The sequence below is a fragment of the Galleria mellonella genome, unplaced genomic scaffold (genome assembly GCF_026898425.1).
Source record: "Galleria mellonella isolate WM207_F2 unplaced genomic scaffold, CSIRO_AGI_GalMel_v1 utg312, whole genome shotgun sequence".
NCBI lineage: Eukaryota > Metazoa > Arthropoda > Insecta > Lepidoptera > Pyralidae > Galleria > Galleria mellonella.
In genome coordinates this window covers 9,304,951-9,377,039 of record NW_026442074.1, presented here as the reverse complement: position 1 = coordinate 9,377,039, position 72,089 = coordinate 9,304,951, and the positions used below count along the sequence as shown (strand labels likewise).

Below are 72,089 nucleotides of genomic sequence, written 5' to 3'. Positions count from 1 at the left end.
GTACTTCGTAAAATTGAAGATCGCGTTAAATTCTATAAATAATTTTATTAGTCATTAATCGGACAGTTTAAGTCAGTCAAATAGGTGTTTTATTATAGACAATTTTGTGAAACAGTTATTGTGAATAACTATGACGAATATCGGAAGACTGAGTTTTTTTTTTTATTTTTAATGTATGATAAAGGAATGATATTATAATTCAATTGAGTTTCTTGCCAGTTCTTCTCAATTGGATCTATATACCGAACTGGACGGTAGGGAAAAAATAAAATTATAATGTAAAAATTTGACGTTCATAAGCGGCTAAAATGTCCTACATGAATAAATGATTTTTGAATTTGAATTTGAATTTGAATTTGATAACCCCGTCTGTGCTATCGGTATACACTGGTGGAGTACCAGTGAGGGATGATCGGTGAGGATGAAAAGGCAGGTCAGTTAGATCATCGTGACGAATTCAACAATAAATTAGTCACGATGGTTTCCAGGGGGAACCGCGTAGAGGTCGACCTGATAGGTTGTATTGTTATTAATGCGAACTAACCTCCCCATTGATAATAATCCCTTCCCCCCAATCGAAGACTTTAAGTTGTTTTATAATAGATAAAATAAATATATATATATATAAATAAAATATATATATAATGATAGAAAAAATAAAGTGAAAAAATAAATAATTATCGCAAATATTACTATCTTCGATCAACAATGCAAACAAGATATCTAGTAGTCATAGTGCTAAAAAAGGCTGATAGAATAACGCCTCACTCCAGTGAGGTCCTATTACGAAACATAGGTTCTTCATTTTTGTGATTATAAAACGCAATAATAAATTTTTAACAATTCTGATAAAAATTTAACCGTCGCCTATAGACTTGAATAGTATCACGAACATAATACATACTACTGTTTACTTGTATATTGTTTCGCCCATGATACCCTCCATGCATTGCCATTCCTGAGGATTAAGGTGTTATTCCTCTGTACCCTGTAAATTTACGCCCATATCCCACTCTTCAAACCGAAACACAGTTATGCAAACACAACTGCTTCACGGTAGAAACACGAATAGGACAGAGGTATCCAAGCAAACGATTTTGTACAGTCTCCTTCTGGTAAAGTTCTCAGGATTGTTTGAATTTTCTAAATCCAAACAATAAGTAGGCAGTAGTTTACCATATGTATATTCACATGTATATCATCGTCATTTCAAGCCTCGCCTTCCCTTAGTCGCCTCTTGCGATACTTACGGAAAAGGATGGGGTGGCCTATTCTATGCCGTATCTATGGACCACACGGATAAAAAAATATTTTCAATCAATTTTTATTGTTTATTATTAGCTGTGAGAGAAATGTATATGTAGAGATTGCGTTAAACCTATGTATTCAATGGGCGGGATTTGGCTATTTTTTTATTCTTCCAAGGATTTGGAGTCTGAATTTTTAGTATAACCTCATCAATTAGTGAATCTGGCATATGGAATATCATCGATCATATTTGAGTAGTTAGTTCCAAACTTCCAATATAAAACACCTAATATCATTAAAACAAATTATTTATTCGTAAGCATTTTAATTTAAATTGATCACTATATTTATGAATTATCATTTTAAATTAAATTAAAACTTAATAAAAATGTAAATAAAGTTCGACGACCTTAGAAATTATGTTCGACCTTATGTACTTCCACTGGCTTCAGTTGGGGGAAAATTTCGAATGTGAGTGCAGCGAACACCTGCCTACCGAAGGGGATAGGAGCACGGGATGGCACGGAATTATTGGCGTTATTGATCGGTTCGGAAGAACTCCTGTTGCGTTATGAACGCCTAGTACTTTCCGATCGGCTGTCCATTATTGGTATTTGCCGATACGGTTCCAATAACTTTCATGATACTGTAGAAATATAATTCGGTTTCAAATAAAATCTGAACAGGGGTGGATAACTTTATATTAAGTTTCATTTGAAATGATATCAATGGGATACAATAAACAATACCTTTTTTTTACTAACTTACTTTACAAGTGTGAAAGTGAGTTTGCTAGCTATATCTTGGTACCTTAACGGGTCGAGTGACAGTAATAAAGTTTATCTCAAATATAGGTATTTAACAAGAAGGATCGGACAGGCTATTTTTATACTGGTCTACTAAAAGACGAAATAGATACAGCAACGTCTAATAGAACTATTTGTAATTAACTAAAACTAATACAACTAATGGCTTTGAATAGATAAAATAACTGGCAACTAGTAATATTGGTAGGACAGGGCGAAACTGAATGAATGGAATATCTTTGTTCTTTTGAAATGATAGATATGAAAAACTATCTGAGCAAAAAAAGAACTATTGATTTATTTAGTTAGACATTTCTATATGCGATGAAGTATCTGAGCGAAAAAACCTATTGATTTATTTATTTAGACATTTCTATATGTGATAAAATATCTGAGCAAAAAAAAATATTGATGATGTGATAAAATATTTGAGCGAAAAAAAAACACTATTGATTTATTTAGTTAGCAATTTCTATAAATGGTAAAATATCTGAGCAAAAAAAAACTATTAGTTTATTTAGTTAGACATTTCTATATGTGATAAACTATCTGAGCGAAAAACAACTATTGATTTATTATTTTGAAATTTCTATATGTGATAAACTATCTGAACGAAAAAAAAAACTATTGATTTACTAAGTTAAACATTTCTATATCTAAAACGTTCCTCCAGTTTATGAGGAAACAATAAATTAATTGAAGAAACATAAAAGTTTCATGAATTAAAAGTTACATTGCAGTTTGTATGGCCAGACAGTACGGCAATTGAATTGAATTGAATTAAATTGGGTACTGTTACTAACTTCATCTGAGTAGAGTTGAAATAAAATGGCATCATCCTAACTAATATTAGAAATGTGAAAGTGAGTTTGTTTGTTTGTTACCTACGTCTTAGTGTATCCTGTATTCACCGTCGATAATATGTCATAAACTAAAGTTCCATCCCTACGATCTGGATGAGTGGCGGTCTTCCACCGTGAGTTTTTAAAGACACTTTCTCCCACGCACCACTACTCTTTAAAATTAACTCCCAGCAGTAATTTCCAACCGATATCGTAAACGTCAACAAAAGAGCATATTCATTTTTAAAAGGCCGGCAAACCTCTGTCTTTGGTGTTGTGAGTGTTCATGTGCGGTGGTAGTCACTTACCATCAAGTGATTCGCATGCTTATTTGCTCCCTGTTATAAAAAAAAGTGGTAAAATGATGAATTCAAAATTCAAAATAAATAAGAATCTCCTTCTTTTGAAAGTGGTGTAAAAGTGTTTGTATAAAACGAAATTGCGCATGTGTGTAGAAAGAAAGTGCTCGTCCTTAATCTATCATCGTCACCATCATCATCATCATCACTACTTCAACCATTGTCTGTTCACTGTTGAACATAGGTCTCCTCCATAGACTGCTATAAGGAATGGTCCTGAGCTACCTGCATCCACTGACTCCGTCATTGCATTGCATCTGACTGCGTCACTCCAACTAGCGGGGGGTCGTCCTACACTGCGTTTGCACGTACGGGGTCGTCACTCAAGTACATTTTTACCCCATCGACAGTCGGTTTTTCGAGCTATATGACCTTAATCTACAACAACGGCAATAACTAGATTTTTTTTTATACAACTTAGAATGGCAAACAAGCTGACGGCCCACTTGATGGAAAGTGGTAACCGTCACCTATAGACATGAGCAGTACCATGGAAATAACAGAGTATACTGTTTCGCCCATGATACCCCCATGCGTTGCCATTCCTGAGGACTCAGGTGTTATTCCTCTGTACCCAGTAAATTCACGCCATATCCCACCCTTCAAACCGAAACACAGCCATGCAAACACAAGTGCTTCACGGTTGAAACACGAATGGGACAGAGGTACCCAAGCAATCGACTTTTATACAAAGTCTCCCTCTGGTAACAAATAAAAAAAAAGATAAAAAAATCCCTTTCTTTGTATTTTTTTAATTACAATTATTTTTATTAAATTTATTGCAAATTACAAAAGTGTTCGTTTTATATGTTATTTATTTTCTGTGTAAAACCACAATTAACAATTGGCAACTAATAAATTACTTAGAAGTGAAATTAATTAAAATATTAATAGTCTACAAATTCTTAAAGGCATTTCTCAATATTAATAATTGTCTATTTTACAGTGTGAAGAATTCAAAATTGAATTTCAATTTAATTTGACACAAAAGCTGTTTTCTAAGAATTATGAGATGAAACTATTTTTTCTTTTAATAAAATGGAAACTTAATGGTTGTTTACCTCGAAGGAGGTCATGATGTCTTGTACCTCTCCTTAGACAAGTCCTAAATTAGTCCATCGATAGATACGTTTACGCAAGAGATATTAGATCATCATTATTGTTCACAACTAGACAGAAGGTTTTTTTTATTGGATAAAAATGGAATGGTAACCCCACCTGCGCTAACGGGATACGTGGTGGGGCACCAGTGAAGGGTGATCGATGAGGATGAAAACAGGCCAGTTACCCCATCATGATGAATTCATCTGGAATTAATCATGATATTTTCCAGGGAGAACCGCGAGGAGGTCGTCCTGGTTTGGTATATTGCTAGCAATGGGATTCTCAGTCTCCATTACTAACAATCCCTTTCCCCCTAGACAGAAGGTTACCCATAAGTAGCCTATGAAATATACCTGAGTTATCTTCATCCCAAATTCACTTCAAAATCATAATAGTTCCCCGTGATGACTGCGTGGAGGTCATTTCAATTTAAAAAGCAAAATTCTCAACTGAACGTTAAATATAGAAATGCAAAACCGAAATTACCAATAAGTGTGGACAAAATGATTTGTTGAATGAAATAATGAATGAATAATTTGTTATGACATTAAAAACTACAATCAAATTCAGAACCTTTTTTTGAGGTCGGTTGAAAATGCTTAAATTTCTTTTTTATTTTTCGAAGCAAACAGCCAGTGTATAGGTTTATTTTAATTCTTTGGAAGTTTTATCCTCTTCAGGTATATTATTTTTTTATTTATAATAGATGATAATGGATTGGTTACCTCGTCTACGCTAACGGTATACGCCGGCAAGGCACCAGTGAGGTACGTGTGAATAAAAAGGCAGGTCTGTTAGCCCATCGTGATAATATACCTAGAATTATGCACGATGGTTTCCACGGGGGACCGTGGGGACGTCGACCTGACAGAGTATAAACTAACAATGCGAATGACAGTTCACATTACTAATAATCCCTTCCCCCTACCTCTCTCTTCAGGTATATAAGCTCTATCGTAGCCTGAACTGATTTCTCAAATATGGTTTGATTTAGTTTGCCTACTTACGGGAAAACTTCCTCTCTTTTCGTGAGCAATGGACATCAATAATTTACAGAGATATTTAAACATTTCTGATTTAGGTTCAGCCAATATAGATCGAAAAAGACCAATATTTAATTCATTTAGGAGAAAATATCGCCTGAATTCTACTCTTTCTGTCGAGTTTATACGACACTCTAACAGTATATACCATCATCGATGGTATCTCAAACTTGACAATGGGATCAAGACTTTCCCATTAGATGTGCAATTTTTTTGGATCGATAATGGCCAGATTTGAGTTGAACAGCTAATTACTCTTAGCTAGTATATATAATAGATGAGGAAGGGGGAAGGGATTGTTAGTAATGGAGACTGAGAATCCTATTGCTAGCAATATACCCAACCAGTTCGACCTCCTCGCGGTTCTCCCTGGAAACTATCATGGTTAATTCCTGATGAATTCATCATGATGGGCTAATTGGCCTGTTTTCATTCTCATCTATCACCCTTTACTGGTGCTCCGCCAGCGTATCCCGTTAGCGCAGGCGGGGTTACCATACTATTTTCACCCATAAAAAAAAATAGCTTTGTTGCTAGCAATATCAGATCGATTTCAACGCGGTTTCCTTGGAAACCATCGTGGTTAATTCTTGCGGAATTCGTCACGATGGGCCGATTGACCTGCTTCCTATCATCTATCACTGGTACCCTGATATGCCGATAGCGCAGGCGGGGTTGCCATTTCATTATCATCCGTTAAGAAAGTATATAGATGAGTGCAGAGTATCCAGCGTCCAAAACATCTTTTAGACCTGCGCACACGATGACGACAGTTTGCACGTTGCAATATACAATTTTAGCTGCTTTATTATGGTTGGGCTAAAATGTACGCCGAGGATTATCTGCCTCCTCATTGGTGTTCAAAGACTGGGAATACGAAGCAAGCATAAAGGGAGATATGGCTGCGGACAAAATGTTTGCGCAAATCATTATTCTTAGGTCAATAAATATGCGTGCTTCAAGTAATAAACATATTGGCGTACATCCAAATCAACTGCATACAATAGACAATGTAGTCGGCTATACTACAACATTGGACGGTCTCTTACCACAAAATTGTTAAAATTATGATAGACAAGTGTTAAAGAAATGTTCGAAGACTTACCACCCTTTTGTCAAAGGTGTCCAACATTTTTTTTATGTTTAAACAAAAAAAGTCCGTCTTATTAAAAATAAATATCATCGTACCACAAAAGACTTAAAATTGCAATAGGTGTTCAATACATATTTAGATGTCATACTATTATGTCTAAACAAATGAAAGCCTATTTTATTAAATATAAAAAAATATTATAATAAATAAATTTTATTACAATAAATCTATATTGACAAATGAAATTACAAACAAACATAATTAGTTTTGTTAAACGTTGTTTAGGCAGAGTTTTAAATTATTTCTGTAGTAGAACCAAATGTTTAACGAGCTGGCTCTGCTTTCATAAATATTTACCTCCACTTTGATGTCATTTAAACGATCAAATAATATTGACTACATACCAGTAGATCAATCGAAACAACCGCATAACTATTTCTAAGATCCAGCGCACAACGTTGCAAAATGCGTTTTTTATTTCAACTCTAATTTCATATGTTTTCTCTAAATACATACGATTTTCTGCATTTTACCCAGTCATAAATTCGTGTTTAATTTTACTATGTACAAATTTCGCGCAACAAAAATATTTGCCCAAAATTGCAAAAAATAAAGAGGACCGTAAATAAGGATAGAGCATTTTGCCAGCAATAGAAACTAATCTTCCTTATTTATTTTATACGAGTACAATATAAATTGATTATTATCATAATCTTGAGTATTATTTATTATTTCATCTATATCGCGTGATTCCATTGCACAAGAATTGTCATCGGCATCATCATATTTTAGTTCGGCGTCAGAACACCAAACCTCCACAAATACCAGAGCAACAGGATCATACAACAAGTAACCGCATTCCAACACTAGTCCCTATCCTTCCCGGCGGATGCGCCAACCGGCACTCCGGTCAATGAACTAGACAGCGACAGAAACGGGACACCTATCGCTGTCTCCCTTCAACACCATATAGAATCATTCCATAGTGATTTATGTTTCCATGCGATAGAGTTCAAATTTATGTTATATAGGAGACGGGATGCAGGTAAATTTATAAGAAAAAGAGCAGCTGATTTCCAACTATTGATTGTAACATCCTATCAAGACTTAAATGCAAACTAATATGGACTTTATTACATTAATATTTAAGTAGAAATCGGTTCTGTTGCGTTATTTTGGTTTTGTTAAAAATGGGATAGGAGCGTGAGAAATTCGGGAAGAAACTTCTTCGGTTATACTAGGAACGCATATCTATAAGGATACTCTATTCCCACGTTGATCCTTGAAACTTTTTCCCACGCCTTTAGTTATGAACATTCCTTAAGCAAATTGTTCATTATTATGAACAGTAAATTCCATATGACCCATATCTTTATTAAATACATAGCGTTAACGTTATAAAGAGTTCCTTAGACTTATGATTTTGGGGTCGATTTTGATCGCCATTTCTCTAAAATTTCAATTTCAATTTGAACAGAGAAATAGTTAGCGAGTCTAAGAGATGGAATTAGATGGCGACGTGCGTTGTTTTGTTCTTTGTCTTTCTATCAATTAGCGATTCTTTCAATAGATTCGTTTGTACTTCGTTTAGGAGGACAGGTTTGAGAGATCTAGATTGTTCAGATGTTCATTGGCTGATTTGTTGCAAGCTGTTTGAGTAGGTAAAAGATGTTTATTATTTATTGTTCGATTCCAAAATTTCGGAATTACTCTTCTTGGTAGACCCCTAAGCTTATGGTACTCGTATAGAACTATTTCTATGATTTTCCTAACAGACTTCTTGATGTATATCGAAGAAATTTAGGCTACGCTATCGAGTTTCGTGAGTACGAGTAGATACTCGTACTCACGAAAAATGGTAGGACAATAGTGAGAATTGTTGGCAGTGGTCATCAATGTACTCTATTAGGCCGACCTTCACGTGGTGCTCTCTGGAAACCATTGTGATGAGTTACAATGGACTAAATCTTTATCTACACATATCATCCTTCACTGGCATCTCACTTGTATATATATACCTGCACAAGTTGTTGGCTTTATAAATGTTCATTACTGAATGTTTATCACTGGATTTTGACTGCCCATTAATCACTGTCCATTTTAAGACAAAAAATATTTAATTCACTATTATCACAAGTGATTAAATATTGTTTAGTCGATTTAATAAAGTTTATTTATAATTTTATATGTTAAAATCTATAGATTATTATAATTAAATTTATTACTTTTAAACATATTGTTAAAAACATAGACTTTCTTTTGTTTAGACACAAACAGATGTTAAACACGCTTTTGTAGTAAAGCGTCTAGAGATGTATTAATCATCTGTTTTAATACAAAATTTAACTCTTGTGTTAAGATGGTGATTACTGAGTTAGTGGAGTCTATTATGAATATTATGCATATATTTCAGTTTAAAACTAATATGTTAACGAAACGCATCAGACAAATTCCAATCCCAGTTATATTAAATCATTTAAAATTCCAAATAATTAAAATTCTGTCATTTTGAAAACCAAGACGTTTTCAGGTATCCGTGGTCAAATAGTAAAAACTCCCAGATTTTGTAATCTCAAAGTACATATTAGTTCGTATATTTGGTTAATATAACTAGCAGAAATAATCCGAGAAATTCCGTTAGAATGTAGCTACGGAATCCTAATATTGTTTATCTAACACACACCTAGCCGGTTTATTTTATTACCTATCAATTTAACCGTGTGTGAATATTGACCCGGATGAATTAATTATACATGACAATTGGGTTATATTGTGTATTTATTCATTAACTAAATTCTTAACTATTCCAAATAAACTACTTTAAAATATAAATATACAAAGAAGGATACAACGAAGGGTGAAAAAAGGAGGGTGGGGGTATTGATATTGGGTATTGGAAATTGCCGATAATGGACAACCGTTCGGAAAGTACTAGGCGAGCATGAACCGATGAGAGCATTGCCGAACCGATCAATACACCGATATCACTTTCCCACCAATACGTGTTACCTACACACGTGTAAAGGTGTGTGCATCCTGCTCCCTATTTTTTTCACTTTCCTTTGGAATGAATGCGATGCTAGAATTTACATTCTCGCACTGAGTCCAATTCGTATACTCGTATTGGATATTAGACTTTTCAATTTTCAATTTGATAGTATAGTGAAATGATTATTCTAAAGACCATAAACGAAACAGAAATTTGATTTTAAAATTACATAATACATGCCGTTTAAAATTATTAAAAATGTTAAAATATCGTTCCTCGGGACTATTAGGATAGGATTTATGATAAACGAAATGTTAAGCTCCATTTATTGGGTCGATTTTTGTACGAACAAAAACACGAAATTGAGCCCGAAAATTCGGAATTTCATTTCATGGTAGACCACCTGTTTTATATTTAACTAGCGACCTGCCCCGACATCACACGGGTACAATATTTGTTTGTGCAACTTTTAAATTGTTCAACACATTTTAGTATTCTCTAAAAATTTAAAATGCACAGGTTGTAAAATTTATTTTACTTTTAACATAAAAACGATTTTTTTTTTTGTTGAGATATTAATCTTAAATATATGGTGTCGCGGTCTTTTTAGTGCAGCTAAAAGTAATGAATATCTTTGCTATATATTTTATTTCTTTATTTCATATGTTCAGCCGATCCAATATGCCATGCATATTATAGAATTTTTGCCGATTTCAATTGCATTTATTGTGATTAATTATTGAAAATATATATTTACTAAAATAAAAAGAAGTCAATTGCACTTAGGGATAATATACCTTTCTAATAGTAAAATAATTTTCAAAATCGCAGTAGTATCGGATATTACCACGAAAAGTTTCACAGAGTGCCAATAAAACCCTATATTTTCTAATCTTTCCACTAATCCAACACAAGTGAACCCAGTTACATATTTTGTTTCCTTCTTGTATGTATGTACTTACGATTACTAGGACGAAGTCACATGCAATAAAGTTAATAAAACACTTACAAAACTACAGTCCATTACATGACCTGTAATCGGCTAGAGAAATTAATTTGAATTGCAAATTAACAATTAACAGCGAAACAAAACATTTATAAATGCACCTGCCCCTGTTACAATGTGGATTGGGTTACTTGGTATTATGTGTGAAAATAGATTACATTTCATTGAGGCCAATAAATTGGTATCACGAATCCACTACTGTACTAATAGCCTAATTTGTACGACAGGGCCGGAGCGGGGGTCTGTCTCGGGGGGCCAAAATGTTTAAACTTTAACGATCGAACTTCAACGGAGCGAAAAAGTAATCTTCAACGACCTTGGTCCTGTATATTATTAAGAGTATTTAATGGAGATCTGGTCATGTTTGCATTATCTATCGACTTTTAAAGCCAGATCAAAGGTCACAAGGATTTGAATTTGCCTGTAATTTTAATATTAATATTTGAATATTTTATGTTTCTCTTTTTTTTTATAAATATTAGCTACAGAAAAAAAAAACATTCACAAACAGCAATAGTAAAGATTGCTCACAATTTGGTCTCATATTAATTATGTCATGATTGAAGCAATTGTATTTCTTTTGAGGAATAAAATCTTAAATTTTTAATAATATTTAACATTTTTATCTCTAATTTAATATTTAAAATCGTGAATTAGATGACATTACATTAATCACGGAACAAGTCGTTATAAATATTATTATAACATTAACGAAGATGGTCTGTCGGTCACCTCTGGTGTTGCAAGTATCTTCAATAAAATTACCATCATACAGGTTATAATTGGCATTATTGAAGATATAAAATTGCTCTTATCAACAGGGGAAAGGAGAAGGGCTTACTGGCAAAGAGAATTGCCGTGTGCTGGTGGCAAAGAATGAGCCACCCCTTCTTTTCCCGTGGGTGTCGTAAGAGGCAACTAAGGGAACTTAACATGTTCAAGGGATAGATAGTGGCGTTCAGTGGCATAACTATACCATTTGGGGCCTGTGGCAAATTCTTTTGATGGGGCCCTATCAATAAAAAAAAATACTTTTCATGTAAAATAAAATACTCAGGTACAATGCAAAAAAAAATTCTGACATCGCGGCCTCTTGAGCCGGGGCTCTTTTGGGTTGGGAGCCCGTGGCGTTTTGCTAGCCCTGCCACCCTATTGTTAAGCCACTGGTAGCGTTCCTTTTAAAATATCACCAAAAGCTTAACTGCAGTTACCGACCCGCCTACCGGACGTGACTACTATTGGCAAATCCTCCGAATAGGGGGAGGCCTATGTAAAAATATAATGGCTGATATTAGGACGACGATTGACAAACCCATTATTAGCAATATCAAGTCGACGTCTATGTAATCACCTCTGGTAGAAACCATCGCTGGTTAATCCGTGATGAAATTGTAATGATGGCTTAACTGACCCTAATCTATCATCATTCACTGGTACTCCACCAGTGTATATCTACAGTGTAGATGGGATTACCATTTTCACCCCATAAAAATCCCTTAATCCCTCCCAGAGTTGCAAGGTGCCAATAAGGACAATGTAACAACCCCTGATTGACATAGTTATAATATTTATTGCATCGTAAAAACTATCAGGCGCTAACTATGATACGAGGGCGGCGAAATAATTGAGTAATATTGAATAACAACTATTAAGGTTATGTTTTAGGAGCGATTTTGTGTGTATTAGGAAACTGGGTTGCTCACAAATAGTTTAGGATGAATAGTTTTTATGATTCTTAGATTTAGGTTATCTTATTGATTGCTAACTTTTACCCACAACTTCGTTCGCGTGTCCGAGATATTATTATTGAACCGGATAAAAAGTAGTCTATATTTTTCTCCATTTTACACAGTACATGTATACCAAATTTCATAGTGATTGGTCAAACCATTAACGCGCTATAAGGTAACAAAAAAAGAAACAAAAAAAAATTCACTTTCACATATATGATAATAGTAAGGATTATGATTTAGGTAAGACATTTAAATCGTTTATATGGACGCTATTACACTATCATATTTATAGGATCATATTTTATATTTATGAGTTATAAATCATTAAGATGATGTGAATAGTTTATACCAAAACTATGCAAGATATTTTTTTTTATCAGGTGAAGACGGAATGGTACCCACACCCATTTGCTACACATGTTAACAATAAACGGTATTATTCTCATCTAATATGTCATTCTGTATTTATTTGTGTATATATATAAATTTTAGTATGTATGTTTTATTATTATTTTTATTACAACACTACCTAACTCGGCAAACGTTGTTTTACCATGTATATGGTATTTTGAGAACTATACATGAAAATTTATCGTATTACATATTTTAAGTTGTATTTTTCAATGCTAAATTATAATAAAACACAAATAAAAAAAAAATTGTCGTAAAAATAAAAAAAAAAAATTAGGGGTGGGTCATCTTTATCATTGAGGGGTATGAAAAATAGATGTTGGCCGATTCTCAGACTTACCCAATATGCACACAAAATTTCATAAAAATCGGTTATGCCGTTTCGGAGGAGTTTGGTAACAAACACCGCGACACGAGAATTTTATATATAAGATATATATTTATTTAAATTGAGTCTATATTTAAAATAATACAATTATAAATTATAATTTACTATATTTACATATTATATTCTATCCCTTTATAATGAACTATTAATTTACATATAATTTTTGTTTAAATAAAAAAAAATTAATTAATGATCAGTCATATTCATGATCCGTACCCGACCCAAAGGTCCCCATGACACTTGTGGCGTTTTCACGTTGGATTGCTAGAGATATCCTTTGAGCCAGATACGAACCGAAACGGCGATCATGGCCCTTATCCGCTATGCGCTGACTCAATTCCCTTATAAAGGATTTCGCTTTCGTTCCCGGATGTACCATATGTATATCAATAATTACTAGTACTGCATTCGTGTATTCTAACACTTCCCCAAGGTTGACTGAGAAAGAATGCTTTTAGCATTATGTTAAGTCCGCTTATACACATACATGTATTAAAATAATAAATAAATAAAAAAAAAATCTTTACCAATTCTCTGTACCTATGTAATTACAATGTGCATTGTGCACATGGATTAAGTAAAGCAAAAATATTTTTGTAACTTAATAGGTCATTGTTTGTTATTGGAACTGACGTCCCCATTTTTATCAATAAACACATGGTCTCCCCTGGAAACCATTCCGGTAAAGTTGTGACCTTATTTCATTATTACCTGGTACTTGGTCTACATTTTTTTATACAACTTAGAATGGTAAACAAGCTGACGGCCCACCTGATGGAAAGTGGTAACCGTCGCCTATAGACATGAGCAGTACCATGGACATAACAGAGTAATACTGTTTCGCCCATGATACCCCCCATGCGTTGCCATTCCTGAGGACTCAGGTGTTATTCCTCTGTACCCAGTAAATTCACGCCATATCCCACCCTTCAAACCGAAACAAAGCCATGCAAACACAACTGCTTCACGGTTGAAACACGAATGGGACAGATGTACCCAAGCAATCGACTTTTGTACAAAGTCTCCTTCTGGTAAACTCATAGTACAGGTCTCTAATTACAACGTTTATCTTTAAAAAAAAATATGGCACGGAGCCTAATATTAATATTTTAAAAGCTCGGAAAAAAACAAAAGTTATTGAAATTTAAATAACGAAGGCGATATTCCATAAACACTGTAAAATTCCAAATCTAAATTTGTCAAAGGACAACGATCTAAGCGATTTGTTATTTGATCCGACATGACCTTGCTACGGCGTCATAAATAATGGTTTCTCACAAAAGCGGGCATCCCTGAGAATGTATATAAATACACGGGTCCGATGGCCCTGTAATCCCGAGGTGTTTCCGTAAACTAATCTCTGGGATTTTTTGGAGACACCGGAGATATAACGAGATGAAAGACGAAATGCCATTCTTCGCCTATAAGCGACGGTATTTGAATCTTCTAAGTACAATGAGCTTGATCAAGATATTAGGTGACAGTAGGGTTGTCAAAAAAAATAATGCCCTTGGCGACTTACTATGAGCATTTGAAATCAGTTTTATACACAAAATTGAGTTGCCCTGCAAATTAGTATAGACAAAAAAGCCAGTTTATAGGTATTCATGTGACCTAAACCTGTCGTTTTAAAAAGTTTGTACGATTTTATCTCTGACTTTGTCCGTGTTATAGGAGATAGAAAGTAATCTATATCTTTTTATATCCCAAATGTCACCCATATGCTACATTTCATGACAGTTAGTTGTGTAATTAGGGCTCCAAGAAGTAGTAAATGAATAAACTCACTTTTTTCATGTAGGACATGAAGATGAACTCTCTGCCGATGGCGAGCCGTACGATGGTAGAAAGTGGTTGTGGGCATCATATTGAACAATTTCTCTAAGCACAATCCGTTGTACAAGCGGCAGAACACGGAAAGTGAGGCAAAATCTCTCCCAAGACTTAAGGGTTGGATACCGCTTGTAAGCCTGGGATCATCAACAATTCTCATAGCTCGTCGTTGCAACGAGTCGAAGAGTTCAAGCTGGTATTTAGGTGCTAATTTTATAATGTTATTGATGTTGACGATATCAGCCGTTAACTGTCCACTGCTGAACATAGGCTTTCCCATAGACTGAAGTACTTTGCCAGTGGTTGCCAAGCTTGAAGCTTGGCAGATGTGTTGAAAACCATAGTTGAGGTTTGGTGGGTGATTTTTTAAGAGGGATACTGCTGCCCATCCATCGACCATTAAGTTCCCTTGGTCGCCTCTTATTTGGCTTTTTTTTATTCGTAATTGTCAGCGTAATGGTTATATAAAAACACATTTTGAAAAAAATCCTACTAGACTGAAAAATTGGTTTCAAAAATCCCCGTATATGTACATATAAAAGAGAATAAGAAAAAAGATTTGGTCTTTTTTTCTTTATCAGTACACCCATGCGAATCCGTGGCAGGTAGCTAGTAGTTTTGTAAATCATAACTGTAAAACAGGTGGATAGAATACCATAATAAACCACATGGTAGAACAGTGAATTTCCGACATGAACGGAACATTACTGAAAGACAATACGTCTGTGAAGGCAATCAAACATTTTATTAATAGCACTGTCTAAACAACTCCCTTTCCTACAATAATTGTAAAGATTCTAAGAATGTATACCGAATAAATATACTCACGACTATAGTCTCTAATGAGGTAGTCAAAGGCATTTTTCGACCAGTAAATTGATTAAGTCAACTGTTCGCTTTTTCACCTTTCAAAACATAAGTACTATGATTTAAACATTCAAGACCAGTGTAATTATAATTAGAATTTGTTTTTTTATACCACTGAGGTGGCAAACAAGCATACAGCCCACCTGATGGTAAGCGGTTACCGTAGCCTATGAACGCCTGCAATACCAGAGGTATTACGCGCGCGTTGCCGACCCTGAAGAAACCTCTTTAGCCCCCTTTTGAAGGACTCCATGCTGTAGTCTCTTGGGAAAACCTCGGCAGGGAGCTCATTCCATAATCTGAGTGTTCGTGGGAGAAAGCATCTCTGAAACCGCATTGTACGCGACCATTTAGGCTGTAGGGTATAAGGGTGAACTCCCTGTCGATGGCGAGCCGTACGATGATAGGAAGTGGCTGTAGGCATCATATTGAATACTTATTAATTCTAATTATAGCCACAGTATCCATGAGAATATATAATTAGATTTTTTTTATAATTATTTATTAAGAAATGATAGTATTTCATCGTGCCTCCGATCAAACTGTTTATAATTACTTTTCTCCATCCAAAGGTTGCCTGGAAGAGATCGCTTTTAGCGACAAGCGACCGCCCATTATTTTCTCATTGTGATTATTTCTTGTAATTGTTTATATTTATAATAAATTTACTATTGTAATCTTTTGGAGGAAACAATAAAGAGTATCTATCTTGTAAAAAATAATTTGAAAAGTTTATCTGTTGATCTGCTGGTAGACTCTTGCGTATTCTACCAGCAGATAACAACATCCTGAACCCAGCAGCAAAATCGTAAAAAATTAACAATTTAGAATGTATTTGAATAAAGATTATTTCTATTCTATTCTAAGAATATCAAACATATTCTTTCGGGAGAGAAAACTTTATACACGTGCATTTAATATATATATATATAATTCTCATCGTAATATGCACTACAATATCTAATCCATGCAATTAAGTATCTATCTTCAATAATTAGTGTTCATATAATATAATTTTTAAACATATATTACCAGTTTATTAGTTTCCATTATCTATATACTTATAATAAATCAAGAGAGGTCAATTCTGTACATGAAATATGTTTCCAAAATAACTTTCAGGAGGTGATTAGTGATCGATACTGATGCCAAAAATGCAATCAGTAAAATTTTTGTCTGTCTATCTGTATGTTCGTTATAGAAACAAAAACTACTGAACGGATTTTAATGAAACTTGGTTAACAATTATTCTTCATACTCCTGGGCAGGTTATAGTATACTTTTCATCGCGCTACGATCAATAGGAGCAGAGCAATGAAGGGAAATATTGGGAAAACGGGAGAAGTTACTCCATTTTTAAGCGTGTGCAGCCTTAGTGGCCATTTTTTAAAGTGTAAAAATGTCCACCCGTGTGATGTCGGGACGGGTCGCTAGTTTTAAGAATAATTTTATACCACGAGGGTGGCAAACAGCCATATAGACCGTTTGATAGTAAATCGTCACTGTAGCCTAATATAACGGAATAGTAACCCCGCGAGCGTTTTCTATAAATGGTAGAAGAAACAAAGAGAGGCAAAAAAATCACATAGTTACATAATTATGTTTTATTTTTGAAAAATATTTTCAGATGAAGTCGAAATAACTGTCGGAAATGACAAAAATAGCAAATTTCCGTTACAATCGTACTCATATATAGAAATGATTAGGTTTTACTTTTTAATTATTAATATAAATAAATATATACAATAAAAGTAACATAAAAATATATATAAATGTATTATTAAGAGCCTGGTATAGCTACCAGACTCTTTATAATTAATTTATCCTTGAGTAAATATAAAAACGCAAACAAAGAAATACATTATTTCAAAGCGCAGAGATAAAAGAACACTTCCTGGTTGCTACCCACTCCAAACAGTTTACTCTTGGGAGCAATCCATTCCTTTTCGAAGGACGAATGGCAAATATTCACACTTCCTGAGCCTTGGTAAACGCGTTATAACTTACTCATACCTTCTTTTGAAAGCGACCTTCATTACAAGGACATGCCGGTACATTGATCGACTTTCCATGTTTACAAGGATTATGGAGTGATAATAGAAATATTTTTAGATGCTATACTTACTCACGTGAGAGTGGCCCCCTCTGGTGTCAGTGGCTTTTAGATTTACACGGAGGCCTCTGATGTAGCTTACTAGATGACGGATGACCTTCCGATGCAAGTACCTAAAAGTGATTTTGAAAATTCAGAACTTTACCAGTAGGCACAGATATAATTTGAGAGTGTATTCCATAAAAAAAGTAGCGAAAATAGTTATTTCGATTTAAAAACTAAACTACTGAACCAATTTTGATAAAATTTCTATGAAATTAATCTGTAAGTTCCTTTTTTTTAATATCAATCGATTCATTTTCTCTTCTCAATTCATACAGTGAAATATGCTTATATTAAAGTAATCATTCCTGTAAGTTTTATCATTTTAGATCTATTATATCCATTATACTAATCATGTCTTTAGTAAGTAAGTAGGTAAGTGTATCCTTTTAGATAAAAAAATAATTTTCCAAATCGGTTTATAACAGAGTTATGAGATAACAAACATAAAAAAATACGATTGAATTGAGAACTTCTCCTTTTTAAAGTCGGTTGAAAAGAACTCTTTTAAAGTTTAGTTAGGTTTATGTTTAATAATATAATTCATTTACAGATAATGTAATTTATTTACAGATAATTGCCAGTATTTACTGCAGATATGAAAGAGTAACTTTATTTAAAATTAACTTTATGCCATGGTTTTATCGACATGCTTCGAGATAAAAACAGTATTTGCATTTTTAACCAATTAAATTATATATGTAATTTTAGTATGTATGTATATCAATAATTACTAGTACCGCATTCGAGTATTCTGACACTTACCTACGGTTCAGTGGGAGAGAATGCTTTTAGCATTAAGTCCGCCACGTACACATATATGTACTAATGAATAAATAAATAAAATTTAAAAACAAATTTCATTTATACCTATACGTCACTAAAGTTAACGGTTACCCGCGATTTTGCTCACATGATTTTAATATAAAAAAATAAAACTATCCTAAGACAATCCACGATATGGTCCAACTGTGCAGTAAATTTCATTCAAATCTGATGGGCCATTTAACCGTGATTAATTCATCATCATCATCGTACCAGCCGTTAACTATCCACTGCGAGGAGAAAGGGATTGTTAGTAATAGAGACTAAGAATCCCATTGCTATCAATATACCCAACCAGGTCGACCTCCTCGCGGCACCCCCTGGAAACTATCATGGTTAATTCCTGATGAATTCATCATGATGGGCTAACTGGCCTGTTTTCATTCTCATCTATCACCCTTCACTGGTGCTCCGCCAGCGTATCCCGTTAGCGCAGGCGGGGTTACCATTCCATTATCACCCATCAAAAAAAAACTGTCCACCGCTGAACATAGACCTCTACTTAATAGGGAGTTTTGCCAGTAGTTGCCACACTTGGCAGACGGATTGTCAAACGCAGTTAAGTTTTGGTGGTTTATTTAATTATTAGCGGCCCGTCCCGGCTTCGCACGGATGGACAAGTTTACATTTTCAAAAGTGGCCATTAAGGCTGCACACGCGACGGAAGCTTAAAAATGGAGTAACTTCTCCCGTTTTTCCAACATTTCCCTTTACTGCTCTGCTCCTATTAATCGTAGCGTGACGAAAAGTACTACTAAAAGAAATACTATAACCTGCCCAGGAGTATAAAGAATAATTGCACCAAGTTTCGTTAAAATCCGTCGAGTAGTTTTTGTGTCTATAACGAACATACATACAGACAGACAAAAATTTTACTGATTGCATTTTTGACATCAGTATCGATCACTAATCACCCCCTGATAGTTATTTTGGAAATATATTTCATGTATAGAATTGACCTCTCTACAGATTTATTACAAGTATAGATTATACATTTTTATCAATTAAGAGATCTTAACAATTTCAATAAATAAGAATCACAATATAGGAAATATAATAAAAAAAATATTACTGGACACTTCCTAATCAATTTATTAACATTCTGCGACACTCGACAAGTTTACAATATATCGAAGTCTGGCCACGGACACCGTTGAGCAAAGTCAATGCCAGTGTAAGAGAAGCATGTTTTGCTAGCTCTATTCTTCTCAACGGAACATGGAGAAAGTCTTTTCGACGTGCTCGAGCATAATTAGAAGGTGCTCGAGTGAATTTTGACGCCAGGATGTTTAAATTATATTTGTGATGTATTAAGAGGGACTGCTGTCCACCCCTCGACCGTTATGATGTCTTAGTCGCCTCTCATGAGAGCTACGGGAAAGGAAGGGTGCGTGCGTAAATAAATGTGTTTAATTAATAAATATAAATTTTAAATGTTATAATAAATTTTAATATATATTTCACAGCGTCATCTAGTTTAAAACTAAGCAGAGTTTTTGTGCTAAACAACTTACGGACGAAATGTTTTAATATATAAATGCTTTCTTATTTTCATAAGGATTTACAATTCAGTTGTATTTTTTTTATGTGTACAACTGATATTAAAGGGGGGAAAGGGATTGTTAGCAATGGAGTTTGACAGTCCCGTTGCTAGCAATATGCCCTATTAGGTCGACCTCCACGTGGTTCCCCCTGGAAACCATCGTGAACAATTCATATTGAATTCGTCACGATGGGCTATCTGGTCTGCTTCATCCTCACCTAACATTCTTCACTGGTGCCCCGCCGGTGTATACCAATAGCGCGGGTGGCATTCCATTATCACCCATAAAAAAAAAACCGATATTAAAGTATATTTATCCTTACTTACCTACGGTAATATCGCCAAGGGATTTCTGAAGATAAGGGTACACATATAGGTATACAACCCCACTCACACACACAAATGGTAAATCCAAATTGATAAATTATTTTCTCCTTGACATACTTTTTGAATCGAGAATTTTCTTGTTTACCTTTTTATTTGCGGATCAATGTGTGTTGTCCTTTGTTTTCGTAGACTTATACCTTTCGAAACAGTGTGTAGTCACGTGGGAATATAAGGAAAATCCATGCAATCAAAGGGTTAGAAAAATTCCATTGATGAGAAAATGGGTAGATTATCTTTCGTACGATATTCGCGTTTCCTATTGCAAAGAAATAATTGTGTCCAACATGAAAATAAGTCCAATTTTCGACTTCAAAGATAATCTTCTATGCTATATAATAAATCTGTAGAGAGGTCAATTCTGTACATGAAATATATTTCCAAAATAACTATCAGGGGGTGATTAATGATCGATACTGATGCCAAAAATGCAAGCAGTAAAATTTTTATCTGTCTGTCTGTATGTTCGTTATAGAAACAAAAACTACTCGACGGATTTTAACGAAACTTGGTACAATTATTCTTCATACACCTGGCAGGTTATAGTATACTTTTCATCAGGCTACGATCAATAGAAGCGGAGCAGTGAAGAGAAATGTGTCTGTTACATCAAAACCACTGAACCGTGAGGAAGGACATAGGCTACTTAATTTAAGAAAAGTCGCGGGCAATAGCTAGTTATTTAATAAAATCGAATCAATGTAGTGCATAATATAAAAAAATACAAACTAATCGACAATTCGGGGGATTTTTTTAATCTAATAATTTATTTGAAATCGTTTATTAATAGTGAAATATTTGTAGCTATTTTATTATATAATGATATCAGTCGTTAACTGTCCACTGCTGAGTGCAGGCTTCCCTTGGAGGATTTTGCCAGTAGTTGCCAGGATTGGCAACCGCAGTTAGGGTTTCGTGATCTTTTAAGAGGGACGCTGGTGCCCACCTCTCGACTATTAAGTTCCCTTAGTCACCTCTTACGATATTCAAGGGAAAATACGAGGTGGCCTATTCTATGCCGGGACCACGGACCACCTATTTTATGGGGGAGACTTATGTTCAGCAGTGGACTGTTAACGACTGATATGTATATTAATGTATTCTTCTTCAAACCAAAATACAACCGTACACAGCTGCATCATGGCAGAAACAAAAGGGATGAAAATACCTAAGCAGATGATTATTGTATCTCTCACGGGTACAAAATTGAAATTAAAACTTCACTTGGTAATGTCGAGTATATATTTGTCTTAAAACGGATGCCAAAGAATTGTTGTGGTCCCAGTAACTTCTTGCAGTGGTGTTAACCTGAAAATATATAACAGAAGGTAATGTTGGGGCGTTTTTTTTTTATACCACTGAGGTGGCAAACAAGCATACGGCCCACCTGATGGTAAGCGGTTACCGTAGCCTATGAACCAATACCAGAGGCATTACGCGCGCGTTGCCGACCCTGAAGAAACCTTTTTACCCCCTTTTGGGCGTGTGGTCACCATAGACTTTATAGTGTTACAGTTAAAATACTCTATATTATCATTATCCCAATTATTATTTGGGGTCGACGTACTTTCTTATTCTCTTCCATTCTTTTCTAATCGCAATCATTTCCATATTCACTCCCATTCTGGCCATATCACCTGACAGATCATATATGTAGGAACAATACCATGAACCTTGGGGGAAAGGGATTGTTAGTAATAGAGACTGAGAATCCCATTGCCAGCAATATACCCAACCAGGTCGACCTCCTCGCAGTTCTCCCTGGAAACTATCATGGTTAATTCTTGATGAATTCATCATGATGGGCTAACTGACCTGTTTTCATTCTCATCTATCACTCTTCACTGGTGCTCCGCCAGCGCATCCCGTTAGCGCAGGCGGGGTTACCATACCATTTTCACCCATGAAAAAAAAATTCCATGAAACTCATAAAATACATATTGATACCTATGGAGCTCCTCGTGCGTTGGCGTTCTTAAGGATAACGATGTTATGCCTATGTACCCTGTAATTGGGTTGCCATATTCCACTATTAATACCGGAACACAACTATACAGACACAGCTGCTTCATGAAGGGGATAATAGTACTAATGCCGAGAGGGGTGGGGGGAGGGAGGGAGATAGAGAGACTTTACTAAAACATTAATCGTTTATATTTCACTTTGTACGTTATATGAATTTTTACCACTGTTTTATATCGCTGAAATCGTTTATAGCCAAAAAAATTGTAGAGCGAAAAGAAAATATGGATTTTTTTTTAATTAAAACAATTTGATTCATAGCTAAGATATAATAGCGATGAGAAAACTTCTTTGAGAAACTTGAATTTATTTATTTATTTATTTGGAAGAGTTTTGTTTTCCAACAATAACAATAAATATTATTAATAATATTATAAATTATAATAAACAGTTAATAATAGGTCTTAAGTAGGAACTTTTAAATATGTAAGAACAATTAGGCTATTATTCTACTACTACTAATTTACTTTATTAAAAAAAATCAAGTAAACTTAATTGTTAAGCATTTTTGAAATATTAATTTTTTACGACTCTAACGCTTAGTTCGGAATGCAATTTCACCTGAGAAGAACGGACAAGAAACTCAGCTGTTCCTTTATCAAATAAAAGTTAGTTTAAAAAAAAAACATGCGAATGGATAAAATGACTATGACGAACTTCATTACTAGTAAAAACTATAACCAAATACAGTAAACTTTTTTTGATGGATGAAAATGGCTATACGCTGGCGGAGCACCAGTGAAGGGTGATAGATGAGAATGAAAACAGGCCAGTTAGCCCATCATGACGAATTCATCGGGAATTAACCATGATAGTTTCCAGGGAGAACCGCGAGGAGGTCGACCTGGTTGAGTATATTGCTAGCAATGGGATTCTCAGACTTCATTACTAACAATCCCTTTCCCTCCAATCCAGTATACTTAACTAGTCCATTTCCTACTAGAAGCACTCGTTCACAAGTATCTATAACGGATGAGCGAGCCATCATTTTATTCAACTATATTATAGGGAGCCCAACGACCCGGACCATCACGTCGCCAAATATAAATAAATTGAAATATATTACATACATTCTACGCTGTGTAGTTTTTTTAATAGGTGATAATAGAATGGTAACCGCGCCTGCAGGCGAAACAGTATACTCTGTAATGTTCATGGTACTGCTCATGTCTATAGGCGACGGTTACCACTTTCCTTCAGGTGGGCCGGCAGCTTGTTTGCCATTCTAAGTAGTATAAAAAGTTCTATTATTAAAATTATAAAAGTCAATGCTTGTAACGGTGAATTATGTTTGTTACTCTTTCACGCAAAAAGTACTGAACAGATTTTAATGAAATTAGTATACGAGTAAGTTATATCCTCGCTTAGCACACAGAATACTTTATATACTGTTTCACGCGGGCGAAACCGCGGGATATGGTTAGTAAATTAATAAATATATATTTTTTTTATCCAACTGTAAATGGCAAACAAACTGATGAGATGATTCACCTGATAGTAAGTGGTAACTGTCACCTATAAATCTGAATAGTATTAAGGACGTCACAGAATAAAGTGTGGCATCTACGGTACTCCTTAATATTTTTCTATCCTACTTCTATAAATTTTTCAAACTGGCTGGCACTTTGTGTACCAGTTATCCGGTCTAAATATTTAAAATACAACAATAAACTTAAAAAATTACGTTAGAGAAAAAAAAGTAAAAAAAAAAATCCTTTGTAGATTCTAACTAACTTTTGGTTTGTTTCATAAGCATTGATTTCAGAAGTAAGAAAACAAATACAATAGACCTACTATTTTTTTTAATAGGTGATAATGGAATAGTGACCCCGCCTGCGCTATCGGTATACACTGGCGGAGCACCAGTGAGGGATGATTGGTGAAGGTGAAAAGGTAGGTCAGTTAGCTCCTCGTGACGAATTTAACGATAAATTAGTCACGATGGTTTCCAGGGGGAACCGCGTGGAGGTCGGCCTGATAGGGTGTATTGCTAGCAATGAGTTCATTAGACCCCATTACTAACAATCCCTTTCCCCCAAGACCTACTATTAAATGACGTATAAAGATGTATAAAGATTTTAAGTTAACCATCCAATTTGGTGCAATAGTTTTTACGTGATACCGGAACAACCTACAGACAGATAGACAAAATTAAAAAAAAATTGTTTGGGCTTCTACTGGTTTTATTAAGATCTCCTACTTTTTTATTTATCACCCGTGTACAGACATCGTCTATTTACAATTTTATTATATTAGTAAAGTTATCCTTTATCTCGTCAAAATATGAATGAAATCTTATTTCGCTATAGAATAAATAACCAAGCAGCATTTTAGTAGACGAAGCGGAAATAATGCAAATGCGGTTATTGACACCTGGCTTAGACCCTTAAAAGGTGTCACATAAAAGAGGACGAATTCTAAAGGCATATCTATATTACGACGGACGGATAATATTTATTTTATTATAAGAGGTTTGTTTGAATCGAAGTATTTGGCGTTCCATTGTTTCTGCCTACCCTAATGGGAGACAGGCGTGACAGATATGTATGTATGTTTGGATAATATTTCATATAAGCCTATTTAGTCGGCGGTCAAAGAATCACGACGGTATCACAAAACATATTTGAAGAACAAATCAAAACGCCATTAATCTTGGAAAACTACTTTTCGAACAAAGCTTGAACAACTAAAATTATACAATATTGAGAGCAAACTTAGGATTAAAACAACTAATTCGTTATATCATTCAGCTATGAAATTTTGAACATACTTTGTTGGTATGTAGGCTATTTTATATGCATATAATTATTTGTTTTTTATTTTATACATCTTAGAATGGCAAACAAGCTGACGGCCCACCTGATGGAAAGTGGTAACTGTCGCCTATAAACATGAGCAGTATCATGGACATAACAGAGTATACTGTTTCGCCCATGATACCCCCCATGCGTTGCCATTCCTGAGAACTCAGGTGTTATTCTTCTGTACCCAGTAAATCAGTAAATTCACGCCGTATCCCACCCTTCAAACCGAAACACAGCCATGCAAACACAACTGCTTCACGGTAGAAACATGAACGGGACAGAGGTACCCAAGCAATCGACTTTTGTACAAAGTCTCCCTCTGGTTTTTGTTGCTCGCACTCGCTATGTCCGAACATTCCCTCTCAGTCGTGATATGAATAGGCCTTGAATTCGTAATTCGCAGGTTCATCGCCGTCTGTTTGGCGTTGAAAACATTACAATGACTCCATTTATACAAATTTAAAGTATTATCCGGGCTTTATGTTATTTGATAGCTTAATCTTTAGTTGGTGATAACAGAGCAGCGTTAGCCTAGATTCAAAGTTCAAAGGTTCGGATGGTGACTCCCTTATTGCCCCAAATTTATATTGTGTCAAAATTTTGTTGATTAAATCTGTATCCCTTGCGATTTTTACATCACTATCTAATACTATTTAGATAACTGAAACCAGGAAAACGGATTGCTGTTAATGGGGAATAACAACCTCACTGCTAGCAAATAAGGTCGACCTCCACGCGGTTCACCTTGAAAACCATCGTGGTTTATTATTGTTGAATTCGTCTCGATGGGCTAACTGACCTCTTTTTTTATACAACTTAGAATGGCAAACAAGCTGACGGTCCACCTGATGGAAAGTGGTAACCGTCGCCTATAAACATGAGCAGTACCATGGACATAACAAAGTGTACTGTTTCGCCCATGATACCCCCCAATGCATTGCCATTCCTGAGGACCTAGGTGTTATTCCTCTGTACCCAGTAAATTCACGCCATATCCCACCCTTCAAACCAAAACAGGCATGCAAACACAACTGCTTCACGGTTAAAACACGAATGGGACAGAGGTACCCGAGCAATCGACTTTTGTACAAAGTCTCCCTCTGGTAACTGCTTCCATCCTTACGTAACATCCTTCATTGATGCACCACCAGCGTAAACTTATGTGGCAGGTGAAGTTACCATTTCAATATCATACTTTAAAGAACTAAGACGAGGGTTTCACCTTCTGGTGTTGGAGTAGACCGCCTTTGTAAAAAAAGCAATATCCAATTCAAGATAGAAGAAAAGAGGACTCCGAACAGAAGAAAATCTTCGAAATAAATAATATATGTGGCCTTGTATTAAATAGCTCTTTGACTTACTCATAAGGGGCAAGATGTAAGCAGCGGGTCTACCATGAAATGAAATTCCGTAATTTCGGACTCTATTTCGTGTTTTTGTTTATACCAAAATCGGATCAATAAATGGAGTTTAACATTTCGTTCGTCATACATCCTATCATAAAAGTCCAAAGGAACAATATTTTAACATTTTTAATATTTCCAAACGGCATGTATTATGTAATTTTAACATCAAATTTGTTTTTCATGTGGCTCTGAAATTTCGGAAAACATTTCATGGTAGGCCCTCAGATTTATTTTATTTATTACTTGTACTTAAAGCAAGGAATTTAGTCGTTTCAGTGGGTAAGAAGTGGGTGTGAAATCAGAAGCATACATTTATAATGAGATTTTGAATTAAAAACACCATAGCGGATAACGATCTTTGTATATATACAAATACCCTGTAAATTCACGCCATATCCAAGCAATCGACTTTTGTACAAAGTCTCCCAGTATTCAGTTGGTTTTAAAAGATCTTTGACCTATGAACAGGTTTAGCGATATTACAGTTAGAAAAAAGGATTGCGGTAACCTCTGCTGTGAACTGTAATTACGACTTTTAATTAAAATTTTGTGTACAATAAAGAGTAAAGAAATAAATAAAAGGCAATAATTTTCTCGACGTTAATGACCGTCAAATTGAATAATATTTCTTTTTAAATCAGTTTGTAAAATAGAATAAATAATGAGTATTTTGTGTCATAATTTATTGTAATTATTTTTAACAGCTTTAATCACGTTTAAAATACAGGGTTGCCCGACTAGTTTTGAAATCAATAGGAGCCCTTATTCACAAGCGCGTCTCATAATAAATAATGCTCACGACTACAACATCTAATGGGGTAGTCAGAGTCAATTATTATTGTCATTGTGGTGAATGTCTGTGCTTATAAATCGCCGATCATATTAGAATACAGCGTAACAGAGAGCGCGTCTACAGCCATCACTCGGTTTCATTTGGTTTACCATGGCTATATGAGCATTTTTTAGAAAACAGTTTTTATGATTATTTGCATTATTATGCATAGGAACTTTTAAATTTTGTTTCTGATGGTCTGTAACTTACTTCTTATTAACTTTTTGTTGCAAAAGAGTGGAATATGGCAATTATTGTTTTTTTTTTGGTGGTTGAAAAGGGAATGGTAACCCCGCCTGGGCTAACGGGATACGCTGGCGGAGCACCAGTAAAGGGTGATGGATAAGAATGAAAACAGGCCAGTTAGCCCATTATGACGAATTCACAAGGAATTAACCATGAGTTTCCAGGGAGAACCGCGAGGAGGTCGACCTGGCTGGGTATATTGCTAGCAATAGGATTCCCAGTCTCCGTTACTAACAATCCCTTTCCATAACATGGCATAACATTTTAATTGTCAGATTCCTCTTTACAACGCCAAGGCATTAAGGTACGTGTTTTTGTATATTTAGCGGGGTCTACGAAGCTGTTCATTTCTAATGGTAAGGCTCCCTTTTCCATTAGGTGGACCGTCAGCTTTTTTGCGATTTCAAATTGTATAAAAATTAGTTTTAGAAATAGGTTAACGAACTTTTTCATATTCATAAAAACTAAAACTTTCTACTAAAAATCGTTCTTTTTTATCACCTTTTGAATTATAAATTTAGTTTAAAAAAATATTAGAAGTTATTTTTATAAGGTTTTATAAGAAGTTATTTTTATTTTTACTTGAGACTTGGTACTTGAGATGCGATCATAATAAATAAAATATAAAATAGTATGGTTAAAGTCGCTGTGATTTTATTGTGTGAATTAGTGTTGCCTACTTCAACGCTGCCCTTTCCTTAGATAGCTTTGCGGAAATGTGGAGAAAAAATAAGTTAAAAAAAAAAAATACATATCTATTATATAATATATTATATAACCTTACAAATATCAAAATACTTTATAACTAAAATGATAATAAAAATTGAAAATAAAAGTTACAATGAATGATTGTACTAATTACTAATCAATACATTAATATAATACAATATTATTTACTGTACATAGATAAATGATTTATACCTCCCAAATAATTGATAATATTTCAACGACAAGTTATATTTTTAATTTGCACAAAACTACTATGTTGGTACTTATTGTTAGATTTGTGACATTTTACTATATTCAATATCTTCAAAATTAATTTAAAATATTTAATTTATTTACGTAGTAGTTTTTGCAAATGCAATATGGCAACATTTATTGATTTTTTGTTTCTACCAATACATGATGCATCTAGGAAATCTCGATATAATATCCATAGCTTTGTATATAAATCTCAACAATTACAGTTATTAATGCGAAAATTATATGTAACAACATATTGTAATAACGATTTTACCTTACTTTTAAATACTACACGCTACTGTAGAAAAAATATCTAGCAAATAACATACATACAGATTCCAATGGCGCCATAATTTAAAATTAGAATTTAATTATTTTTTCTGTCCTTTTTGATAAATAAAGCAGTAACTTCTGTCGACCAGAACTTTTATAAGATTTTTTCAACTTATTTTTTTTATAGAATTCATTTTAGAAGACAGAAAAATAATCTTTTCATGTATAAATTTATTGTGTCGATGGTTTCGTGTTTTGTATCTAAAAAGCACTGCACAATGTAAGAAACAACCAGTGGTTCAACACCTTTGGCGTGTCCCGAACTATTATACGACAATTCGGGACGCATTGTCAGACTGATTAGTTTACTAACTTACTGGGTTGTACTATTAAACGCATGTCCAGTATTACGTTACTAGTACTGTAACTGTGCGATATGATATTAACGACACTACTGGGTTTAGTACGCGTGATTTGCTACAAAAAGTCCGGCGTCGGCGCCCACACCTGTCACTGATCCGGCCACGTATTTTCCTTGTGACGCTTGTCCGTTAGCCTGTAAAGACGAAAAAAAAAATTAATAATTAATTCATAATAATAAACCAAGCATAGAATGCGCCACCGCTTCCTTTTCCGTGGACATCGTAACATGCGACTAAGGGTACTTAATGGTCGAAAAATAGGTAACCTAGCAACCTTCTTAAAACAGTACTTAAGCTTAACTCCGTCTGCCAACCTATCTGCCAAGCGTGGCAAAACTCCTTTATGGGGAAGACCAATGTTCAACAAAGGACAGTTAACGACGGATATAATATGAACTTTCCACTATTAGATACAGATTGCTCCTTAGAAAAGTTTTCCAACATTTTGATGACCCCGGTGGCGTAGTGGTTGGTACGTTGCTTTGCCTTAATGAGTTCCTGGGTTCGATTTCCAGTTGGAATTTAGCAAGTAAACTTTCTGAATTGCTTCGGTTCTGGGTATTTTGGGTTGTGCCCACAGACATTGTTACTTGGTTTTTCACAACACAGGGTGTATCCTAGTTTTCTCGCCTTGGCTATGTATATACAATTTAATATAGTTTTAATTTTCTTGAAAATTTCATTCTTTCTTCTCTTGCTATAATGTTTTATTCTCTATCTTGGTTCTACTAATTGCCTTTTACAATTTTTTAGGTATGAAAACGTGTGGCAACACAGTACGAGTATATTTTGACAATAAACAATAGGTCGGCAACAAATAGGTATAGGTAAACATTGCTACAAAAAATATATAAATATTGAATATAATTTGAGCAAATATAGTTGAGAATGCTTTTAATTTTATTTATACATGCAAATAAGATACTACATTAAGTTTAAAAAAAAATATTGTCCAAATGGCTGATCAGATTTTAATGAAATTTAGTCTTCAGACAGATGATATCATAAATATAATACATAGGGTATTTTATATATTCTTATTCTATTGTACTGATGAAGAGTTTCACAGGACGGCAATGGATTATGGCGTTAATTAATAAAAAAAAATATGTATAACGTCTTCTCACGCGAATTGGTAAAATATCTGAAAAGCTGTTTAGTAAATAAATATACTTATTCATGCGGACACAGACATAGGATTTAGCAATATATATATAAATATAAAGCAATTTAATTGCTATTATTTAAATGTAATAATAACAAACTGATAAGCTTTAATCCACACTTCTCGTTTGACCATTGTTTGCTATACAGATAATGTAGTTCAAAGATCAAGACTGCCTTATCTTTGTACTTAAACGATTAATAAATAAATTATTTCATCAGTAGAAAGGAAGCCACGGTGGTGGAAAGAAGCGTTCGGAACATCAACGGGGATCGAGAACGTTCCACAAGCTAGGATGTACAGCGAGGGAAACAAAGAGCGACGAAGGCCAAGGAACGATTATGAAAATGCCAAAGCTGTTTTCTTGGAAAAACAAAAATAGATTCCTTTATTATTCTTAAGGAAAATGAGTATAAAGGTAATTAATGAAACCTACTCATAGTGAAGCCATAAAAAAACAATTTGTTAAAGATGCTTATTTTTTGTGTAGTGTAGTGTTTAAGAGTATTTATTGTTATCGATAAAATTAAAATCAAATTTTTGTTATTTAAATAAGTATAATTAATTCTTATTTATCTTTCTAATTTATTTAGCATATTTTTTACTTTTAAAACACGAGTCTCGACTCGTGTAATAGTATTTTAAAATTTACGACGTTAATTGTAAAACAAAATTGTTATTTCAAAGACAGTACAAAAAGTTGTATGTGGTATGAATTCCATTAATTTTCCAAGTAGTTATTTTGTTTATGACTTTAAATGATATTATTGAATGATATGTGATTAGTAATATTTAAAATATAAGGTAATTAATATTAGAAAAATATTTGTAAATTTCCACCAAATCTTTTTTTTTTGTGGAAGAGTTCGAGTGTTTTTTTTTTAATAAGTTACTAACATCAATATGTGTACAAAGTTCCACGAAATACCCACAATCACGATTATTAGCATACTAATTGTAATTTGTTTTTAATTTCAAGATTGTACCTTCAAAAATTTTATAACATTTTTTATGAATGTAAAAAATAATAACGACTGAATAGTCTACGACTAGTAATAAGCTAGTATGTAAATTGTTGTAATTATTTTTAAGCGTTTATTTATTTAGATAAATAAAGTTTATTCAATACCCCTCACACCCCACCCACAGCGGAAAGCAGAGATAAACACGTCAGTAAGTACACTGGGTAAGTACGATGGAATTTACCATAAAATACATATATATATAGGTACAAAATCTTCAATGAAGTCACTAGAGACACTCTGTGCTAGAGATCCAGTCTCTTGTTTGATTAATTGTATGTTTATGTATGCTTGTTTGTGTAATGTTTAATTGAAATTTGTATTAAATATTTAATTATATATATGAGCCACTCTTTTCCTTCCCGTGGGTGTCGTAAAAGGCGACTAAGGAAATTTAATGGTCAAGGTATAGGCAACAGTGTCTCCCTTAAAACATCACCAAAGATTAACTGCGGTTATTAATCCGTCTGCCAAGTATGGTAAAACTCCCTTATGGGGGAGGCCTATGTTCAGCAGTGGACAGTTAACGGCTGACATCATCTTCATCATGTAAAAAAAAATATCTAATTGGAAGAATATTTATTAAAGGGATTTAATAGCAGAGTCGATAACGCATTAGACCATCACTAGACTAAAACACGAGTATTTAGGACACTTCAAAAAGGAGGAAAATCTCAGTTTACATGTATTATTTTCATCTGTATATTACACAATATCTTTTTAATCCAATTTTGATTTATATATGCAACCAATAGGGTATTTCGTTTCATACAAATTTTGTAACAACTGAAGCTTATTTGTGAAGTAAAAGCAAAATCGAGGTAAGTGTTTGTTGAAAACTATAGCACACAAATATCGATATTAGTTCCGATTGTAACCGACAGAGGCGCTTCATTTGTTCAAATGTATAGAATCATTGTCAAACGTGACATTATTATGGACACATCATTAGCGTATGAGTTGGTTGTAATAAATTTCCTATAATTAATATTACTTAATTACTTATAGGAAAATTATTAATTACTTTATTAATATACTACTACTATTTGAGCGATAGTGGCGTCCTCTATTATTAAGAGTTTCTAGACAGCTTTACTTATATTTGGAAGCCTCTGACGCGGCTTACCGGATGTGTCCTCCGAAACATGAACCAAGTAAGCGAGTCATTTTTAAATGATTTAAATATGATTTTTAAACAATCAGAATATTAATTGGGATTGCGACTTGATCTTTGGATGTTTCGGACTGCAGTTAAGTGCTAACCGGTAGAAATGTTCGGTGTTAATGTACAAAACAACTTAAGAGTAAAATTTTTATACATTAAAAATGTTTTTTTCTTGGTTCCCATGTAAATTTTCCTTTGTATATACAGCACGCGAGGTAAGAGCGCTTATCCCTATTTGTTTAAAGGCATCAACTTTATTATTAATTCTAAAATTTCAAAACGGATTTATTTAAAAAGCACATACATATTTTAAGCACATACATTTTTTATAGCTAAGGGATCGCCTATTGACGAACAATACCGCCGATATGATGAAAACTGTTTATCTACGTACGTACCTCTGAATACACGATGTATTCCTAAGATTAATGTTTTACTAACATATCATTTATATACAGACTGAATTAGAAACCGTTAGAATTCTTTTAATAACGGAATGTTCGCTAAAGTAATTGAAATATTTCCTCTAAGAAACACAAGTCACAATACTGCAAAAAATGCGCCTTTCATATTAACACGGTGCGTAAACCTATATGAGCAAAGAAAACAAAATTTTATAGAATCATCTCCCTTATTCATAAAACGTCAAATCTCTCATAAACCTATTTTAGCTATTGAACTGTTTTGTCTCTTTCTTTTGTGCTAAATTCTCAGTTTGAATGAAAGTGACAAAACAGTGTAATAGTTAATAGACAAAAATAAGTTTCTAGAAAGTTTTAGTCGTTATGAATAAGAGTTAGTCTTTTCTCATTTTTCAAACTATATCTCTTTATCAAGAATATTAAAAATTAGTTGTACAAAAAAGAACACTCCATTAAAAGAATGCTGATAATTTTAATATCACAATGTATATTTAGAGAAAAGTCAATATTAAATATTCTATAACTTAATATATTTAAAATAGTATAGAAAGTAAATTATAACACACGCTGAAATAAACAGACGAGATAGATTTAAATAAGATTTCCGAGGAAAATGATAATAACAATGACGGTGATGATGATAATGATTGAAAGAATCAACATAGAAACAAAAAGAAAACACAAAACATTAAAATAAAAATATTTATTATAATTTCACACAGACAACTTGAGCATGCAGTTAATACATAACTAGTAGTAATGAATAATGAATTCTAATGCTATGACAACTAGAACTAGAAGCGATGATTAACTAGCATATAAGTAGCATTACAACATATTAAAGATAATATAAAATGTTCTAGTCGAATATTATTGTTTACTAGTGACTTTTACTTGAGTTAAAAACAAATCTAATATTCTAATAAATGTAAAAAAAAAAAAAAATTATATTTAAAAAGCAAAAATAAAATTAGTAGAAAAAATACGTGACTAGAACTATTTTATAGATCGATATAAAAAAAAAAAATAGAGCATCCTTATTAAGTAACAAAGTGTTAAATTTTATAACTTTTGAAAAACAACGTGAACGTAAAATAAATATAAATGAATCTAAAATCTATGATGAAATTTATGTACAACTTTCTTTTTTTTTAAATAAGAAGCTGCATTTTTGTTGAGTGTAATTTAACGAGTTAATGTGAGTTAACGCAAGTAAATCCTCACAAAGATTTGATCAAAGAAATGTCTGTTACAAAGAAGTTAGCATTGTTTTATTATTAACTTGCGTGTTACTGATCAGAGTTTAAGATCGAATTATTAAGTTTATTAATAAGCATGCGCTTTCACAAAGTTAGACTTGCTAGCTGCTAAAGAGGGAATAGATCCGGCCTGGTATTTGGCAATAGATGCTAGACCATTTGCCTGGATGCACAATTAAAAAAACAAGTCGTCAGAAAACATTCGAAAGTTAAAATTAGTATTTAAAATTAGAATTAGTGTAGTGATGTGCGGTCAGATGATATCCACATCGTTGGCGCCATTGAGTAACAGGCGGTGGCGTGAGGTTGGTGAAGGGAGAAAAAAAATAACATTAGTGATGTACTATAAGGTTAAAGAATGTCGTAGATACAGCCATATATGCTAACATTTTTATAAGAATTTATGCGCATAAATGGACGTTACTACACGATGAAGCATTTTTTACTTTTTATTATGATAAAAAAGTAAACTAATATCAAAAACTGGTAAAAAAATATTTTCCTAAATAACACTCGAAAATAAAAGGTTTGAACTGCTTCCACTTAGCTGTATATTTTTTTTTATATAAATTAGTTAATGTTAATAATTATGTAAAACACGAAAAAAAAGTTTAAGCCTTTTATTTCTATATCAAACTCATGAAAATCTACTGATTAATGCTTAATTAAAAATGATATATATATATATATATATATATATATATATATATATATATATATATATATATATATATATATATATATATATATATATATATATATATATGAGGGATTCGGTAAATGAAATCACTAATTCTTTTAACTAGTTGAAATGACAAACACACAATATATTGGAGAATAGATCTTCATTTTACAGGACATCTAAACGATGTCATCACCTATACAGACATGATCAACAAAGTCTAATGCCCAAACTTCTCAATTACTATCACTGTCTATTCTAAAAAACTCAGCTGAGTTAGTAGAGTATATCCTCTACTAACTCAGCCCTCGCCCCTAAAACTCACTTTTATAAAAATTAGGTGATGTTTATTATCACGGGATATACAGAAATCAAATGCACCTACAGCGAGAATGAAGGAATAAGAAGAAAGAAAATACTGCTCGCGGTATTTGTAATCAACTGAGATTTATCTTCACGTGGACTTTTCTAGAAACCATTGCGATTGGGTGCAACGACTTACAGGCATGATTTTATTCCCTACCATCCCTAACTGCTGTCATACCAGCGTAAACAAATGACACAGTTGGAATTCCGTTATCAATACCAATGTGAATGTGAGTTTGTTTGTTACCACTTAACGCCTTAACCAATTACTATGAAATTTGGTACACACATACTATTCATATATGACATGGAGAAGGACATATACTACTTTTAATACCAATCAGAGAATACCAGATAAAAGCTAGAATAAAAAATCATCTGCAATCATATGGTAGACTAGAAAAAACTCTAGCTATTGCAATGCCCAAGGTGGGTTTTGAACTCTCTGGAGATACATAAATTAATTGCCAGAAAAACACTTCAACTACCAATGAACATTGTTAAGCATAGAAAAATATCTTACTTCGGTAACATTCTGAGGAATTAAAAGTACAGAATATCTTAGTAATCTTATGCCAGATTGCTGGTAAAAGAAATGCCAGGGGGAGGCAACACTCCCTGGCTGAGGAATTTGCAGAAGTGGCTTAGCTGCAACATAATCTGGCTCATTTAGAGTGACAATCTTAAAAATAAATATCGTCCTTATTTTTTCAAAACTTCGATAGAGATGAAACACAAAAAAGAAGCTATCTATCTATTTCTAGTATATAACCTCACCTTGGCACGCTTGAGCAGTTCCTGCTGGCCAGCGAGAACATTCTCAGGTTTGCCAGCCCAAGCGCGAAGCACGGACGCTTGGAGAGCGCGGCCGTAACTGAAGGTGAGGGCCCACGGCCTCTTCAGATCGATTGCGTTGATGGCGTTCAGGTGCACCGACGCTTCTTCCTCGGACTGGCCGCCGGAGAGGAATGTGACACCTGAAATTATATACCGACATATGTGTGTGATACAAAAAATGTCAAATGCAATTAAATCAAAGAGTAATCTGTTTCCATGATATAGCCTATGTTGTTTTTATACCAGAGATAAAAATAAAATTATTATATTATATAATTTATAATAATTTAAATCGTATTTTAGATATTTATTTTATGCAAATTTATTTGATTTCTTGTTTTAAAGTCCCATTCGTGTTTCAACCGTGAAGCAGTTGTTTGCATGGCTGTGTTTCAGTTTGAAGGGTGGGATATGGCGTAAATTTACAGGGTACAGAGGAATAACATCTGAGTCCTCATGAATGGCAATGCATGGGGGGTATCATGGGCGAAACAGTATACTCTGTTATGTCCATGGTACTGCTCATGTCTATAGGCGACGGTTACCACTTTTTACCAGGTGGGCCGTCAGCTTGTTTGCCATTCTAAGTTGCATAAAAAAAAATCCTGCCAAAAGTAGTTTTAGCCAAAGGAAAGGAAAAGAAATTAAACAGTTAGCCAAAAATAAAAAATATAATAATATGGAATTAGGTGTTTATTTCAATATTAATTACAAAATACTGAACAGGATAAAATTTTGCTAGTAAAGATTGTGATTAAATAAAAATAAGTATTGATTAACTGCTACCGACCTCAGATTTCGGATTGTCAGTGGAAGGACACAGAGTTACGAGTATATCTGCCAATACTATTTGAAGCAATCTATGAAGAAAATTCATGTTCGAAAGCAGATAAATATGTAAATATTATGGTGGTGGTAAGAAATGTGCTGACAACTCACCAGGAACGGCAGCGGGGACTGTCCTGAGCAGAGCGGTGACGGTGGCGCGAGCGACATCTACCGGAGTGTATGTCTTCTTGCATGACTGGCCGGCAGTCACCTAGAATGTGAAATGAGACATATTTTCTAATTATTACAAGTTTTTATCTCTTTCGTACTACTGTTTGTATGTTAGTAATCGAGTAAAAATACAGTTGTCAAATTTTTGAGATAAAAAAATATTGTATTTACAGTAACATTTTTCAAAATACTTCAGGATATAGAGAGTCGGCAACGTGCGCGTAATGCTCCTGGTATTATAGGCCTTCATAGACTGCAGTAACAGCTACCAACAGGTGCATCGTAAGCTTGTTTGCCACCACGGTGATATAAAAAAAGCTAATGTTTGAAACCATTAAAATCATCCAGAAATATTAAAATACATTTCTTTTTGAAAGTTAAAAGGTAATGTAGATGTTAAGAGAGAGAGAGAGAAAAAGAACATTCATATAAGTTCTTCGACCACAAAAGCCATAATACGTTAGCACGTTAATAATAAAAAATGGCAACACATTAATGGTACCATGGGCATTCTATAACATAGGGGATGACAATTAAACCCTACACCATTATAGATAAAACCTTAAGATTGATTCGATAAGTTCAAAATAAGCATGCGTTAAAATAAGTATTTTATAGATAGAGTGTAAATTACAAAAAAAAAAAGGAAAATATCTCTCTTTCTCTTTTTTCTTTCTAGTTTTTATATCAGATTTCTTAAAATCAATCTATTATAATAATATTACCGGAATATTTTAATTTGAAATATTACTTATAAATTCAGTAAACGAGAAGAGAGGTCTTACCATGTTGGGTTTGAGCAGAGTACCCTCAAGGAAGACGTGGTGGTCGCTGAGCGCCTTGTAAACGGCTGCCAGAACGACCTCGGTAACCTTTTGGGCGCGGTCAAGGTCATGTTCACCTAAAAAAGGAAATTACATTTATTATTTTATTCCTTGCTAGCTTTTTGCCCGCTACTTTGTACACGAGAAGTTTAGAAATAAGAAAACAAATGAAATAAACCACAAGTTGTATCAAGATAAAACATATACCAGACAGAGTTTAATTTAGACTTTCAGAAATACAATTGTCAAAACCGCATTTAATTTGGTGCAGTAGTTTTTGCACGATGCCAGAACAATCATACAGACAGACAAAATTTCTGCAAATTATTGTTTTAACTTCTACTGGTCTTAACTAAGGCCCTTCATATTAATTTTTGTTAAATATCTCCCATGTACAGATATCGTCCAGTTACGACCTTATTATAATAATAATATTGAACATTTATGTCTTTTTATTTTGAACTACATCCTTAATTAAAAAGAGAACAAATACAGCAATATTAAAAAAAAATATATTTGTAGGAGGTATTTTGGGAAAAGCCTCATAGTCTACCTAGTGGTACTACTCTTATATATTCCAATATTGTGCGTTCAAATCTGGCTGATTCAAAAGCACTTGTGTGTTAGTTTCGTTAGAAATGAGATCAAATGACCCCATCACTACATCAGGTCAAAACAGTTTCCCCTAGAAATCGTAATAAAAATAAAAACAAAATTGGTAAACTCGTCATCCAACTAATCTAATTTTATATTAATTTATTTATTGTTATATATAATTAGTGGGTTGGTACCTTTTGTTCAAGGCAATGTGTCAATAGAGACAGTGCGTATTGAACCTCCACTTGTTTCACTCGCCACCTTGCGTCGCATATCTAATATTTATTGTCCTAGAATAGTAGCCCACTAGCGTAAACTGTATCGTTATCGAAAAAAAAAATTAATACCTTCGTCGAAATGTCGGCAGGATAAACATTAAAAGTGCATCACGATATTAGCCGACAAACGTTTTTGACTACGCCATCAAGTATTACAGTCGTGAGCTTATTTTTATTTTATTTATTTATTAATACAAAATTACTAGGATTACAGAATAGAGTTAGAGATGTCACTAACCATCTGGCAAGACTTCGGGTTCGACGATTGGCACGATGCGCTGGGTCTGGCAGATGGAAGCGTAGCGGGCCAAGACGTTGGCGTTCTCCAAGATGGCCTGGTAGGATGGAGTGTTCTTGCCGATCTTGAGGACGCAGCGCCATTTGGCGAACTGGCAGCCATCTTTCTTGTATTGAGCGCAACGCTGCGCGAGATCGTCGAGACCTAATTTAAACAGAATTACCATTATTATACATGTATTTTATTGACATAAATAAAAAAAAGGGTATAATAGACAGATGCATGTATATATGTATAAAATCGTTTGCTTGGGTACCTCTGTCCCATTCGTGTTTCTACCGTGAACCAGTTATGTTTGCACGGCTGTGTTTCGATTTGAAGGGTAGGATATGGCAGTGAATTTACAGGGTACAAAGAAATAACACCTCAGGAATGGCAACACATGGGGGGTATCATGGGCGAAACAATGCACTCTCTTTTGTCCATGGTACTGCTCATGTCTATTGTTTATTTTGTATGTTAATTGTCTATCGCTGACGAGAGACGCTGTGACGCAAAATGCCGTATACCCTCTGAAGAAGACTTTTGGATTATATATATATATATATATATATATGTATATATATATATATATATACTATGAGAATGTTACATAATAATAGGTATTATTCTAATTATCAGAATTAAAATTTCAACTTGATAATTATATCTTATGATAAATAATATGTATATCCAAATGTCAAATTCCTCCTGACCTTACACGGATATGTGTGTAGATACACGAACAAGCCCCCAAACAAGTTGATAACAGCCAATAACAAGCCGATAGCGATATGCGAATAAAATTACTGATACCCACTGTGTTTTATTAGTATTTAACGTGAACGAAACGATATACGAATCAATACGATATAAAATTTCAAGGATCTGTTTATCTTTGAAAGATATTTCCAAGTGTACCTATATATCTTTGTTATTTGCGATCTACTACCTGAAACAGCAAACAAACTGACGGCTTACTTGATAGAAAATGTATTTTTTTTTATATAACTTAGAATGGCAAATAAGCTGACGGTCCACCTGATGGAAAGTGATAACCGTCGCCTATAGACATGAGCAGTAGCATGGACATGACAGAGTATACTGTTTTGCCCATGATACCCCCCATGCGTTGCCATTCCTGAGGACTCAGGTGTTATTCCTCTGTAACCAGTAAATTCACGCCATATCCCACCCTTCAAACTGAAACACAGCCATGCAAACACAACCACTTCACGGTTGAAACACAAATGGGACAGAGGTACCCAAGCAATCGACTATTGTACAAAGTCTCCCTCCCCAAGTGCAACCAGGATGGTGTGGTCATATATAGTAGAAAGAAAATTGCAGTGATATCGCCAAGTGAATTCATTAGCATCGTTTTATGGGAGTACTTTACCAGAATAATTGAAAACTTTTCCAAAATTAAAAAAAAATGGGTATATGCATAATTTAAGATTGTCTTCGATAAAAAAAAGTCTTCAATTGTGGCAAAACTAGCTTTTTTAATAAAATTTCTATGGGACCAATCTATAAATATACCCTTTTAAATAAAAAAAAAATCCAAAATGGTTTACAACTGAAGGAGTTATGAGGTAACAAAGGTGAAAAGATACAAACGAATTGATAACTTCTTTGTTTTTGAAGTCTGTTAAAAAGTACAAAAAAATAGTGAGCACACACACTTACACGACGCGTTCAGTTTTAAGCAGAATCTTAAATTTGTTACCGTTTACGAGTAATTTTTCCTTAGGATTAGCATACAGATGGCTGATGATTTTGATTTATGTGGATGGAATAAAGGAATATGTTCTCAAGTAACCAGTATGCGTATTCAGGTTCAGAATCCTGATTTAAATAAACAATCCAACTCCCCCTTTGACAGTTGCCAACCGAATTGATTAATAGATACGAGTGCGTTTCGATTAAAGTTTGTATGAGAAAGAATAAGACAGCGTACGTTGCTATCTCATTCTATTTCATGAACTAAGTAGTGATAAAAATTCTATCATTAGATAGATAGATACTCTTTATTTTTTCCTCCAAAAGATTACAATAGTAAACTTATTATAAATAAAAAATAATTACAAGAAATAATCACAATGAGAAAACAATAGATTTATTTGTTTAGGAAGGTAGCATCTTTTTCTGGAGATCAATGGCTAACGAAGACATTTTCCTGGCTTCTAGAACAATCTAGGTTGGCTCAACTAACTACATTCTCAAACCTAGTGACCCACATACATGTGCGGAAATGTTCAGTTAACTAAATAAACGCAGCAAAGATAAGTCGAGAAACCAGTTTAAAAGTCCATTAACGAGCAGTTAATTATTGCTATATAGTACTATAGTAGATAAGACGGGTGATGCAATGTAGTTGATATCGTATGTACTCCAAGTATACCAATATAGTAAAATCAGTAAACTTCTTAAATATATATACATACATAAATAAATTTATTTCTTATTATTGCAACTAGAAAAACTAATTTCGCATGTTATAGTAAAACATACGAAGTGTGTATTTAAATTATATATTCGATAAAAATCTTTTTATAAAAAAATCCATTTAAAAATAATATTAATTATAGACTAAACATACATAAACATACAATAGTATTAACCATAGACTACATTGTACATAAATATCATAGAATCGATTCACCTATTCCTATTACATGTCTGTTTATATTATATTCTTTACGTCACTTATCATGGGAGAAAGGGATTATTAGTAATGGGGGTCTAAATCCCATTACTAACAACCCCTCTCCCCTACTACTACATTAGTAATGACACTGTTAACATTGCTGTTCAACTTAGAAACCATTATGGTTAATTCTTGTCGAATTCTTCAGTATAAGCCAATTGACTTGCTTTCATCCTCACCTATCATCTCTCACAGAGTCAGTACAGTGTATGGACCATAAATGCGATCAGCCAAAAACAATTCTATAATGATAAAATAATCATATCATCATCATACCAGCCGTTATCTGTCCACTGCTGGACGTAGACTTCCCACATAAAACTGCTATAAGGAACGGTCCTGAACCATCTGCATCCACTAACTTCCCAAAATGTATTTGAGGTCGTCACTTTACTTAGTGAGAAGTTGCCTTAAACTGCGTTTGACTGTATGGGATCGCTATTCAAGGTGGATGTTACATTATGAGACTCACCAAGTGCTTTTCCAAAATACTTTTGAAAGTTCAGAGGTCATACGATTATGATGATATAAGCATATGCATGCATATTTATATTTTATTATGCATATTTTCATCGTTATCCGTACCGCCACTTTTTTACGATTGTACGACTGCGTATGCGTGTACCCTTAGTTGTGTCTATGCGCATCAGTATTGGTCTGCGCATGAGTTGTTGATCTTCTATTTAAGCTGACCGCACACGTGGCGGTTACAATGATAAGCACCATCTACACGCGTAATTCCAACGCATATACGTTTTTTTTTGCATCACGACAATCACACGCGTATGATTTATTACGTTTATAAGATTTTTTATATCACGCGGACCGCATGCTCGCTGAACACTATCACAGATAAAAATGGTAACGTAATACTTTTTTATAGTACTACAATAATGGACATCAACATGTTACAGAAGTGTATAAACTATATAACATTGAAAACTTCCGTGCTTGGGATACTATGCACAGAACAGAACGTGTCACTCTAAAACGGTCTTTATATTTACACTCCTTTAGGGTCAATAAGCACTGAATGTTTGCAACTATATACTTATATGAAAAAGTACGGATTATTTTCGGAGATTTTTTCAGCTCACAGTTTCTTAATATTAAAATACAATACACGAAAAATCTACATGATAAAATCTTAAAGACGTCTTAATTTTGATTCCAGACAATTTTATTTTGTACATAGAGTAATAACAAACAAGAGTACAATAATATTTGATACTTGGCGTAGATTATAAAAATGATATCATATCAGCCTTAAACTGTCCACGGCTGAACATAAGCTACCCCCTTGGGGAGTTTTGCCAGTAATTGCCACGCTTGGTAGATGGATTGGCAACCGCTGTTAGGCTTTGGAGATGCCCCTCTTATAAAGGGGGGAAGGGTTTGTTAGTAATGCATACTACTAGTCCCATTTCTAACAATATATCCTATCAGGTCAATATCCCCATGGTCCCCCCTGGAAACCATCGTGCTGAATTCTAGATGTATTCATCACGATGGGCGAACTGACCTGCTTTTTCATTCTCACCTATTCTTCACTGGTACCCCGCTAACTTATACCGTTAGTGGTGGCGGGGTTATCATTCCATTATCATCCATAAAAACCTATGGTTCCACAGTCCTAAATCGCCACTTACCCTGTGTGGTGCACTCATCCTCAGATCCAAATAGTGGAACGACGCCCTTGTCCACTTTGATTCCAGGGATGATACCGCGCTTCTCCAGCAGCGACACGAGGGGCGTGCCATCATCGGCCTTCTGGTACAGGGTCTCGTGGAACAGGATCACACCAGAGATATTCTCAGATAGGATCTGCAATAGGAAACATTTGATTTGAGTGATAAATTGTTTTGCAACACTATTATATATATGTCCGTGTGGTCCCGACATAGAATGGGCCACCTCTTCCTTTCTCGTGGGTGTCGTAAGAGGTCACTAAGGGAAAATGATGGACGAGGGATGGGTAGCAACGTCCTTCTCGAAACATCTCTAAAAACCTAATAGTGGTTGCCAACTCGCCTGCCAAGCGTAGCAACTACTGGCAAAATTCCCCTTATGGGAAAGGCAGTTCAATTCAATAGGGCATGAAGGAGTAACATACATACATCCATCCGTCCGTACATCATTACAAATTTTCCGCATTTTTTTATTTAATCATCACCATCATATCAGCCTTTAACTGTCCACTGCTGAACATAAGCCTTCTCCTTGGGATGTTCTGCCAGTACTGTTCACGCTTGGTAGGCTTTAGAAATGTTTTAAGAGGGACGCTGCTGTCCATCCCTCGCCCACCCTTAGTCGCCTCTTGCGACCTACGAAAAAGTAAGGGGAGGCTTATTCTATGCCAGAACCACACGTCAAAAATAGGATAATAAAATGTCTAAAATAAGTTATCAAACGACTAGTTGGCACCAAATAACACGAGGTGTTTTATTGAGAGCTAATTGTGTCCAATTTAAAGATCACGATCACGCTTGTTTTGCATTACAGAACACAGTTCTATTTTTAAACCGCTGTACGTCTGGAGTCGCTTTTTTATGCAACTTAAAATGGCAAACAAGCTGACAGCCCACCTGATGTAAAGTGGTAACCGTCGCCTATAGACATGAGTCGTACCATGGACATAACAGATATACTGTTACGCCCATGATATTCCCCCATGCGTTGCTATTCCTGAGTACTCAGGTATTATTCAGGTGTTCTTAAACGATGAAACTGATTGCATTGAAATTTCTAAAATAAATCTTTCAAGTTAGACAATCTTTTTTTTTTACATTGAGTGGCAAACTAGGTAACGGAACATCTGACGGAAATTGCCAATTGGTGTCTTGTCTATACACATGAATAGTGATATAGACATCATCTATACCCATGGTGATTATGGCCACCATAACATAGTATATGGGTGTACATATACATACATTATGGTCATGAATATAGAGGGTAATATAATAATTCTTGAGGACTATGGTCTTATGCCTTAGTAGATATCCTGTAATTTCACTGCTATATCTGACCCTTCAAACCGACACATAGCTATGCGAGCACAGATGCTTCACGGCAGAAACCCAGATAGGACAGAAGTACCCAAACTTTTGTACACAGTCTCCTTCTAGGAGAAAACTGTATTCACAGGTTAAAATCTATGAAATGAAATAAGATTTATTCGTAAAAAACATAACTGTAGTTTCGTAACTAATATTAATATTATAGCTTTATAAGAGTACAGTATTTGTGGTTTTAGAACTGGGCTCCTAAAAAGGTTATTGACACTACGGTACTTGACACGTAATGACAGTGTTTTATAATAGTCTATTTTAAATACTGATTTGATTTACAAATGCTCTGTTTAAACATTTATACTTTTTTATTTAGGTATATTTTTTTATATAAGTAGATAAATCAATGCAAATAAAATGTATTCGCCAAGTTGCTCGTAAGAACTTGATTTCCAGACCAGTAATGCAACAAGGCACATAGTGCAAGTTAAAGTGCATTCACATTGGAAGTGAGCGTCGTGTTATGCAGCTATTTCAGCGGTTGTTTTTATGAATTGTGAATTCATAAATATATTTTCGTAAACAAGTTGTTTACAATAATTGCTTCCATGTTATAATGAACTTGTTTAGAGATTATTTTTACAATGATCTTTCTAATTATACTAAATAGTATCGCATATAGTTTGTTTCAAATAGAACTAAATGTAAAAGTAACAGAATTTTGAAGAAATTATTACGAAAACATATCATTACATAGATAAAAACAGTCGCTTCGCGTCTATTTGTCCCCATGTATGCTTAGATCTTTAAAACTACGCAACAGATTCTGATGCGGTTTCTTTTATTGATACAAGAGGAAAGTTTATATGTATGTATTTATATGTATAATGCAGGCATAATACAATAGAGAAACACTGATAATTTTAGAGGTTTCTAATGTGATATTATGTAATGTGCACCCGTGCGAAACCGGGAAATCGCTTGTTCTAAATAAAATCAGTTACAAAACGAAATTCGATTATAATTATTCGTTTAAATGTTTCGATGTTAATTAATCGATTTTAGATTTGTATTATTATTGCAAATGAGCAGACTGTCTTATGATCGAGTCAAGAATTAGTTTGTATATATTTTCACTAAGTTCTAACAGGCTATTTGCTTCTCGTCTTATGTTAAATGTAGACATACATACGCATGGGGGGTATCATGGGCGAGAAACAGTATACTCTGTTATGTACACGGTACTGCTCATGTCTATAGGCGACGCTTACCATTTTCCATCAGGTGGACCGTCAGCTTGTTTGCCATTCTAAGTTGTATAAAATATATGTATATATATATATATTGATATATGTCCAATCTCAAGTCAATGACAATTGCATACTGCACTCATGAAACAACACTTATGAATTAAGTTAAAATTGGGATTAATTTGAAATAGTTTGCATTGGCAAGTTGCACTTGTATGCATCTATCAGAACAGTATGGAACTATTATATCGTTAGTACAGCAATCCGAGAGTGCAAAACGATTCAATTCTTATATCGCTCTATTGGGATTTATTCCAAAACTAACCCCCCATAGAATCATTGAATTTCTTACCCGTTCCTCGCACTTGAAATTTCATTTCAAACTATGCGGCGGATTCGTAAAAAAATGACAAAATCAAAATTGTTTACAATTAAGTTTACTTGAATAAAAACTATTATAATTGAATGAATGAATGAATGAGTATACTTTATTTGCATTATACAATATAGAAAATAAGCAAGGCAATTTACAAACATAACGATACAATTGTATAAGTACAGTAAGGCGGTCTTATTGCTGAGAGCAATCTTTTCAAGACAACCTTAAGGTAATGGACTAATTGTTATACAAGTAGGTATAATTATTTTTTATTTATTAATTTAATGCCCAGCAGTGGGATGTTAATAGACAGTTAAGTGGAAAACGGTTACCATTACAACAAACTGCTTACCGGATCAGAGCTGAAGAGCAGTTGGCGGTATCTGCGGCGATTTTCCTCAGTGTTCTCAACGCCGATGTCTTGGAGACGTTTGCCCATAGTTCCTAAAAAGAGACAGAAAATGTAGTTTCTTTATTGTACTAAAATTCGTATAAGAAAGCAGTAAGAAAAAGTAGTTTGAGAAGGCGTGGTATGAACATCTGATCAAAGTTCATTAGATATATGTCTTAAATAATATAATTATACTTTCAACCGACTTAAAAATAGGAAGAGGTTCTCAATTTGGATGTATTTTTTCATATTTGTTACTTCAGAGCTTCATTATTTACAAACCCATTCGGAAAATTCTACCTGAAAGAATATAATTTGAGATTGGTCCCACAGAAATTTTATCAAGTTCAGCTCAGTAATTTAGTTTCTAAACCAAAATCGTAACTTATCCTACATATGAATAGTTTTGTCGGTATTTATAAGACTTTTAACTATCCACTGCTGAACATAAGCCACTTACTGTTAGTATTACATACACACTATTTAACACTTTACTTAATCAAAAAAAGTTTGGGACATCTTTCGCGTCTAGAAAACATGATAGTTTTACAAGAATCTAACCTGTGGACTCATCAGCGGCGAGGATGCCCTTGCCAGGGGCTACGATCGCTTGGGCGATCTTCCTCAGCTCCTCCTGCAACTCGGGCGCCGGGTACTGGAAGTAGGTAGTCATTGTGGCTGCAAGAAAAGAAAAAAATGTTAATTTAAGATATATAAAATACCCCCTAAAGAAGACTAGTAAACTGTCTAGTCTTCTTGTGTGTGTGGCAAGAGTAGTAAAAGTAGTGAGGCAAGGGGTGCACATTTTTTTAATCAATTTAGGTAAAAAAAATACTACATTTATTTTTTTGCAAATAATTATTATTTATGCTTATTTCAACAAATTTATGAAAAAAAAATCCGAGAATGGCAATAATCTACCATTCAACGTGACAGATACGGACTTAAAATATTTGGAAAATTATATTTCTATATTAACCGTGACCCAGACGGAGCTGTAATATTTTGAGACATATACAATTATAGTGACCGTGACGTTAACGGAGCTGCACAATTCTGCCGGTAAACGTTGCCCGTATATGTCACGGGGGTGTGCATTAAGCGGTTAACGGCTGCATTGCTTTTATACCATATGGTTGCTCAAGTGGAAACCAATGTGGTAAATTTAATCCAATTTATCAATGTTATACATTATACATTCTATTTATTATATATAAAATAATAAATAAATTATAATTCTTACCTACGTTTTTTAATAAACTTACTGTCTTTAACATTATAATGATGTATAAAAAAAATATTCATAAAATATTCAATTATTATAATACATAATGGTATAATGTTGTATTCAGCTAGTCATTTACACTGTCTAAGAGTATTAAATTTTAATAAAATAAATAATAAATAGTAACATATAAGTAATTCTTTAATAAGGTTAAAATAAATAAGTTATAAATTTATATTTAAAATGATGGAATATTAAAATAAAAAGTAAAATAATATTGTCACAAAATTATAATTCCCAATTAGATATTTGATAAAATAGTAACTAAGCAGTAAGTACCTAATTAAGTTATAATTATCAAATACAATTTAATAAATAATTTGATCAAATTATATAAAGTTATATAAATAAAAGTTATTAAAATAATTAATCCTAATTAGATGATTGATACACAAGACACAATTAAGTTAGTAGTAGTGGTAGAACACAAGACGTAATTAAGTTATAATTAATAAGTACAAATTTAACAGAAATATGACATTAAATGAACAAAAAATGTCTTTAATTAGGAACACAGAGAATAAATTAGAAATATAAATTTATAATGATACATAAATAGATAAGAAGTGAATTGTATAACTTCATCAGGGACAATATAATAATGTACTAACTTCAGTGCCAAGTTAATAAAAACTAATTAAAACATCTTAAAATAATTGACATTATCATGACGGACACATAAATGTAATAAATGACAATAAGTAAACAAGAAATACATTAATAAGATCTGGAACAGTTTTTATTAGTTCATAAAATAGGCCTGTTGATATGAGCTGTTGGTAAATGTAGTACTGAACATTCATTGTGTAGATTAATTAAGAGGTGTAAGTAAGAATAAAAAGTTACTGGTATTTAGTTCCCTTAGAGAGAATAATGAACATTTTAGTTGAATTGGAAATCTCTACTTTTGGTACTAAAAAGATATATTTTTTTATTAGTAGGAACTACATGAGTATTCCCATTATTATGTAATTAATTATACAAATTCAAATTAGATATGTTTTTTTTTTAATAAATATCTAAATAGCCTACTTAACAAAGGTGTTCCTATTTACATTACTGTAGTCGAGCATTATTTTGTTTATAACCATACCAACTTATAACTTCAGTTTATATATAAAAAAAAAAAATAATAAACTGATAAAAAACTGCTAAAGACAAAAAGTTCAAAATCTTTTAAACTAATTCCTCAGGAAGGCAAAAATGCCAGTGGGGTGCCTAATATCACTAGTTAGGGCTCTAGTTGCATTAGTGGAAGACCCAGAAACACTAATGGGGGCTCCAGGAGCCTCCAAAAGTGCAGGGTCTGTGGTTTATCAACTAAGCCCTTGTTTAGGAGGAATGAGTTGAATAACAACTTCCTGTAACTATCATGGGAATAATAACTATTGGCCATATAACAATTTATATATTTCTTCAATTAGTACAAAGTGGCCAAGTTGAAAATAAATACTTCACTATCTACCATGTTCTGTAAGAACTGATAATGACTGCTTCAGCACTGTAATGGAGCATGGTGGCAACATTAGCTCCAATATCATCTGCCACACATATACATATTAAATAAAGATGATGGCTTCGATCATCAACAAACTAAATCATTTTAATATTCAAGCTCTTATTTGATATAGTATTAAGAACAAATACTACAAGTATTTTTGATATATGGACAAACTCGTTGAGAAAAAGGAGTGGAGGCAGATCACCTATATGGTAGATGATACAATGAAGGAAGTCCACCAAACGAAATATTTAGAAAAAAATTACCTATATTGTAAAATACACTAATGTTGTCCTTCGATGGCTAATACCTGCACAGTTTTAAGAGTGATGATAAAAAAAGTGACTAAATATGGTCACAACTATAACTAAGATATAGTATGAAACAGCTGTTATGTACATAGAGTGGCCTAGTGTTTCTAACTTCTATATTATGCTATTTTTAATTAATATAATGAATATAGCTGAAAAGAGATGCATTACAATAAATTTAGACATTTGGGTACCTATTAAATAAGAGAGTGATTCAAATATATAATGAATTTGTAATAACTAACAGGATCTATTTGCAAAATTATTTTTATCAGACATTTAGGAAATTCAATTAGATAATTGAACACAGAACAGTAAATAGAATAATCATGTAATCAGTCACTGATAATCATAATAATAAGTATTTTATACATTAAAACAAAATTGTGCCTACACATTTATTTTTAATTTAAATTAATTTTTAGGACTGAAAATAATGCCATACAGGCTATGGTTATGTAGGTACTGGGGTGAAGGGATTATTAGTAATGTGGACTACCAGTCCCATTGTATTCTGTCATGTAGATCTTCACATGGCCCCCCTTGGAAACCATCATGCTGAATTCTAGGTGCATTTATCACGATGGGCTAACTGCTTTTTTCATTCTCAATTATTATTCCTCACTAATTCACTACTCACTGGCGGGGCAGTGTAAACCGTTAGCGCGGACGGGGTTACTATTTCATTATCGTCCATTAAAAAAAACACTCCTCACCATTTCATTTATATCCATTAAAAATATTTGTATGTATAAAATTATTAGAAAATTACGTATTTAGTCACACTCAGACTTTCTGAGCATTGCAATAAGGATAAAATATGCGTACGTGACTCTTCTCATGTTTGCAGTACAATCTACTTTCCCCAAAGATCCGAAAACCTACCCTTAGTTCCGAAGCCTGGCATCCATCCGGACTCGGGCAGGCCTTTTTTGCCTTTACCTTTCTTGCCTTTTGGAGGCATCGTAAACTATTTTTTTTTTTATAAATTTCACTTAAAAATTATAAAAGAAAAATCTTATACTCGACATTGTATATAATAGAGTTATCAAATATGACATAAACTCACCAGATCACCACGGATATACTTTAAAATTATTCCTTCCTTTGTTTTTTAAAAATAAATAAAATATTTAAGTTCTAAACTTCGAATTCTGAGGGTCAATGAACAATCATTTTTTTTTTTTTTTTTAGTAAGTTTGTTCCGTTTGGAACAGGCTAAGGTCGGAGACCATGCTGCCTAGTCTTCAAAAAGATAATTTGAAAAATCAATGAACAATCAATTAATTGACATTGACAGTTAGTGTTGTGCAAAATAACGGGTATTTTTCTAAAGGCTAGGCTAGGATAGCTAGGGGTTATAGTGATTTTATGCAAATTGTTATTAATTATCACAAAAATTAACGTTAAGCAATTAAGTAACAATGAATTTAAATGTGCACTTATTACAATGAATTTTGTAAAAGTCAATATTGTAAATAAAGAAAATCACAATAATTTATTACAACTTTACAAAGAATAATGAATTTATAGACAAATTTAAACCTATTTCTGGTAAATTCTATGTACTCCATAAAGGATTTGGCGTAAAGACATATAAAAATAAAATACATGCATATCAAATTAATAACCATAATATAACTATTTTATAGATTACAGATAATACCTCTATTCTTAATTCCTTTATTCTACAAGATATGAAAGTGACCTTGAAAGGTCATTGAAAACAAGATGTTAAACAATGGCATTGACCTAAGAAAGTAACAACTATTTGGATCGAATATAAATTAAATAGGGTTTAAATAAAGAAATTAATCTACGTAGATATTATACTCATTAAAAAATTATGATATCTGATTATCTTTTAGGCATTTATTGATATGGGTTATTATACAGAATAATTGGGTAGATCTAAGTTGGGTAGTTATGTAGCATATTTATTTTTTAATAACTTATTAGTAAGTATTTATAACATATACCTAAATTATAATAAGAATAGGTATGCAGAAATTATAAATTGTGGCTTGGCTACTATGTAACTTAAACTTAATAAAAATATTAACGTTATTTATAAATATCATGTTAAAAAAAAAAGAAAATACCTGGGTAACCTTAAAATATTGTGGTGAAATATTAATCTAATAATGTTATTAATTTTGATTAGGTGCGTATTAATTTACCTTTTTTTAGAAAAAATAAATTACAAATTATGAAGTAAAAATGAATATAGAATAACTCAGGTTAAAACAAATAAAATTTTAAAAAATAATTTAAATACTTAATTTTACATTAAGATTTCTACATCTAGTATTTATTTCGTATGAAATTTGTATAAAAATAAATGTACTTACTATTATTTTTACTAGGAAGTTTAAACACTGACAATGTTGAACTGTTACTCAGATGGTATACTGTCAAATTGATGTAAGTCGAAGTAAGGACATGGCTGAAAGGTCATTTGAAGGTCTAATGATAGCAAGCAGCTATGTGCTCCAGAAAGCGCCATCTGTTGAAAAAGAATAAAAGTATTTTCTTAATATTCTGCTATCTAGCACAGATTAAAGCAACAATTTCAATGTTTAAAAATAATAATTCACTCATTAAATAATTTATAGATGGCACTAAAAAAATTAAATTAATAAATGTGATTTATTAATTTGATTTTAAGTTTACACCAATTACCCTTTGGCGACGGTAAATTTAATTGTATATTTTTTTTGTTTACCAATCAGTACTGTACTGTTATAATACTGTTTAATATTTTATTTAATCGATGGTAATATAAAAAGAAATCAATGTGAATCCTTTAGAACCAAAAGCACTACATGGCTAATCTTGTTTACCAGGGGGGAAAGGGATTGTTAGTAATGGGGTCAAATAGCCCTATCACTAATAATGTACCCTATCAAGTCGACCTCCACGCATGGTTCTCCCTGGAAACCATCGTGGTTAATTCTAGTAGAACTTGTCAGGATGGGCTAACTGACCTGCTTTCATCCTCATTAGTCACCTATCACTGGTGCCCCACCATTGTATACTGATAGCGCAGACGGGGTTACCATACCATTATCACCCATTAAAAAAAGTCTAGTTTACCATTTCTATAAGTCTACTTTAAGAGGAAAAAAATCTTAATAATGGTAGATCCCATTACTAGCAATATACTCTGTTAGGTCAACCTCTATATAGGCCATTCTGAAAAACATCTTAGTTAATTCTTAGTGAGTATGTCATGATAGGCAATACGATCTGATTTTATCGTCGCCTATTATCACTCATTGGTAACTTGCTACAGAATATTAATAGCACAGGGAGAGGTTACTAATTCATTTCCATCCCATAAAAACCCTGATTGGGGAAAGGAAACAAAGGAAGAGGAGATCTGATAATTCACCATCATGGGACAACTAAAGTGTCTTATTTCATCGATTCATCCTTTGTTAGTGCTTCGCCATTAGCACAGCCGAGTGTATTATCTTATATCAATGCATAAAACTTTAGTCTCCATTACTAACAATACCTTTCCCCCCAAAAAGTAGGTACTATTTGTGCAGTTTTTTTTTATGGAAACTTTGGTAAATGCTACTTTATAAAAATAACAACATATTTCGTAAACTAAAGCAGAAACAATAACACTATCAAATTTAATATTATATTCATGACATAACAAATATGTGATTACCATCGTCAGTTCGTCACACTCGTCTTAATATGTATCTACAAACAGTAAATATAAGTGCTGATAATGGGTTGTTGGCGAATAATATAATATATACATAATAAAATGTAATCTTACAAACTAACCATATCTTCCATCCTTATTTTTCATGGTACTCATGACCTCATGTGATACCACTACGGGGGTTATCTGTTAATTATATTTCATGGTATATAATATTCTATATTATGTGATGTGTTTAATTTATTGACAAAATCAGCACTTATCCTTGAACTTGTAAAGATAATTGTGTTAGCATATGTCGTTATAATGGTGAAATAGGATATGTTAAGAGCCAATATTATTTCTTAACATAATTTTTATTTTTATTTTTATACAACTTAGAATGGCAAACAAGCTGATGGCCCACCTGATGTAAAGTGTTAACCGTCGCCTATAGACATGAGCAGTACCATGGGCATAACAGAGTATACTGTATCGCCCATGATACTGAGGACTCAGGTGTTATTCCTCTGTACCCAGTAAATTCACGCCATATCCCACCCTTCAAACCGAAACACAGCCATGCAAACACAACAGCTTCACGGTTGAAACACGAATGGGACAGAGGTACCCAAGCAATCGACTTTTGTACAAAGTCTCCCTGTGGTAAATATTTTTTATTGTAAAATCATAAACTAACAATATAAATTTTATATATGGAAACACTGATTAATGTAGCGTTGCAACACGGCGATCTGTTTCCGCCCTTTCCCTCCATCAACTTTCATACTGTGCATTGTGTATTTCTCATTTTTGTAAAATAAATAAAAATAATTAAAACAATTTCCGGGTATTTGATTCCAACAGGATATAGCTGCTAAATTTAATTTTGAGGGAATAGTCAATCTCTGCAACTGGAATATTATCTAAGATGATTTATGAAGGTCAATAAAGTTAGCATCAGGCGAGAATAGAGGCATTTGATGTTCTTACCGCCTGCCTTATAAAAGATCTAGGATGAAGATTTTATAATATGAATTAAGGAGTGATAACTACTACTCCGGGTAATTAAAGTAACAGTTTTAATATCTAACTGTATTACCTAGATTCACATGTGGGTTGTGGTGGGTCTAATCCAAGTGTTGTTCAATGGGGGGAAAGGGATTGTTAGAAATGGAGACTGAGAATCCTATTGCTGGCAATATACCCAACCAGGTCGACCTCCCCGCGATTCTCCCTGGAAACTATCATGGCTAATTCCTGATGAATTCATCATGATGGGCTAACTGGCCTGTTTTCATACTCATCTATCACCCATGGTGCTCCGCCAGCGTATCCCGTTAACGCAGGCGGGGTTACTATACCATTTTCACCCATCAAAAAAAAAGTGTTGTTCAATTATGACACACGCTTATACGCTTATATGCGATACTTAGAAGACAAAAATTATGGATCCTGTCTCATGATATAGAGGAACAAACATGAATTTGTCGTACCTATACAAGAAAATATTATACGATGTACAGATGTAGGCATTGACGGCAAAATTAGTTCATACGCTGAAAGTTGCAAAGCTTAGCTCGCTTTGCAACGAGATGGCTATAGTCAGAGTTTCTTTGAGAGATCAGATTTGAAAAAATCTAATCCGTCAAAGAACAAAAGTCTATGATATAGCCGGTAGGATCTGCTAGATTGAAGTAGCATTGAGCTGGTCACGTTTATCGGAAACGTTTTTATACAAACGTGTTCTGGAATAGAAACCATTTTGGGAGCTTATATTCAAGAATACGAGTATCATATCTCTATTATCGCAACATCTGGCTGATCACAATACAACAAAGTTTTGGACGGGAAAATATTAAGTGTTAGTAAGATGTAAACATAATTTTTAATTTAACTTTCATATATTATTTTTATGCAACATAATGATAAGATTCCAATGGCATGACAAATAAGCAAAAACACGAGTAAAACAGAAAACGACTTTTGTACAAAATCTCTATTCAACCGGCTTCAAAAATAGGAGCTTCTCAATTCGGTTATAATTTTATATTTTATGCTTGTTATCTCATAATTCCATCAGTTGAAAACAAATTTAGAAAAATTCTTCCTTTATCTGAAAGGATATTGTCACAGATTGATTCCATAATTCAAAATAACTGGTTTTGTTATATCTGACATAGGTTCTTTTTGTGGGACATTTTTAATGTTTGGTCGATATTAGACGACGGATATACATACTACAGCTATATTATAAAGCATAAATAGAAGGTAATTGAGTAATGTACGACTATTAAAATTGTTTTGTTGTTAAAAGCTTCATAAAAGGATGAATAATATTTAATATAATAAATAAAATATTATTAAATGTGAATACTATTTAATAATAATAAATAATAAATAATATTATGACTTGAAAGAATTGACACTCAAGACTATAGTTTACAAATACATAAGTGCATATGGGGTCAATTCTGAGACATCAGATACTTCTTTACATCTATCTTTTAACCTGATATTATAATTTTGTGAAATTCCTGTTTTAAGGACATTATTGTGTTATGAACAAATATTGTAATATTTTTTACTTAAATTGCGTCTTACAACAAAGATTTCATAACGATGCGATTAAAAAAATGAAATTTTAGTTATATAGAAATAGCGCCTTAGAATTAACCCAATTATTTATTTTACATAATACTTATATTTATAATAATATCATTATGGTGCAAATAATTAGTGTGTTTTTACAGACATAATAACAAGTTGTTAAAATTAATCCGCCATCATGAAACCGCACGTATCGTGACAGATAACTGATAACGTAAGTCGATTCTGTTTTTTATTCAGTACCATCAATTCCAGTAACCGGTGCAGTACGAAATCTCGGTAAGTACAACACTATATCAATATATTTTTTTAATTACGTATTTCGGATTAGGGCCAAGGACATAAGAAGAACAGGCCAAAAATTAGAATACGAAAAATAAAACAAAAAGCTCATTTTAACCAAATAATCAAAGGACGAGATTACACTATTACATTACAATATTTATTACCCTCATAACTTTGTCAGTTGTAAACCGATTTTGAAAATCTTTTTTTTTTATCTGAAAGGATATATTTACAGTATGGTCCCATAGAAATGATATAAAAATCTGTTCAATAGTTTTTCTTATCGGGATAAAATTGACTGTCTTTTTTCTCAAGTTGGAATAAATACTTACCTACAACTAAAAGCTAAACTAAACGATTTCAGATTTTAGTTTCAGATATAATATTAGCAGGAACGAACAACGTGATACGAAATTTTTATATATTATGATAAATAAACATCAGCTTACAGATTTAAACCTAAATATTTAAAGCACATTCTTCAAGTATTTAAAACAAGAGAGTTTTACTAAAATTCTGTCACTAGGTAAAAGGAATTTCAGTTATTTCTAAATAGTGGTTATAATAAACTAGGTAGATAATATTCACTCACGTTATACGTCGAGTTAAAATCTATTTTTTTTTTATAAAACTTAGTAATGGCAAACAAGCTGACGGCCCACCTGATGGAAAGTGGTAATCGTCGCCTATAGACATGAGCAGTATCATGGACATAGACAACAGAGTATACTGTTTAGCCCATGATAGGGGGTATCATGCGTTGCCATTCCTGAGGACTCAGGTGTTATTCCTCTGTAGCCAGTAAATTCACGCCATATCCCACCCTTCAAACCGAAACACAGCCATGCAAACACAACTACTTCACGGTAGAAACACGAATGGGACAGAGGTGCCCAAGCAATCGACTTTTGTACAAAGTCTCCCTCTTACTTAAAATATCTATATACTGGTCCAATAACGAATATGTTAAACGTCTGTTATCCAAAAAATAATATTGGATAACAGACTTTTAGGTAACATATTTGAAAATAGATATCAGACCGATATGGGCAAATTTGAATTAGGTGACGACTGGGGGGAAAGGGATTGTTAGTAATGGAGACTGTGAATCCTATTGCTAGCAATATACCCAACCAGGTCGGCCTCCTCGCGGTTCTTCCTGGAAACTGTCATGGTTAATTCCTGATGAATTCAACATGATGGGCTAACTGGCCTGTTTTCATTCTCATCTATCACCCTTCACTGGTGCTCCGCCAGCGTATCCCGTTAGCGCAGGCGGGGTTACCATACTATTTTCACCCAGCAAAAAAAAAATAGGTGACGACGTTTTTCCGCCATCAAATTCCATAGGAACTCAATATATAGATATCGGATCGGTATCCATATTACCCATGCCTAAAACATATAACAATAATATATTACAACAAAAATATCTATCTGTCTATCCATTTAAGAGCTGCGCTCTTGTCGGTGGAGCTCTTGCCACTCACTACGATTTTCAGCGAGTCTCTTCACCTCTTGATACGACACGACACCAACTCCTTCCTTGATCTGCCTGATGTAACTATGTCTCGGTCTCCCTCTCCCCCTTCTTCCTTCTATCTTACCTTCTATTATAATGTTCATAAGTTCGTCGTGTCGTATCAAGTGTCCTAACATTTTTCCCCTTCTGTCCTCAATAGTTCTAAAAATTTGTCATTTTTCCTTAACCCTAAGCAGGACCTCCTCATTGCTAATTCGATCCCTCCAGCTAATTTTCTCCATCCTTCGCCAGCACCAACAAAAATATATTAGGTAATAATAAGTAATAGTTTTTTTTTTAATAATTCTTATTTACATAAACCCTGAACTAAACCTTGACAGAGTGATAACGTCTCTTGATACATATAATTAGACTGATAGTATGTTATTTTGTTTAATTTCAGCACATCGCAATGTCGACTACCTTCTCGTACCCCGATCCTAGGCTCCAGGAGGAGTTGAAGAGGACCGCCGAGGCTATAGTAGCACCCGGAAAGGGTATTCTTGCTGTTGATGAAACAAATGGTGGGCTATGAAGGAATTACTACTTTTTTGCATATATAACTAACTAATGAGGATTAGTTTAAGTATACGGCCCGCTTGATGGTAAACGGTTATCGTAGATTATAGAGTGATCTTATAGTTCTAACTTTACGTTAGAAATTATTTTGTAGTTTATATCTTTTGTTTTTATTTGGCGATTAAGAGTAACATGGGTCGCCTGAACTAATCGAGAAGCTCTATTTTAATCAATTGTTGTATATTTAAGTTCATTACTACAAAAAATTTTATATGTATAAATATAATAGAAGATATATATATATATATATATATATATATATATATATATATATATATATATATATATATATATATATATATATATATATATATATATATATATATATATATATATAAATTTAATTATAATTTTACAGCAGAATATATACATAAAAATAAAAAAATCTTTATGTTAATTTAAAATTATAAAATGTAAATTTTTTATTGAATTTTTCGCGAAATTTGATCTTTAACTACGATAATTTCAATGTTACATACATTTTACTACTATAGGGATTACTTACGCTTTCGTGTTGTCAAACCTTTTGTTAAAAAGTTGTTGAATCACAGTACCGAGCAATTTTACAGCCACTTGTTACCTTTCAAAGCAGCAGTCAGTTTGCAAGCTAGCTGCTTTGCGGCACACATTATTTATGTAAAACAGACGTCAATGGAGTAGTTATGAAAGTGCGGACAGCAAGTGATGTATGTATGGATAGAGGTCTATTACACTCGGTTCTTTCTGCCTACCCTGCAAGGAATTTGGCGTGAAGATAGATAGAAAGTAATCAACTCTGTAACGTCTGATGTTAGTGTCAGTCTCTTATTTGTTAACAAAAAAAAAATACAAAAGAAATACAATGGAAATTAATATGTAACGCACCATGTTTTTGCATAAGATCATGAGCCTTTTATATTACTAGTTCTCGTGTACGCTTATCGCTTAGAACGCCCTCTGGTGTTAAGAGTGTCTAGTTCTTCTTAGTTATATACGAGAATCCAGTGTTTTATTTGTGGTTTTATAGTTACACTGCTGCTTTCCTAAATTCTGGTATAGTCTAGAAATATAAACGAAGGTTAATATAATAGCTTGAATAAAATTATAGAGTACCTACCTTTACGATTTTCTAAATGCTGACTCATATTTATGATTGATTGGTCATATTGAACTAGGCTATACTTTAATGATACAATAGGCATATAATTTCATTTAATTGATAGTTTGATATATATTGATTTTTATAGCATTACTGCTGTACATAGAGTAAAATACATTTTATTCTTATTTTCCAGAGGGTATTGGAAAACTGTTGGCAGCAGTGGGTTTGCAGAACACAGAGAACAATAGAAGGAGATACAGGCAATTGCTTTTTACAGCGGACGATGTGAGTTCTAGTTTTTACTAGCTTTTACTCGCGACTTTGTCTTATGATTGGAATATGTTTATTGTCCAGGATACAAAGTAGCCTATAGGCTATATCCGTCTTTATATCCTAAATTAGTTAAGACATTAAACTATTAAGAAGCAAAAAACAAACAAAGTCTTTAGCATTCTCAAACAGTCAATCTATGGCAAAACAGAAATCAAAATAATCAGAATAGATAAACTTCATTTCGAATCATTGTGAACTGTTTATCTCGTGCTTTCGAATATTTTTGTATTATTTTTAATTTTAATCTCAAAATACAAACCTCTCCCATATACTGAGTAATAAATATACATTATGGTAACCCTATTTACGCACACATGGATAAAGACGTTAACTTGTTTTATTTATTTATTCAAGGCAAACAAACAGTTAAAACAATACATAATTATATACTCAAATAGTAATTTGGTAGCCACTAGAATTTGCACAAAATAAAACACAAGTAAACGAAACACAAAATTAGACAATATTAAATTAAACAAAATTAAAACAAATATAAACAAAATTAAACAAACAAATACTATTGAAAACTACAGCAACATTGTCAATAATAATGCTCAGAAGTTAATAAAACATTTTATCAGAAAAACACATTATTTGAGAATAATACCTGTATAACCATTAAAAAAAAATATAATAATTTAAAAATAAAAAAAAAATTTGGAAAAATTAAGATAAAACATTTGTACACTATCTATATAATCGAAAAATCTAATATAAGTATAATATAACCTAACAAAATTTCTCTAAATATCTATAAAAAAAACTACATATAAGATAAGCAAGTACCTTGAACAATGTTTATAGTCGCTCGAAGTGACCCTGTTACTGCAGATATCCCCAAAATACCTTTTTGTTGGCAAATAAAAAAGTTCCTTCAGAGCCCAGCGAATATCCCGAGCAAATGGTCCCGTTGGGGACTAGTCCTTTTTTGTTAAATATTAAAGAAGCCAGAAAATATGAGGGATGCCTTAAACTAGATGTTATTCTGGATATAACCAAGTGGTTTCAACAATATTAGACGTTATCTAAATAAAAATACGGCTGTTGTTATATTCTAATATTTTCTAGGTTAAACTCCGGCAAAACAAACATTAAATATTAATATTGATTGATTATTTTCTCCTGAAGTTATATATGGTTTGTTGTAATAGAATTTAATGAAAACGTAAACAAACGAATAATCGATCCGGCCGTAACAAAATTTGCTCATAGTCATCAGTCTTATAGTAGTTAGTACAAAAGTACCAGAGGGAGACTTTGTACAAAAGTCGATTGCTTGGGTACCTCTGTCCCGTTCATGTTTCTACCGTGAAGCAGTTGTGTTTGCATGGCTGTGTTTCGATTTGAAGGGTGGGATGTGGCGTGAATTTACAGGGTACCGAGGAATAACACCTGAGTCCTCAGGAATGGCAACGTATGGGGAGTATCATGGGCGAAACAGTATACTCTGTTATGTCCATGGTACTGCTCATGTCTATAGGCGACGGTTACCACTTTCCATCAGGTGGGCCGTCAGCTTGTTTGCCATTCTAAGTTGTATAAAAAAAAAATTGATTAATTAATTGAACGTTACAAGAACTTTTATTATTATCTATCTATTATATACACACCTTACATCTAAGTACTAGAGGGAAAGGGATTGTTAGTAATAGGGCCAAATAGCCCCAATACTAGCAATACACCCTATCAGGTCGACCTCCACGTGGTTCCCCCTAAAAACCATCGTGTTTCATACTTGTTGAATTCATCAGGATGGGCTAATTGATCTGCTTTCATCCTCATCTGTCATCTATCACTGGTGCCCCGCCAATGTATACCGATAGCGCAGACGGGGTTACCGTACCATTAACATTCATTAAAAAAATTACATCTAAGTACTATAAATATTGATAGCAAGACCTTAAATATTACATACTTAAGGTAAAAAATTTCGTAAATGAATAATATTCATTATTATTCATTTATTAAATTTTTTATCATGAATGCAATTTATCTTAATTGAATATTTTGATTCGTTAATATATTCATTTAAAAATGTTTCTATGACAATCTCAACAAAACTTGGATTATTGCAAATATTAGAAATAATTTCATTTCATATGATTGAATATGAAAACTCCATTCGAGAAATCCAAGTTTTCTTTATGTTTTTAAACATTTACAACATGTTTACCATCCATAAGAGAGTTAGTCGAAAAGTTAAATTGACATGAAGTATATTTTAAAATAAATGGTTCTCGGCCAATTTAATTACTATGTTATGACAGAGTTGGATGTAAATTTGAATATTTAAGTGATTTTTAAATGTAGGGGATTTCTAATACATTTGTATTTTTAAGGTAATATTACGAGATATTTTCGACAATTCTAAATTTATTTTAATTGTTTTCTTTGCAAATAATAGATATAAGTTCGATTCAAGCAGCATAGTTTACGGAGCAATTATTCTTCTTCAAGTCTTAAACTGTCAAATGAGTACAATCTTAGTACAGGGTCTTTTGACTTAGAGTAACAATAGATTTATTACCTTATTGTATACTACATATTTACATTTAAAATTAAAATAATTTTCATTGATATTAATCATGTCCATTTTAATTTATTATTAAATAGAATCAATACACAAACAAAATACCATAACGGCTTAAATCCCAGAGGGATAGTAAAATATTTATCTTAATAATCTATTCCTAGTTAAAATTAGGTATTAAACCTAGTTTTGTAATTAAATAAGTGTATATTACAGGCACTTTCAGAAAACGTTTCTGCCGTCATACTGTTCGATGAGACGGTATATCAGAAGACTGATAACGGACAATCATTCATAGAAGTGCTGAGAAAGAAAAATATCATACCGGGAATAAAATTGGACAGAGATGTTGTACCGCTATTTTTGTCCGAAGACGAGGTTACCACTCAAGGTATTGACAATTTTTGTATATGTACTCTCATTTATTTATAGTCTATTTTTTGTATTAGTAGTAGTATTAGTTCTATTTTCTGGTACTTATATATTTAAATAAATTTATTTATTTTCGTGGTAAGTTCTTTATAGAGTAGGTAAAGCAGAGATGCCATAAAAAAGTCGCTTACTCTGTCTCAAAGGATATCTCTGTCCCGCTAGTGTTTTTATTGTCAAATAGCTATGGAAATGGAAGAAATCTGTATTTCGTTTCGCTCGCAGGACAGTGATCATGAGATATGAAACCATAACATTGTAGTCCTCAGGAATGGCAACGCACGCAACGATGGTATCATGGGCATCAGTGTGTATTTAATTCTATAATGTCCATGGTGATGTTTATGTGTATAAGCGAGGGTTACTACTTTCCATGACCATTTTGAGAAACATAAAAACATCATCTACTCGATGTTCCACCCTCCTCGAAGCCCACAAATAGGGACTCCATACTGGCACCAGGATACGAGCAGAATTAGAGACAGAAAGTTGGCGTCTTTGTGCGATGAATAATGATACTTTTTTAAATCATCAACTGACTTCAAAAAAAGGAGGTTCTCATTTGGTTGCATTTCTATTTTATTTTTTTTAGTGTCTGTTACCTCATAACTCTATCAGTTATAAATCGATTTGAATATTTTTATATGAAAGGATATACTTATACTCATAGAATGATCACATAGAAATTTTATCAAAATCGGTTTAATAGTTTAGTCTTAAAATCAAAATAACTGGTTTTACCAAAATTGAAGTAAGTTTTTTCTTTGTGAAACACAATCATAAATTACTGTGAAAAACAGTTTTTCGTAGAACACAAAATATATTTCCACAAATAAGAACTATTTTATAACAAATTAGTAAACGACAAGTAACAGTTTCGTATTAAAATATTTATTTTTAGGTCTCGACGATTTGGGAAAACGGTGTGCTGAATACAGAAGACAGGGTTGTAGATTTGCAAAATGGCGGTGTCCGTTGAAGATCGGGGAAAGAACACCATCGGTCCAAGCTGTTCAAGATATGGCTCAAGTGCTGGCAAGATATGCTTCTATCTGTCAGAGCGAAGGTTTAGTTCCAATTGTGGAACCTGATGTCCTGCTGGATGGTAATTCTGTATTTTGGAACATTTTTTTAAAACCTAATTGAACTATAACAGTAAAGCAGCTGTACTAGTATAGCTGAGTTCCAGTTTGAAGTGTGGAATCTTCATCATCATCATCATCATCATCTCAGCCATTATATGTCAGCTACTGAACATAGGCCTTTCACAGTTTGCCATAAAGAGCGGTCCTGAGCCACCTGTATTCATTGTAAAGTGTAATCCACACTTCACAATGAATACAGAATGGCAGTGAAATTACAGAGTACAGAGGTGTAACTCACTAACTAAAGTTCTAATGAATAGTAAAGTATGAGCGGTACCCTGGGTATCACAGAGTATTCTGTGATTTCATGGTGTTGTTCATGTATATATATATATGTATTTTACATGGGCCGTCAGTTTATTTGCCATTCTAAGTTTTATAAAAAGAAAAGAAAAAAACTATCTCGTTCGAAATTCATCTGCTGAATTTTTTTGGAAAGATATAAAAAAGGACGGCATGCAAATTCTGGGCATGCATTAATAAAAAGGATTACCATTTTTTTTATCCTCTTTATCAATGCGTCCCATTCTTTAATATTCACAAAAGTGAATATTAAAGAATATGAAAATGTTTACATGGATCTTATTCTGAATTTTATTTTAGAATTCTTTTTGATATCCACAGGGTTTAACTCCCATGTTAATCTCATATTAATTTTATGGTAACTAGAGCTGCTTGCCTGATTTTTTTTCTAATCGAAGCAAAATTTATTTTTAATGTAATGTATCGTTGAAACATCTAATCGTTTATTGTATTGATGCCTTCTATTAAACTGTTTATAGTTATTCCTCTTCATCTAAGGCTGCCTGGAAGAGATCGCTTTTAGCGATAAAACCGCCCATTGTTTTCTCAATATGATCATTTCTTGTAATTGTTTCTATGTTAACTACTATTTTAGAGGAAACAATAAAGAGTATCTACCTATATATCGGATATCTATATATACCTATATCGGAGTGACTTCACGATAAAAGAAACTTTTTTGATTGCAAAATTTATTTGTTTGAATCAATGTTTAGTACGTTACATATCGTTAGCAGTTATTAGAAAAAAATTTACATTATGATATTTAAATTAACTTTTACTTTATTAAAATGTACGTAGCTGTTCTTCCCCCATATATTATTCATGGCATTATTATTGATCGTCGTGTCAGGTATCTACTCAATATTTGATAACTGTATATAGTACTGAGTTAGTTTATATTATATAGTTTATTCAGTTCTGAGGTTATTTTTTCAATATTAATTACATATTTAAAAGGTATTATTACTATGAGAGAATTAAATTTAATGAGATCGAAATAAATCTATAGGTCAAATAGAGATCATCTATTCTATGATATATGGATAATATTGTAAGGAATTTTGCCTGAACGTATATAGGTGTTTTTTTTTTAATAGATAAACCGCTTGTACGTCAAAAATAAAAATATCTAACCTTCTTCATTAGTTTTGAATAAATGAATGAGTATACTTTATTTGCATTATACAATATAGGAAATACGCAAGGCAATTTACAAACACAACGATACAATTGTATAAGTACTCGTACAGTAAGGCGGTCTTATTGCTGAAAGCAATCTTTTCAAGACAACCTTAAGGTAATGGACTAATTGTTGTACAAGTAGGTAATGATAATACTGTTTTGTTCTTTGAAATGAACATATTTTTTTCTCAACTATATTATTTTCATTACCAGGCAATCATGACATTGTAAGAGCACAACAAGTGACAGAAGTAGCGTTGGCAACACTTTACAAGGCACTAAATGATCACCATGTATTTTTAGAGGGAACACTGTTGAAACCTAATATGGTAAGTATCCGTCTTTTTAGTCTATTATACTTACAGATTAGAAAGAAAAAGGTTCTCAAATCGGTTATTTTCTTATGTTCATTATTACCTCATAACTCGGTTAGTTATAAATCGATATGGATAATTTTTTTTTACCTAAAAGAATATACTTACAGATTGGTCCTATAGAAATTTTTTTCAAAATCGATTCAGTAATTTAGTTTTAAAAACAAAATAACCGGTTTTGTCACAATTAAAGCCGGTTTATTTATGAACCACAATCTTAAATATCAATATAACCAGTATTTGTTTCATTGAACCGTGAGAATGTAACAAACAGTTTAAATAAGTTTGTCTTGTTAACGTTGTTTTTTCTTTTTTCTATGTTGATATAATTATCTTAAAAGTTTTATTTTATTTCTTAACACTCGCTGTCTTCTGAATATGTAAGCGTCACCAAAAACTAGACATGGGTAATATGGAAACGGATCCGATATCTATATATTGGGTTCCTCTGGGTACAGAGGAATAACACCTGAGTCCTCAGGAATGGCTACGTATGGGGGTACGAAACAGTATACTGTTATGTCCATGGTACTGTTTATGTCTATAGGCGACGGTTACCACTTTCCATCAGGTGGGCCGTCAGCTTGTTTGTCATTCTAAGTTGTATAAAAAAAAAGACCTTAATGGCGGTAAAAAGGTCATCACCTATTTCGATTGTGCTTATATCGCTCGAATAACTAATTTCGAATATCTTAAGTTACTAGACTTCAATGTTTTTTTTTTAAAAACAGACTTATTACATGTTTGTTATTGGACCAGTGTATACATATCGTAATTAAAATAGATATACCCACTCCTGTTAAAAACTGTTATAGTACAGCGAAAGTTATTCAGCGTACATAAACTGGATATTTTGCACTTAATTTTAGTACCTGAAATTAATTGAATAAATTTTTATAATTTACTTCCACTATTTTTCTTTTCTAAGTTAGTTCCATTGGCAGAAATAAAAGAATGCTACTGATTATTTCTCCTGTACAGGAAAACATCTATCCAGTTCCGAAAATAGGTCGTTTATAGGCCGTTACGATGTTATCGATAATTCATTTTTCAGGTGACACCAGGTCAAGGTTATCCAAGGAAAAGCACACCAGAAGAAATAGCTATTAGAACAGTTACGGCGTTATTGCGTGGTGTCCCGGCTGCTGTACCGGGTAAAGAGAAGTCTTTATACTCACATCATTTCTATTATTTTTTTTATCATACCTTCTTTCATAGAGTCACATATAATTACACAGCGGAAGGAATCTAACTATTTTAAGACGAAATACAGGGCTAGTATTCAAAAATGTTCATAAATTTGCTATTTCCCATGGCTTTACCTGCGTGAATCACTAAATAAAGTATTTTATATGTTAAGATAGGATATAATCTTTCCGGGTTACAAATTTCATTTATGTTCGTTCAGGCGTTTCAGCGTATTTGTAAAATAAATATATAAACATATTTATGAATATTTTTATTTATATTATTCGCTGTATCTCGCGGCTTTTTCTGCAGAATCGATATACAAAATATTCTATCTGTTAAGATATGGTATAGCCTATTCGAGTATTAAATTTTATTAAAATCCATTTATTAGTTTTTGTGTCAAAGAGTAACAAACATACATTGATGCATTATCACTTTCCGCATTTATACTAACAGCAGAATTAGTACGATAGTATGTAATTTTTTCAAGGTATCACATTCCTTTCTGGTGGACAATCCGAAGAGGAAGCGACACTTAATCTGAACGCTATTAACACTGTTCCTCTGAAGAAACCTTGGGCACTCACCTTTAGCTATGGGAGGGCTCTGCAGGCTTCTGTGTGGAAGATTTGGGCAGGCAAGGACGAGAACGTGAGGAAAGCTCAGGCGGAACTGTTGAAAAGGACAAAGGTGATCTACATTATTTCAATCTGTATCTATTTTCTGATATCCTAGTAGATACAGGCTTCTATTAATGTTCTCTCGTATTGACTACCGTTTACAATGTCATCTTAATATCAACGGCCCATCTGGAAGTCCTTTTAATGATGAAGGACCATTTAACAATAATTTATGCCTTACTATGGAGCACCAACTGTTTAGATCCAAAAAAAAAAAAATCTTTTATCTATTCTATAAATAAACTATAAACAATACATTTATTATTCAACTTGTGTCGCGCATCGTTGTGTCGATTCGATATCACTTTTTTAATCTATTTCGGATGTCTTCGTGAAAATCTTCGGGTGCTTTTAGGAACCATGAGTGTACCATAGACAACCAGTTGAGAGTCATTGATTAAGAAGGATTACTAATTAATATTACGAGCCCAAAAGTGCCTTGTGCCGTATTCAGATTGGTAGGTATATAAATGGAGATGGATGTGAAAGCCAAATAGAAACATTGGGTTCCTCATTTTATTTATTTTATTAGTACTCCTAATGTCGGTAAGATTAGGAGTACTCTCTTGCTGAAAAAATTAAAAGAAACGTCAAAATAAATAAGGTCTGACAAAGAACTATATACGAAAAAGACGAAAATAAAAAAAATAGCCGAGATGCACAGCGACACTGAAAATTAAGCACGTTTCAATCAAATCATGTATTTATTTTTAACCATAATAATAAAATAAAATTTATAAAGTATATATATCGTCAACATTGTTGAATATTGTAAAATTGTCTAGATTGATTAAATTGTATCAAGTGAAGACTCGATATTAAATTTTCCAGTTTTATATAGTTGATATTACTTCCCACTCTGATGTATCTTGCCTTTGTTGGTATTAGACATGGAATGATTGCTACATTTAATTCATTATCATTTAGCAAAATTATTTTTATTCATTGTGATATTAGAAGAGAAAAATCACAAAAAGTGATTTTCGCTAGCAGTGATTTACTATCGCACTCTTTACTAGTGAAATATGAATTATGATTTTTAAGATAAAAGCGAGCAAATAGATACTTTAATACAGTGTGATAAACTCTCTATTCGCTCACTCTATACAGCTTAGTCGAACCCCAAAAAGATACAATGACGATGATGCGGTTCAGTCGGCTGTCTATGCTTACGCATATATCTGAACTCAATGACTTATTCTATCTGCGATTTCATTTACTGTAATTTGTAGAGCTCTTTGTGAAGCGATGTAACAGGTGTGATATATGATTTGGCGTAGCATATGAAATTTCACTTGTGACATGTGAAATATTCCAAGCCTTGTCGCCAATAAGACTTTGTATTCTATGCTAGACTTTCAGTTTGGAAGTTCAATATAACAACTAACTATATCCACAACTTTCTTCGCGTGTTCGGGATAAAAATAGATTGTATCTTTTTTATATTTCAAATATTATGTGTATGCATTTTCTGATGAGTAGTTGAACAACTTCGGAGCAGGGGGGAGGGGGTTAAGGGATCATTAGTACTAGATTCTAACAGCCTCATTTCAAACATACCCTATTAAATTGATCTCCACGCTGTTCCCCCTGGAAACTATCGCGTTTAATTCTTGTGGAATTTATCACGATGGGCCACCATGAATTCCACAAGAATAACCTGTCTTTACTCTCACCTATCATCCTTTACTGGTGCTCTGCCAGCGTTTGCCGATAATGCAGGCGGGATTACCATTCCATTATCATCCATTAAAAAAATACTAAGGCATCAAAAGGTAACAAAAAATTAATTTATCGTGTTATACTACAAGTAAATGATAAATAATAAGTTGCATAAAAAAAAATATAGAAATATAAATATTTTTGTGACCTTATTAATGAATACTAACAGTAGTTTAACACGTATACTTTAGTAATACACACAAGAGGCGAATGTTAACAATTTAACGTATTTTCAGGCAAACGGACTAGCAGCCCAAGGTAGATACGTAGCGGGTTCGGTGACATCTATCGCTGGAGACAAGTCAAACTACAGTGCCAATCACAAATACTGAATGTTAGATCTAAAACTAATGTGTTTGTTTGATAAAGACATTGTAAATTTAAAGTACATTGTAAATAAAGTTCTGTAAAAAATATACATTTTCTTTAGCAATTTAGAATGACAAACAAGCTGACGGCCCATCTGATGGAAAGTGGTAACGGTTGCCTATAGACATGAGCAGTACCATGGACATAACAGAGTATACTGTTTCGCCCATGATATCCCTCATACGTTGCCAATCCTGAGGATTCAGGTGTTATTCCTCTGTACCCTGTAAATTCACTGCCATATCCCATTCTTCAAACCGAAACACAGCCATGCAAACATAACTGCTTCATGGTAGAAACACAAATGCAGCAGAGGTGCCTAAGTAAGCGACTTTTGTACAAAGTTTCCTTCTGGTAGTTAATATAAAGATTAACATGAAAATGTTGGGGGGAAAGGGATTGTTAGCAATGGAGTTTGACAGTCCCGTTGCTAGCAATATGTCCTATTAGGTCGACCTCTACGTGGTTCCCTCTGGAAACCATCGTGAACAATTCTTGTTGAATTCGTCACGATGGACTAACTGACCTGCTTCATCCTCATCTATCATTCTTCACTGGTGCTCCGCCAACGTATCCCGTATGCTCATGTCTATAGGCGACGGTTATCACTTTCCATCAGGTGGGCCGTCAGCTTGCCATTCTAAGTAGTATAAAAAAAAAACAATTCTTTATAAAGAACAAACTTCATATCCAGAGTATAAACTTCATATGTCGGCAGTAGGTTAAGAACTAGGAATTAAATGGAACTTTGACCTAGTTCGCGTGGTGAATGGTGCACTAAAGACATATTGAATTCGCTCATTGTACTAGGTGCTCAGTGTTGTAAAAAAATCTATTAGCGAAATTTTCGAGTAGTGAAATTCTTGGAGAAATTTTTGGAAAAATATAAAATGGGCTTGGAGAAATTTGGATAATTGCTATTTGTAAATTATAGAGGTATGTAAATACAATAAAACATATGAATGAAGGTAGCAAAACAGAGAATGGGATAAGAGAAGAAGAGAGAATAAGATAAGGTAAAAGTAAAAATGGAAGGAAGGGTTGTTTGGTTTTAGTTTGGTCACACTGTGGTAACATGGTAAAATGAAGTGAAAAACGATACAACTTTGTGGACATCGTAGCGATTTGGAGAAAAAATATTTCACATTTGGGTAAAAATCAAATGCGCGTCTGGCAACCCTGCCAACCCTACACTGAACTAAAATTAAGTGTGTGGTTTGCAGTGATTTAAGCGTTGGTTACGATTAGTTAGCTACCTTAAAACTTAACAGATAATATATTAAGCTTATTTATGTTTCCAAAGCAGTACTGCTACAGAGTAGGGATGGGTAATATCCGATATCTATATATTGAGTTCGTCTAGATATTGATGACTACCCAGTTCGATATCGACAATATCAGTCAGTCATTGCCAACAGGTACTTCATTTTAGATATTACTAGCGGCCTTGTACGTGCTTCGCTACGTATAAAGTGGAATAAAAAAAAATTTAAATGACCGCATGAATGACATAACAACATGCTTGTACTGTTACCACTGAATAAATTTTCAAATTGACAGCACAATCCCCATCTTGAAAAAAGTTTTAATTTGACCCAAAAATCTCCATTAAAAAATGATCCGCCATTTATTGAATTCATTTGTTACAAAAAATGTGATAAATGAAGAACCGCTCGACCGATTTTGTGCAAACTTCATATAAACTATCTACTAAATAGTCCCAATAAAGCACAAGAATAAAACTCAAGAACAGGCTCAC

The 72,089-nt window shown here is 33.3% G+C and overlaps 2 protein-coding genes across 5 annotated transcripts; one reads left to right on the top strand and one right to left on the bottom strand.

The window, feature by feature from the left end:
- Positions 1 to 28,693: 28,693 nt before the first annotated feature.
- LOC113515179 (fructose-bisphosphate aldolase-like) lies at positions 28,694 to 52,801 on the bottom strand. 4 transcript variants are annotated; one of them, XM_052895919.1, is made up of 9 exons: positions 52,683 to 52,801; positions 47,796 to 47,912; positions 47,196 to 47,287; positions 43,853 to 44,027; positions 39,455 to 39,658; positions 38,303 to 38,418; positions 37,458 to 37,557; positions 36,459 to 36,658; positions 28,694 to 29,734 (listed from the first exon to the last, which is right to left on the bottom strand). In XM_052895919.1, exons 2-9 carry the CDS (start codon positions 47,905 to 47,907, stop codon positions 29,639 to 29,641), a joined length of 1,095 nt encoding a protein of 364 aa, XP_052751879.1. In that variant the 5' UTR covers positions 47,908 to 47,912; positions 52,683 to 52,801; the 3' UTR covers positions 28,694 to 29,638. The 4 variants fall into 4 exon arrangements, with proteins under 4 accessions (XP_052751879.1, XP_052751880.1, XP_052751881.1 ...); XM_052895920.1 differs by lacking the exon at positions 52,683 to 52,801 and adding an exon at positions 51,401 to 51,516; XM_052895921.1 differs by lacking the exon at positions 52,683 to 52,801 and adding an exon at positions 34,722 to 34,796.
- Positions 52,802 to 56,831: 4,030 nt separating this feature from the next.
- LOC113518448 (fructose-bisphosphate aldolase-like) lies at positions 56,832 to 70,377 on the top strand. The gene is made up of 9 exons (XM_052896080.1): positions 56,832 to 56,881; positions 58,813 to 58,933; positions 60,263 to 60,354; positions 63,149 to 63,323; positions 64,263 to 64,466; positions 66,208 to 66,323; positions 67,423 to 67,522; positions 68,050 to 68,249; positions 70,198 to 70,377. Exons 2-9 carry the CDS (start codon positions 58,822 to 58,824, stop codon positions 70,291 to 70,293), a joined length of 1,095 nt encoding a protein of 364 aa, XP_052752040.1. The 5' UTR covers positions 56,832 to 56,881; positions 58,813 to 58,821; the 3' UTR covers positions 70,294 to 70,377.
- The last annotated feature ends 1,712 nt before the right edge of the window (positions 70,378 to 72,089 follow it).

Bases quoted from the DNA above. Each gene is read 5' to 3' on its own strand.
- LOC113515179 (XM_052895921.1), bottom strand. From the start codon at position 47,907: ATGACTACCTACTTCCAGTACCCGGCGCCCGAGTTGCAGGAGGAGCTG. The intron at 44,028-47,195 runs GTAAGCAGTTTG...TTCCTATTGCAG, and splicing joins TGCTCTTCAGCTCTGATCCG to ATCCTATCTGAGAATATCTC. The intron at 38,419-39,454 runs GTTAGTGACATC...TTCCTTTTTTAG, and splicing joins ACCCGAAGTCTTGCCAGATG to GTGAACATGACCTTGACCGC.
- LOC113518448 (XM_052896080.1), top strand. From the start codon at position 58,822: ATGTCGACTACCTTCTCGTACCCCGATCCTAGGCTCCAGGAGGAGTTG. The intron at 64,467-66,207 runs GTAATTCTGTAT...TTTCATTACCAG, and splicing joins ACCTGATGTCCTGCTGGATG to GCAATCATGACATTGTAAGA. The intron at 67,523-68,049 runs GTAAAGAGAAGT...AATTTTTTCAAG, and splicing joins TGTCCCGGCTGCTGTACCGG to GTATCACATTCCTTTCTGGT.